Source organism: Anas platyrhynchos, chromosome 30 (assembly GCF_047663525.1).
Source record: "Anas platyrhynchos isolate ZD024472 breed Pekin duck chromosome 30, IASCAAS_PekinDuck_T2T, whole genome shotgun sequence".
Taxonomy (NCBI): domain Eukaryota; kingdom Metazoa; phylum Chordata; class Aves; order Anseriformes; family Anatidae; genus Anas; species Anas platyrhynchos.
In genome coordinates this window covers 1,856,719-1,926,011 of record NC_092616.1, presented here as the reverse complement: position 1 = coordinate 1,926,011, position 69,293 = coordinate 1,856,719, and the positions used below count along the sequence as shown (strand labels likewise).

Below are 69,293 nucleotides of genomic sequence, written 5' to 3'. Positions count from 1 at the left end.
CTCCTATAAAAAAAAAAAAAAGAGATTTACCATGTCAAACTAGACAAGAAGCCTTTTCAGGGCGATATCAAGATGTCAACAGCTATTGGAATCAATGCGAAATTTCCACATGAATAAGACGCAATTTTCCAAATTTACTAATCATCAAATTCATTTTGCCATGCTTCACTGACGTAAAATTGATGTCTATTCTAAGCTTTTGCTATGGTTAGGGAAGAGAGATAAGTACCTCCTGAGGATGATCACCACCACTACTACCACTACCCTTACATAGGGGTTTAAAATAGAATTCCATATATCACATTGATTTTATGCAGGGCTTCTGCTCTCTAGTTACTTCAACACTTTTGAGAATCTCTTTATGGGTAGTTAGGGTCTGGCGGCCGGAAGATGTGGCGCTGTACGGAAAGGTGGAGCCCCTCCCTTGATGGCCAGTAGCGTGTGGGCTGTGCTGTAAGCAAGCGAAGTGACGCTATGGGCCTCGGGTAGATAACCCCATGGGACTCGACAAGAAACGCCATTTGCCATCCACCACATTGGTGTCTGTGAGCCGATGGACCGAGCGGCCTGGGGTTGGTCGCCGTGCCGTTCCTGAACCAGGTCGCCACTGCCCCCTGAAGGCAACACTCTTTCTTTGGCAGTAATGATCAAATTATTGAAGAGCATGTCAAGATCTTAGTGAATTTATTTTCTTTTGCCTGTAAGCTGAAAATTAATGCCTAACCATTTTGTGGTACAATTCCAGGTATCTTTATTATACATGTATCTTTTACATCTTACATGCAGTTTATCCAAATTATGTCCTTAGAATCCAAGTGCTTAGTAAGATAAATCTGCACTGCGATTGTCTGAAGTGTTGTTCACTCCCTCTTCTTTTCCTTTTTTTTTTTTTTTTTTTAGGTACTGAGCTTTCTGAGCTGCTTGATGTTTTTATTTCCTTGGCTTCACTTACAGTTGGAAACCATTACCAGACATATATGTCTGTATACTTTAAAAGCAATCAGGCTGTGGTTCAATATAACCTTCTACAGTTACTCATTGCATTATCAATCCGCTTTGCCTGAAACAAACTAGACTTAGTCCTCATGAATGTCATCACAGTTTGTTGCTGCATTACACAAGGAGAGCTTATTTGTCTTCATATGTTATGGGTGAAAGGATACTACCCAATTTAGCTGGGTCCTCATCCAATGATGCCTTAAAGATCAATAGCAAGGCTTCAGAATTGTATTAAATTGGAATTAGGATAGAACATATCTTGCCAAGTATAGAAGATACATACTTTGGGGAATTCGTGTTACTTAGTTAATGATGTATTGTGTAAATATATGCTTTCTTCTATGAATTTTACACATTTATTTTTTATTTTTTTTTTACTTCTTATTTTAGGTTTTCTTCCCATACTAAGAAAAAATGATGAAACATGGACATTCAGTTGACCTTTACTCTTTCACTTATTATTTATATATATATATCCTAATAATTCTTTGTAAGCTTAGTTTTGTATTTATCCTTTTTTTTTTCTTTTCAGTTGAGTGTCTTTCCACATTATTTGTTTTCCCTTTCATAGTCACCCACTGTTTTTAAATGCTGCTGTCTACCTGTGAATCTACCTATAGATGCTTGTCTTAATACAGTTTAATATCCTGTCTGTTTTGATATGTTGCATAAAGCAAACATGACGTTGACGTCTTCTCACTGACATCCATCTCTCTTCCCGACTGGTCATACCAACATAGAGTTTCCACATATCTTCAGCTCCCCCTTTCAATGTGCAGTTCTTTCACCTTATCTACACTTCATTTCACTGTAATATGGCCTGATTTATCAGCTACAGATATAGCATATTTATCCATTATGGTAGGATTAGTTATGCTTGTATTTTAGGCTAGACATGATAGATATTTTCCACTGTCTAGTTTTTCCTAGCCATAGTGACAAGCATTTAATATAATGGGGAAAAAATGATAGTCTTGCAGTTAAGACCCTCATTGAGACTCAAGAGCTGAAATCATATTCCATTAGGCATCTATACAGTAAGCAACAAAATGACATCTGTCAGTGCTGTAAGACAACAACAGAAACAAGCAATGCATAATCAAAGCAATTATCCAGCAGAAACAGAGGTCAGCATTATTACAAGTGTTGAAGGCTATTCACACAGAAGTAATAATTTGGGGAACTACTGAGAGCCAAATCTCATTTCTTAGGTACCTATTATTTTCTGTTAACTGAAGAGGGTTCCACGTTCCTAAAATTACACAGTGTTTGCAACCCTTCTTGTTGCAAAATATCCTAAATTAATTCATAGCTGGAACAAGTTCATGTGTGAGCTTCCACTGCTGCAAAAACATCCATCACCCTCTCTGTAACAATTATTACATTACCAGCTGGCCAAAGGTTCTCTGAAAAGTGAGAGCAAATGAAAGCTAAGCAGCACAGGCTAAATACTGTAAATGTCAGAATAATAGAAAACATCAGAAAGGCATTGCCTGATCATGTGAATGCACATCCATTCTGTAGTTGAAATGCCAGTCCCCAGCAGCAAAGAGTGCAGCAATTTTATAGCAGTGCAGCAGCAGGTGGTGCTCCAGCAGCCCCTTTCCCAGAGCACACATTGAGGAGCACTCTTTTCCAGTAGTAGCCCTCAGTGGTTACTTCTCTACATCCCTGTACTGTCCCAACAGGTGTTATTCTTTAAATGAAAAGAGGATAGATTTAGGTTAGATGTTAGGAATAAATTCTTTACTCAGGCGGTGGTGAGGCACTGGCACAGGTTGCCCACAGAAGCTGTGGATGCTCCATCCGTGTAGGTGGTCAAGGCCAGGCTGGAGGGGGCTTTGGGCAACCTGGTCTGGTGGGAGGTGTCCCTGCCCATGGCAGGGGGATGGAACCAGGTGATGTTTAAGCTTTCTTTTAACCCCAACCATTACATGGTTCTGTGATTCTTGACAGCGTATCATGTTCAAGATATTGAGCAAGCCATGATAAATTTGTATTTCTATTTAGTATTTTGTAAAATGTATATTCCTAAAGTTCTAGTTGCATTTACAGTGAAAATTAAAATACATTGAATTGATAGTCTCATACAGAATTATTTCTTCCACCCAAATGGAGAACCGTTCTCCTGCAAAAGCAATGCTATGTGCAAGCAAATTTCTCACTTTCAGGGAGCATGTATGATTGTGTTAGCATCATTTGCACCTTGCATAGCATCCTCCTGCAGGTCAGAAAGTTCATTGTGAGTAGCAATAGATTGCATTTTGGGTATCCGAGATGCTCCCAAAACTTTGTGGTTGCTTTATGGTAACTGCATATGTCTATATATCTGAGCTTTTACTGCACAGATATTGAGTTAAAAAAAATAAAACATGTAATGAAATCATTTGCATGAGTGGTAGAAATTCCCAGGAAATATTAAAAAAAAAAAAATCCTACTGAACTTCATAAATAGCTTAGAGTAGATGATTACAATCTGATGTACAGAAGAGAGATGTTTCCAATTCGAGAAAAAAATCCCATTTAAGGAATTTAATGTAATTTAGGAAACTATGATATGCTTTGATCATCCCTTATTGAACTTGTTACAGAGAGAAAACATGTTATCTTTCAGCAGCTTGCTGAAAGTGGGCCCATTTCTACTTTCATGGCAGTGGGGCAGGGGGTGGTTCTGCTCTGGGAAGGAAGAGGAGGGAGGGAAGTTGGAATAGGGATGAGGAAAGGCAAAAATAAAGGACTTTGTTCCTGCTGGACATGCAGCCAGGCAGAGTTTGCAAATGCACTCTTGTTTCTATACACTATGAGCTATTGTGCTATGAACAAGCATACTACAATACCAAGTGATTCAGGTTCTGGACACTGGTGGACATTTTGCTGCTGGAAAGTTGTAAAATTAGTCACTTGTTCAGCGGCAAGAACAACAGCATTAAAATGTTTCATCTTATAAAAACTAGTAGCAAACTAAAATACTAAAAACTGTGCCTGTCCTTCAATTCAAGCTGAACTTCCAGAGCTTGAACTTGAAGACGGTGACAGGATTTGCCCTTTTTCTATACAGTTTCCAGAAGGACAAGATATAATTCTTTCCTCAGATGGCACAAATATGGAACTAAACTGTCACATTGGCTTCAGATCATCTAGGTCAATTTCATCTTTAGGGAGCATATTCTTCACTGATGAAGAAGAACAAAACAGGCAAGGAAGAAGAGGAGGTGAAGTGGGAATTTACAGAAAGAGCGTAAGCTATGGCTTTGCTCCTCTGTGACTTCAAGGCTGTTTTTGTTAGTGGCAAGGAAACTCTTGCATGCCTAGGCAGAACAAAAAATGGCCAGGGATACAGATATTCTTAAAGAACAAGATAGGTGTATGGACTAGAATGTACTAACAACCCCGTATTTTGGGGCAGGAAGAATCAGGAACTAGCCCACTCCTTTTGCTACAATATTGGAATCTGCTGAGGTAAAGGTACATCCAGGTGCATTCTCAATACTTATAGCTCTTGTATAGTTTGCAGCTGAACACATCAAATTAGAGCTAATGAAGAAGTTACTGTCCTCAGTAGGACTGGACTGTGAAAGCCCCTATCCTGATGTATATTTTACTTTAACTGGAGTAGAAGATTCAAAACACTATGACTAGTGTCTTCCCAAACCCTGTGTTACCCACAGAGAGAAGCATATGCAGAAGGTGCTATTGAAATTAGTCTTAAAAAAACCCAAAACATTACTTTCAACAAGCAACAAAAAATAACCAAGTAAAGCTAGATGGTCTCTTGGCTCCACCCTTGTGAAGTGAAACCTGCCAGGTGTGGATCATTTGACTTTTGCTATATAGGAAGCCTGAGGACTTGTGGGGAATTGCCTTCCTGGTGGGGAGTTTGAGGCTCAGGTTCTCTAGGGTGCTTTTCTGCTGTTGTGGTGAAGCGGATTCAGTGTTCCCTGGTGGGCTGCTTTTTCTTCACGTTTTCTCCCATCTCTGTGAAATAGTTTCAGTGACTCTATGAGTTAGCTATGTTGTTGTTGCCCTCTCAGTGTGGTGAGACCCTGGTGGTGCAAAGTCACTGTGAAGCAGTGTGGAAGTGACTCAAGTTCAGGAGCTGGCAGGTAAGTGTTCCTGGGTTCTACAGTTCTTTAATGTCGAGGAGTTTGAGTACATCCTTCACCTTGTCTGTTTTCAGTGAAATTACTTCCGTGGCTTCTAAGCTCCCTTTCAAGCCCTTCCAAATATAACGATAATGAAAGCTAAGAAGAAAGCCCCACCAACTCAGAAGCTCAAGTGCTTACAGGTAAGCCTGACTTTGGAGAATGTTCTTAACTATTTGTTAGGATTCGACAACAGGCACTGTGGAAAAAGGTGCCTTAATGTGCACTCAAATTATGCCTTGCGGTGAGTAGAAACCGATGGGGAAGGTACTGGTGCAGTTAGCTCATAACTTTCACTAAGTGGAAGTTGCAAGACTTTGCTGTTCCTAAAAGAAATGCCGCTTTCACAACATGTAAGTCAAAAGAAGTATGAAGAAAGCCTCTCCTCTCCCCTACAGGCCTGCGTCTCGGCTGTGGAGAAAGATTTGGAAGATCGCGCCGAGGTCACATCGCGGAGGTTCCCGCGCCGAGGTGTCGTGGTTTAACCCGGCTGGCAGCTAAACACCACGCAGCCGTTCGCTCACCCTCCCCCCTCCCTCTCTGGGACGGGGGAGAGAAATGGAAAGTGAAGCCCGTGAGTTGAGATAAAGACAGTTTAATAAGACAGGAAAATAATAACAAAAATAATAACAATAATAATAATACAATGGTGATAATAGGAAAGTAATAATAGTATGTACAAACAAGTGATGCACAATGCAATTGCTCACCACTCGCTGACCGATGCCCAGCCTAACCCCGAGCAGTCCGGCCCCCTCCCCCCGGCTAGCCACCCCTATATATTGTTTAGCATGACGTCAGATGGTATGGAATACCCAGGGAAGTGGTCACTGCACTGAGCCTGACTGAATTTAAGAAGAGATTGGACTGTGCACTTAGTCACATGGTCTGAACTTGGGTAGACCTGTGCGGTGTCAAGAGTTGCACTTGATGATCCTTAAGGGTCCCTTCCAACTCAGGATATTCTATGAATACCCCTTTGGCTAGTTTGGGTCACCTGTCCTGGGTCTGTCCCCTCCCAGCTCTTACTGCACCCCCAGCCTGCCCGTTGGCAGGACAGAGCAAAAGGCTGAGATGTCCTCGGCTTGGTATAAGCACTGCTCTGCAACAATTAAAGCATCGGGGTGTTATCAGAACACTTCTCATCCTAAGCCAAAACACAGCATTCCACCAGCTGCTAGGAAGAAAATTAATTCTAACTGAAACCAGGACATCTATCCACCCCTTATTCCATACAATTTATGTCATGTTCAGGTTACACTCTTTTCTATACATTCTAATTAGTCACCTATAGTAATTATGGTAGTGCTAACATACAGCATAATATACTAATTAACATGGTACAATTCAGTTTATGGGCTATTCTCACCCAGTATTAAATCCCCTTGAGGTACACACTGGACCTCTCCATTCTTTTGCATCACCCACCAAGTGTATCCAGGTCCCTGAGCGAAAACAATTCCACGAATAGGTTTGCCTTTTCCTGAGGCAGGAGTAGCCCAGACTGTTTTACCCAGCATATTTTTACATGCACTACAGGAACTTTATCCCCATCTACAGTACGTAACAGGTTTGATTGGGCAGGTCCAGCTCGGTTGGCAGATCCCCTAGTATTGACTAACCAGGTGGCCTTTGCCAAATGCGTATCCCAGTTTTTGAACGTCCCAGCGCCCATTGCTTCCAATGTAGTCTTTAACAGGCCATTGTATCGTTCAACTTTCCCGGAGGCTGGTGCATGATAGGGGATGTGATACACCCATTCAATACCATGTTCTTTGGCCCAAGTGTCTATAAGGTTGTTTCGGAAATGAGTTCCATTGTCTGACTCTATTCTTTCCGGGCTGCCATATCGCCATAGGACTTGCTTTTCAAGGCCCAGGATGGTGTTCCGGGCGGTGGCATGAGGCACAGGATGTGTTTCCAGCCATCCGGTGGTTGCTTCCACCATTGTAAGTACGTGGCGCTTGCTGTTGTGAGTTTGAGGGAGGGTGATGTAATCAATCTGCCAGGCCTCTCCATATTTATATTTCAGCCATCGTCCTCCATACCAAAGAGGCTTTGACCGTTTGGCTTGCTTGATTGCAGCACATGTTTCACAGTCATGAATAACCTGTGCTAGAGCGTCCATGGTCAGGTCCACCCCTTGATCACGAGCCCATCTGTATGTTGCGTCTCTACCTTGATGGCCTGAGGTGTCATGGGCCCATCGGGCTATAAATAATTCACCTTTATGCTGCCAATCCAGGTCCACCTGAGCTACTTCAATCTTAGCAGCCTGATCCACCTGCTGGTTGTTTTGATGTTCTTCAGTAGCCCGATTCTTGGGCACATGAGCATCTACGTGGCGTACTTTCACAGCCAGGTTCTCTACCCGAGCAGCAATATCTTGCCACAATGCAGCAGCCCAGATGGGTTTGCCCCTACGCTGCCAGTTGTTTTGCTTCCATTGCTGTAACCATCCCCACAGGGCATTTGCTACCATCCATGAATCGGTGTAGAGATAGAGAACTGGCCATTTTTCTCGTTCAGCAATGTCTAAAGCCAGCTGAATGGCCTTCACTTCTGCAAACTGACTCGATTCACCTTCTCCCTCAGCAGCTTCTGCAACTCGTCGCGTAGGACTCCATACAGCAGCCTTCCATCTCCAATGCTTCCCCACAATACGACAGGAACAGGAACAATACGATCAGTGAACAGGGCATATTTCTTTTCATTCTCTGGGAACTGGTTGTACAGCGGGGCTTCTTCAGCACGACCCACCTCCTCCTCTGATGATATCCCAAAGTATTTGCCTTCTGGCCAGTCCATGATCACTTCCAATATTCCTGGGCGACTGGGGTTTCCTATTCGAGCCCGCTGAGTAATCAGTGCAACCCACTTGCTCCATGTAGCATCAGTTGCACGATGTGTAGAGGGAACCCTTCCCTTGAACATCCAGCCTAGTACCGGCAATCGGGGTGCTAGGAGGAGCTGCGCTTCAGTACCGACCACCTCCGAAGCAGATCGAACTCCTTCATATGCTGCCAATATCTCCTTTTCAGTTGGAGTATAGCGGGCCTCAGATCCTCTGTGTCTCCGACTCCAAAACCCCAGAGGCCGACCTCGAGTTTCCCCAGGTTCTTTCTGCCAGAGGCTCCAGGTGGGGCCGTTCTCCCCGGCTGCAGTGTAGAGCACATTCTTTACATCTGGTCCTGTTCGAACTGGCCCAAGGGCTACTGCATGGACTATTTCCTGCTTGATTTGTTCAAAGGCTTGTCGTTGTTCAGGGCCCCATTCAAACTCATTCTTCTTACGGGTTACTTGGTAGAGCGGGTTTACAGTCAGACTGTAATTTGGGATGTGCATTCTCCAAAACCCCACAACACCTAGGAAAGTCTGTGTTTCTTTTTTGTTAGTTGGTGGAGACATAGCTGTTATTTTGTTGATCACATCCATTGGGATTTGACGACGTCCATCTTGCCATTTTATTCCTAAAAACTGGATCTCTCGTGCAGGTCCTTTGACTTTATTTTGTTTTATGGCAAAACCGGCTTTCAGCCGGCTTTGCCAACGGGCAGGCTGGGGGATAAGAGGGTGGTGAAGGAGGAAGGGAGAGTGATCCCGGAGGATACAGGGGTGGTGAAGGAGAAAGGGAGAGTAGTCAAGTAAGAAAAAATATCTTCCCCTTTCCCCTCCACAGATTGACTCCCTAATGGAGAAAAACAATAGGTATAATTGCTAATAGTTCCCAAGATACAGTTTCCAAAGTACAGAGTCGACGATGTTACTGAGTATAAATACCAAGTTAGAGTCATGACCAGATATCTTATCATCTCATAAGCCATTGCTATAACACTCAGTACCATAATGATCTGAAACCAGGGCCCAGAGAGGATAAACAACACTACAGAGAGCAAATACGGAAAATAATGTACTATAATACTCAATTTGGAAAACAGGCGCAGCAGAGTTGAGATTAAAGCAATCAGCATCATGACAAGTGACAATTAAGCAGGTCTAATCCTTACAACAATTTTAGTTTAACACACTCTGGTCAGATCTGTCGTTATCTCAACCTTTCGTGCCCCACTTTGGGCGCCAAAAAGACTGTCGTGGTTTAACCCGGCCGGCAGTTAAACACCACGCAGCCGTTCGCTCACCCTCCCCCCTCCCTCTCTGGGACAAGGGAGAGAAGTGAAGCCCATGAGTTGAGATAAAGACAGTTTAATAAGACAGGAAAATAATAATAACAAAATAATAATAACAATAATAATAATAATGATACAATGGTGATAATACGAAAGTAATAGTATGTACAAACAAGTGATGCACAATGCAATTGCTCACCACTCGCTGACCGATGCCCAGCCTAACCCCGAGCAGTCCGGCCCCCTCCCCCCAGCTAGCCACCCCTATATATTGTTTAGCATGACGTCAGATGGTATGGAATACCCCTTTGGCTAGTTTGGGTCACCTGTCCTGGGTCTGTCCCCTCCCAGCTCTTACTGCACCCCCTGTCTGCCCGTTGGCAGGACAGAGCAAAAGGCTGAGATGTCCTTGGCTTGGTATAAGCACTGCTCTGCAACAATTAAAGCATCGGGGTGTTATCAGCACTCTTCTCATCCTAAGCCAAAACACAGCATTCCACCAGCTACTAGGAAGAAAATTAATTCTATTCTAACTGAAACAAGGACACGAGGTCACATCGCTGAGGTTCCCGCGCTGAGGTCACATCTCTCAGGTTCCCGCGCTGAGGTCACATCGCTGAGGTACCCGTGCTGAGGTCACAGTCCTGAGGTCATAGTGCTGAGGTTCCCACGCTGAGGTCACAGTGCTGAGGTCACAGTGCTGCGGTTCCCACGCTGAGGTCACAGTGCTGAGGTTCCCACGCTGAGGTCACATCGCTGAGGTTCTCGAGATGAGGTTCCCTCGCTGAGGTCACATCGCTGAGGTTCCCCTGCTGAGGTCACAGTGCTGAGGTCACAGTGCTGAGGTTCCCCTGCTGAGGTCACAGTCCTGAGGTCACAGTGCTGAGGTCCCCACGCTGAGGTCACAGTGCTGAGGTCACAGTGCTGAGGTTCCCACGCTGAGGTCACATCGCTCAGGTCACATCGCTCAGGTCACAGTGCTGAGGTCACAGTGCTGAGGTCACAGTGCTGAGGTTCTCGCGCTGATGTCACATCGCTGAGGTTCCCGCGCTGAGGTCACATAGCTGAGGTCACAGTGCTGAGGTTCCCACGCTGAGGTCACAGTGCTGAGGTCACAGTGCTGAGGTTCCCACGCTGAGGTCACTGTGCTGAGGTCACAGTGCTGAGGTTCCCACGCTGAGGTTCCCACGCTGAGGTCACAGTGCTGAGGTCACAGTGCTGAGGTTCCCGCGCTGAGGTCACAGTGCTGAGGTCCCCACGCTGAGGTCACAGTGCTGAGGTCACAGTGCTGAGGTTCCCACGCTGAGGTCACATCGCTCAGGTCACAGTGCTGAGGTCACAGTGCTGAGGTCACAGTGCTGAGGTTCTCGCGCTGATGTCACATCGCTGAGGTTCCCGCGCTGAGGTCACATAGCTGAGGTCACAGTGCTGAGGTTCCCACGCTGAGGTCACAGTGCTGAGGTCACAGTGCTGAGGTCACAGTGCTGAGGTTCCCACGCTGAGGTTCCCACGCTGAGGTCAAAGTGCTGAGGTCACAGTGCTGAGGTCAAAGTTCTGAGGTTCCCACGCTCAGGTTCCCATGCTGAGGTCACAGTGCTGAGGTTCCAACGCTGAGGTCACAGTGCTGAGGTCACAGTGATGAGGTTCCCACGCTGAGGTCACAGTGCTGAGGTCACAGTGATGAGGTTCGCACGCTGAGGTCACAGTGTTGAGGTCACAGTGCTGAGGTCACAGTGCTGCGGTTCCCACGCTGAGGTCAAAGAGCTGAGGTCAAAGTTCTGAGGTTCCCACTCTCAGGTTCCCATGCTGAGGTCACAGTGCTGAGGTCCCCACGCTGAGGTCACATCACTGAGGTTCCCGCGCTGAGGTCACAGTGCTGAGGTCACAGTGCGGAGGTCCATACGCTGAGGTCCCCACGCTGAGGTCAAAGTGCTGAGGTCACAGTGCTGAGGTCAAAGTTCTGAGGTTCCCACGCTGAGGTCACAGTGCTGAGGTCACAGTGCTGAGGTCCCCACTCTGAGGTCCCCAAGCTGAGGTCACAGTGCTGAGGTTCCCACGCTGAGGTCACAGTGCTGAGGTAACAGTGCTGAGGTCACAGTGCTGAGGTTCCCACGCTGACGTCACAGTGCTGAGGTCCCCACTCTGAGGTCCCCAAGCTGAGGTCACAGTGCTGAGGACACAGTGCTGAGGTTCCCACGCTGAGGTCACAATGCTGAGGTTCCCACGCTGAAGTTCCCACGCTGAGGTCACAGTGCTGAGGTCACAGTGCTGAGGACACAGTGCTGAGGTTCCCACGCTGAGGTCACAGTGCTGAGGTTCACACGCTGAGGTCACAGTGCTGAGGTCACAGTGTTGAGGTCCCCACGCTGAGGTTCCCACGCTGAGGTTCCCACGCTGAGGTCACAGTGCTGAGGTCACAGTGCTGAGGTCCCCACGCTGAGGTCACAGTGCTGAGGTTCCCACGCTGAGGTCACAGTGCTGAGGTCACAGTGCTGAGGTTCCCACGCTGAGGTCACAGTGCTGAGGTCACAGTGCTGAGGTGACAGTGCTGAGGTCCCCATGCTGAGGTCACAGTGCTGAGGTCACATAGCTGAGGTCACAGTGCTGAGGTCCCCATGCTGAGGTCACAGTGCTGAGGTCACATTGCTGAGGTCCCAGTGCTGAGGTCACAGTGCTGAGGTTCCCACGCTGAGGTCACAGTGCTGAGGTCACAGTGCTGAGGTCACAGTGCTGAGGTCCCCACGCTGAAGTCACATCGCTGAGGTCACAGTGCTTAGGTCACAGTGCTGAGGTTCCCATGCAGAGGTCACAGTGCTGAGGTCACAGTGCTGAGGTCACAGTGCTTAGCTCCCCACGCTGAGGTCCCCACGCTGAGGTCACAGTGCTGAGGTCACAGTGCTGAGGTTCCAGCGCTGAGGTCACAGTGCTGAGGTCACAGTGCTTAGCTCCCCACGCTGAGGTCCCCACGCTGAGGTCACAGTGCTGAGGTCACAGTGCTGAGGTTCCAGCGCTGAGGTCACAGTGCTGAGGTCACAGTGCTGAGGTTCCCACGCTGAGGTCACAGTGCTGAGGTTCTCACGCTGAGGTCACAGCGCTGAGGTCACAGTGCTGAGGTCACAGTGCTGAGGTTCCCACACTGAGGTCACAGTGCTGAGGTTCTCACGCTGAGGTCACAGTGCTGAGGTCACAGTGTTGAGGTCACAGTGCTGAGGTTCCCACGCTGAGGTCACAGTGCTGAGGTCACAGTGCTGAGGTTCCCACGCTGAGGTCACAGTGCTGAGGTTCCCACGCTGAGGTCACAGTGCTGAGGTCACAGTGCTGAGGTTCCCGCGCTGAGGTCACAGTGATGAGGTTCCCACGCTGAGGTCACAGTGCTGAGGTTCTCACGCTGAGGTCACAGTGCTGAGGTCACAGTGCTGAGGTTCCCACGCTGAGGTCCCCAAGCTGAGGTCACAGTTCTGAGGTCACAGTGCTGAGGCTCCCGCGCTGAAGTCATAGTGCTGAGGTTCCCACGCTGACGTCACAGTGCTGAAGTCACAGTGCTGAGGTTCCCACGCTGAGGTCCCCATGCTGAGGTCACAGTGCTGAGGTCCCCACGCTGAGGTCCCCATGCTGAGGTCACAGTACTGAGGTCAAAGTTCTGAGGTTCCCACGCTGAGGTCACAGTGCTGAGGTCACAGTGCTGAGGTTCCCATGCTGAGGTCACAGTACTGAGGTTCCCACGCTGAGGTCACAGTGCTGACGTCACAGTGCTGAGGTCACAGTGCTGAGGTCCCCACTCTGAGGTCCCCAAGCTGAGGTCACAGTGCTGAGGTTCCCACGCTGAGGTCACAGTGCTGAGGTCACAGTGCTGAGGTTTCCACGCTGAGGTCACAGTGCTGAGGTCACATTGCTGAGGACACAGTACTGAGGTCACAGTGCTGAGGTTCCCACGCTGAGGTCACAGTGCTGAGGTCACAGTGCTGAGGTTCCCACGCTGAGGTCACAGTGCTGAGGTTCCCACGCTGAGGTCACAGTGCTGAGGTCACAGTGCTGAGGTCACAGTGCTGAGGTCCCCACGCTGAGGTCACAGTGCTGAGGTCACAGTGCTGAGGTCACAGTGCTGAGGTCCCCACGCTGAGGTCACAGTGCTGAGGTTCCCACGCTGAGGTCACAATGCTGAGGTTCCCACGCTGAAGTTCCCACGCTGAGGTCACACTGGTGAGGTTCCCATGCTGAGGTCACAGTGCTGAGGTCCCCACGCTGAAGTCACATCGCTGAGGTCACAGTGCTTAGGTCACAGTGCTGAGGTTCCCATGCAGAGGTCACAGTGCTGAGGTCACAGTGCTGAGGTCACAGTGCTGAGGTCCCCACGCTGAGGTCAAAGTGCTGAGGTCACAGTGCTGAGGTCCCCACGCTGAGGTCACAGTGCTGAGGTTCCCACGCTGAGGTTCCCACGCTGAGGTCACAGTACTTAGGTCACAGTGATGACGTCACAGTGCTGAGGTCACATTGCTGAGGTCACAGTGCTGAGGTTCCAGCGCTGAGCTCACAGTGCTGAGGTCACAGTGCTGAGGTTCCCACGCTGAGGTCACAGTGCTGAGGTTCTCACGCTGAGGTCACAGTGCTGAGGTCACAGTGCTGAGGTTCCCACGCTGAGGTCACAGTGCTGAGGTTCCCACGCTCAGGTCACAGTGCTGAGGTCACAGTGCTGAGGTTCCCACGCTCAGGTCACAGTGCTGAGGTCACAGTGCTGAGGTTCCCAGGCTGAGGTTCCCACGCTGAGGTCACATCGCTGAGGTCACAGTGCTGAGGTTCCAGCGCTGAGGTCACAGTGCTGAGGTCACAGTGTTGAGGTCACAGTGCTGAGGTCACAGTGCTGAGGTTCTCACGCTGAGGTCACAGTGCTGAGGTCACAGTGCTGAGGTTCCCGCGCTGACGTCACAGTGCTGAGGTTCTCACGCTGAGGTCACAGTGCTGAGGTCACAGTGCTGAGGTTGCCACGCTGAGGTCACAGTGCTGAGGTCACAGTGCTGAGGTTCCCACGCTGAGGTCACAGTGCTGAGGTCACAGTGCTGAGGTCACAGTGCTGAGGTAACAGTGCTGAGGTTCCCACGCTGAGGTCACAGTGCTGAGGTCACAGTGCTGAGGTCACAGTGCTGAGGTCACAGTGCTGAGGTAACAGTGCTGAGGTTCCCACGCTGAGGTCACATTGCTGAGGTCACAGTGCTGAGGTCCCCACGCTGAGGTCACAGTGCTGAGGTTCCCTCGCAGAGGTCACAGTGCTGAGGTCACAGTGCTGAGGTCACAGTGCTGAGGTCCCCACGCTGAGGTCCCCACGGTGAGGTCACAGTGCTGAGGTCACAGTTCTGAGGTCACAGTGCTGAGGTTCCCACGCTGAGGTCACATCGCTGAGGTTCCCGCGCTGAGGTCACATCGCTTAGGTGACATCGCTGAGTTTCCCGCGCTGACGTGACACTGCTGAGGTTCCCACGCTGAAGTTCCCACGCTTTGGTCACAGTGCTGAGGTTCCCGCGCTGAGGTCCCATCGCTGAGGTTCCCCCGCTGAGGTCCCCGCGCTGAGGTCACATCGCTGAGGTTCCCCCGCTGAGGTCACATTGCTGTGATTCCTTCGCTGAGGTTCCCGCGCTGATATCACATCGCTGAGGTTCCCGTGCTGAGGTGCCCGCGCTGAGGTCACATCGCTGAGGTTCCCGCGCTGAGGTCACATCGCTGAGGTTCCCACGGTGAAGTCACATCACTGAAGTTCCCGCGCTGAGGTTCCCGCGCTGAAGTCACATCGCTGAGGTTCGCACGCTGAGGTCACATTGCTGAGGTCACAGTGCTGAGGTCACAGTGCTGGGGTCACAGTGCTGAGGTTCCCACGCTGAGGTCACAGTGCTGAAGTCACAGTGCTGAGGTTCCCACGCTGAGGTCACAGTGCTGAGGTCACAGTGCTGAGGTCACAGCGCTGAAGTCACAGTGCTGAGCTTCCCACGCTGAGGTCACAGTACTGAGGTCACAGTGCGGAGGTCCATACACTGAGGTCCCCACGCTGAGGTCAAAATGCTGAGGTCAAAGTGCTGAGGTCACAGTGCTGAGGTCCCCACGCTGATGTTCCCACGCTGAGGTCACAGTGCTGTGGTCAAAGTTCTGAGGTTCCCATGCTGAGGTTCCCACTCTGAGGTTCCCACGCTGAGGTCACAGTGCTGAGGTCACATTGCTGAGGTCACAGTGCTGAGGTTCCCACGCTCAGGTCACAGTGCTGAGGTCACAGTGCTGAGGTTCCCACGCTGAGGTCACAGTGCTGAGGTTCCCACGCTGAGGTCCCCACGCTGAGGTCACAGTGCTGAGGACCCCACCCTGAAGTCTCAGTGTTAGGTCAAAGTTCTGAGGTTCCCACGTCGAGGTTCCCACGCTGAGGTCACAGTGCTAAAGTCAAAGTTCTGAGGTTCCCAGGCTGAGGTTCCCACGCTGAGGTCACACTGCTGAGGTTCCCACGCTGAGGTTCCCGCGCTGAGGTCACACTGCTGAGGTTCCCACGCTGAGGTCACACTGCTGAGGTTCCCACGCTGAGGTTCCCGCGCTGAGGTCACACTGCTGAGGTTCCCGCGCTGAGGTCACATCGCTGAGGTTCCCGCGCTGAGGTCACACTGCTGAGGTTCCCGCACTTAGGTCACAACGCTGAGGTTCCTGCGCTGAGGTCACAACGCTGAGGTTCCCACGCTGAGGTCACAACGCTGAGGTTCCCGCGCTGAGGTCACATCGCTGAGGTTCCCGCGCTGAGGTGCCCGCGCTGGGGTCCCATCGCTTAGGTGACATCGCAGAGGTTCCCGCGCTGAGGTCACAGCGCTGATGTTCCCGCGCTGAGGTTCCCGCGCTGATATCACATCGCTGATGTTCCGGCGCTGAGGTTCCTGCGCTGATATCACAACGCTGAGGTTCCCGCGCTGAGCTCACATCACTGAGGTTCCCGTGCTGAGGTTCCCGCGCTGCGGTCACATCGCTGAGTTTTCCGCGCTGTCGTCACATCGCTGAGGTCACATCGCTGAGGTTCCCGCTGTGAGGTCACACTATTGAGGTTCCTACGCTGAGGTTCCCGCGGTGATGTTACACTGCTGAGGTTCCCACGCTGATGTTCCCGCGCTGAGGTCACACTGCTGAGGTTCCCATGCTGAGGTTCCCGCGCTGCGGTCACATCGCTGAGGTTTCCGCGCTGTCGTCACATCGCTGAGGTCACATCGCTGAGGTTCCCGCTGTGAGGTCACACTATTGAGGTTCCTACGCTGAGGTTCCCGCGGTGATGTTACACTGCTGAGGTTCCCACGCTGATGTTCCCGCGCTGAGGTCACACTGCTGAGGTTCCCACGCTGAGGTTCCCACGCTGAGGTCACAGAGCTGAGGTTCCCGTGCTGAGGTGCCCACGCTGGGGTCACATCGCTGAGGATCCTGCGCTGAGATCACATAGCTGAGGTCACATCGCTGAGGTTCCCACTCTGAGGTTCCCGCGCTGAGGTCACATTGTTTAGGTTCCCGCGCTGAGGTCACAGAGCTGAGGTTCCCGCGCTGAGGTTCCCACGCTTTGGTCACATTGTTTAGGTTCCCGCGCTGAGGTGACAGAGCTGAGGTTCCCGCTCTGATGTTCCCGCGCTGAGGTCACATCGCTGAGGTTCCAGCGTTGAGGTCACAGTGCTGAGGTTCCCGCGCTGAGGTCACACTGCTGAGGTTCCCGCGCTGAGGTCACACTGCTGAGGTTCCCGCGCTGAGGTCACATCGCTGAGGTTCCCGCGCTGAGGTCACACTGCTGAGGTTCCCGCGCTGAGGTCACATCGCTGAGGTTCCTGCGCTGAGGTCACAACGCTGAGGTTCCCACGCTGAGGTCACAACGCTGAGGTTCCCGCGCTGAGCTCACATCACTGAGGCTCCCGTGCTGAGGTTCCCGTGCTCATGTGACATTGCTGAGGTTCCCACGCTGAGGTTCCCTTGCTGAGGTCACACTGCTGAGGTGCCCGCGCTGAGGTGCCCGCGCTGGGGTCCCATCGCTTAGGTGACATCGCAGAGGTTCCCGCGCTGAGGTCACAGCGCTGATGTTCCCGCGCTGAGGTTCCCGCGCTGATATCACATCGCTGATGTTCCGGCGCTGAGGTTCCTGCGCTGATATCACAACGCTGAGGTTCCCGCGCTGAGCTCACATCACTGAGGTTCCCGTGCTGAGGTTCCCGCGCTGCAGTCACATCGCTGAGGTTTCCGCGCTGTCGTCACATCGCTGAGGTCACATCGCTGAGGTTCCCGCTGTGAGGTAACGCTGTTGAGGTTCCTACGCTGAGGTTCCCGTGGTGATGTTACACTGCTGAGGTTCCCACGCTGAGGTTCCCGCGCTGAGGTCACATTGTTTTGGTTCCCGCGCTGAACACACATTAATGATTTTCCCACGCTGAGGTTCCCGCGCTGAGGTCACATCGCTGAGGTTCCCGTGCTGAGGTTCCCACGCTGAGGTTCCCACGCTTTGGTCACATTGTTTAGGTTCCCGCGCTGAGGTGACAGAGCTGAGGTTCCCGCTCTGAGGTTCCCGCGCTGAGGTCACATCGCTGAGGTTCCAGCGTTGAGGTCACACTGCTGAGGTTCCCGCGCTGAGGTCACAACGCTGAGGTTCCCACGCTGAGGTCACAACGCTGAGGTTCCCGCGCTGAGGTCACATTGCTGAGGTTCCCGCACTGAGCTCACATCACTGAGGTTCCCGTGCTGAGGTTCCCGCACTCATGTGACATTGCTGAGGTTCCCACGCTGAGGTTCCCTTGCTGAGGTCACACTGCTGAGGTTCCCGCGCTGAGGTCACAGAGCTGAGGTGCCCGCGCTGAGGTTACCACGCTTTGGTAACGTCGCTGAGGTTCCCGCGCTGAGGTCACATATAATCATAGAATCATAGAATATCCTGAGTTGGAAGGGACCCTTAAGGATCATCAAGTCCAACTCTTGACACCGCACAGCTCTACCCAAGTTCAGACTATGTGACTAAGTGCACAGTCCACTCTCTTCTTAAATTCAGTCAGGTTCCCGCGATGAGGTCACAGCGCTGAGCTTCCCGCGCTGAGGTCACAAGGCTGAGGTTCGCGCGCTGAGGTTACAAGGCTGAGGTTCCCGTGCTGAGGTTCCCGCTGTGAGGTCACATTGTTTAGGTTCCCGCGCTGAGGTAACAGAGCTGAGGTTCCCGCGCAGAGGTTCCCACGCTTTGGTCACGTCGCTGAGGTTCCCGCGCTGAGGTCACATCGCTGAGGTCACATAGCTGAGGTTCCCGTGCTGAGGTCACATCGCTGAGGTTCCCACGCTTTCGTCACGTCACTGAAGTTCCCCCGATGAGGTCACATCGCTGAGGTCACATCGCTGAGGTTCCCGCTGTGAGGTCACACTGTTGAGGTTCCTACGCTGAGGTTCCCGCGCTGATGTGACACTGCTGAGGTTCCCACGCTGAGGTTCCCGCGCTGAGGTCACATTGTTTAGGTTCCCGCGCTGAGGTCACAGAGCTGAGGTTCCCGCGCTGAGGTTCCCACGCTGAGGTCACATCGCTGAGGTTCCCGCGCTGGTGTCCCATCATTTAGTTGACATCGCTGAGGTTCCCGCGCTGAGGTTCCCGCGCTGAGGTCACTTCGCTAAGATTCCTGCACTGAGGTTCCCGCGCTGATATCACATCGCTGATGTTCCCGCACTGAGGTTCCCGCTCCGATATCACAACGCTGAGGTTCCCGGGCTGAGCTCACAGCGCTGTGGTCACATCGCTGAGATTCCCGCGCTGAGGTCACACTGCTGAGGTTCCCGCGCTGAGGTCACAACGCTGAGGTTCCCGCGCTTTGGTCACAACGCTGAGGTTCCCGCGCTGAGGTCACAACGCTGAGGTTCCCGCGCTGAGGTCACAACGCTGAGGTTCCCACGCTGAGGTTCCCGAGCTTAGGTGACATCGCTGAGGTTCCCGCGCTGAGGTGCCCGCGCTGGGGTCACATCGCTTAGGTGACATCGCTGAGGTTCCCGCGCTGAGGTTCCCACACTGAGGTCACAGAGCTGAGGTTCCCGCGCTGAGGTCACAGTGCTGAGGTTCCCGCGCTGAGGTCACAGTGCTGAGGTTCCCACACTGAGGTCACAGTGCTGAGGTTCCCGCGCTGAGGTCACAGTGCTGAGGTCCCCACGCTGAGGTCACAGTGCTGAGGTTCCCACGCTGAAGTTCCAGTGCTGAGGTCACAGTGCTGAGGTCACAGTGTTGAGGTCACAGTGCTGAGGTCCCCACGCTGAGGTCACAGTGCTGAGGTCACAGTGCTGAGGTCACAGTGTTGAGGTCACAGTGCTGAGGTCACAGTGCTGAGGTCACAGTGTTGAGGTCACAGTGCTGAGGTCCCCACGCTCAGGTCACAGTGCTGAGGTCACAGTGCTGAGGTCACAGTGCTGAGGTTCCCTCGCTGAGGTTCCCTCGCTGAGGTCACAGTGCTGAGGTCACAGTGCTGAGGTTCCCACACTGAGGTTCCCACGCTGATGTCACAGTGCTGAGGTCACAGTGCTGAGGTTCCCACGCTGAGGTCACAATGCTGAGGTTCCCACGCTGAAGTTCCCACGCTGAGGTCACAGTGCTGAGGTTCCCACGCTGAGGTCACAGTGCTGAGGTCACAGTGCTGAGGTCACAGTGCTGAGGTTCCCACGCTGAGGTCACAGTGCTGAGGTCACAGTGCTGAGGTCACAGTGTTGAGGTCACAGTGCTGAGGTCCCAACGCTGAGGTCACAGTGCTGAGGTCACAGTGCTGAGGTCACAGTGTTGAGGTCACAGTGCTGAGGTCACAGTGCTGAGGTCACAGTGCTGAGGTTCCCACGCTGAGGTCACAGTGCTGAGGTCACAGTGTGAGGTCACAGTGCTGAGGTTCCCACGCTGAGGTCACAGTGCTGAGGTCACAGTGTGAGGTCACAGTGCTGAGGTTCCCACGCTCAGGTCACAGTGCTGAGGTCACAGTGCTGAGGTCCCCACGCTGAGGTCCCCACGCTGAGGTCCCCACGCTGAAATCACAGTGCTGAGGTTCCCTCGCTAAGGTCACAGTGCTGAGGTTCCCACGCTGAGGTCCCCACGCTAAGGTTCCCACGCTGAGGTTCCCGCGCTGAGGTCACAGCGCTGAGGTTCCCGTGCTGAGGTTCCCGAGCTTAGGTGACATCGCTGAGGTTCCCGCTGTGAGGTCACATTGTTTAGGTTCCCGCGCTGAGGTAACAGAGCTGAGGTTCCCGCGCAGAGGTTCCCACGCTTTGGTCACGTCGCTGAGGTTCCCGCGCTGAGGTCACATCGCTGAGGTTCCCTCTGTGAGGTAACGCTGTTGAGGTTCCTACGCTGAGGTTCCCGCGCTGATGGGACACTGCTGAGGTTCCCACGCTGAGGTTCCCGCGCTTAGGTCACACTGCTGAGGTTCCCGCGCTGAGGTCACATAACTGAGTTTCCCTCGCTGAGGTCACATAGCTGAGGTCACATAGCTGAGGTTTCTCCGCTGAGGTTCCCGTGCTGAGGTCACATCGCTGAGGTTCCCACGCTTTGGTCACGTCACTGAAGTTCCCCCGATGAGGTCACATCGCTGAGGTCACATCGCTGAGGTTCCCGCTGTGAGGTCACACTGTTGAGGTTCCCGCGCTGAGGTTCCCACGCTGAGGTCACATCGCTGAGGTTCCCGCGCTGAGGTTCCCGCGCTGAGGTCACTTCGCTAAGATTCCTGCACTGAGGTTCCCGCGCTGATATCACATCGCTGATGTTCCTGCACTGAGGTTCCCGCTCCGATATCACAACGCTGAGGTTCCCGGGCTGAGCTCACAGCGATGTGGTCACATCGCTGAGATTCCCGCGCTGAGGTCACACTGTTGAGGTTCCTACGCAGAGGTTCCCGCGCTGAGGTCACACTGCTGAGGTTCCCGCGCTGAGGTCACAACGCTGAGGTTCCCACGCTGAGGTCACAACGCTGAGGTTCCCGCGCTGAGGTCACAACGCTGAGGTCACAGTGCTGAGGTCACAGTGTTGAGGTCACAGTGCTGAGGTCACAGTGCTGAGGTTCCCACGCTCAGGTCACAGTGCTGAGGTCACAGTGCTGAGGTCACAGTGCTGAGGTTCCCTCGCTGAGGTTCCCACGCTGAGGTCACAGTGCTGAGGTCACAGTGCTGAGGTTCCCACGCTGACTTCACATCGCTGAGGTTCCCACGCTGAAGTTCCCACGCTGAGGTCACAGTGCTGAGGTCACAGTGCTGAGGTTCCCACGCTGAGGTCACAGTGCTGAGGTCACAGTGCTGAGGTCACAGTGCTGAGGTTCCCACGCTCATGTCACAGTGCTGAGGTCACAGTGCTGAGGTCACAGTGCTGAGGTTCCCACGCTGAGGTCACAGTGCTGAGGTCACAGTGCTGAGGTCACAGTGCTGAGGTTCCCACGCTGAGGTCCCCACGCTGAGTTCACAGTGCTGAGGTCACAGAGCTGAGGTTCCCGCGCTGAGGTCACAGTGCTGAGGTTCCCACGCTGAAGTTCCAGTGCTGAGGTCACAGTGTTGAGGTCACAGTGCTGAGGTTCCCTCGCTCAGGTCACAGTGCTGAGGTCACAGTGCTGAGGTCACAGTGCTGAGGTTCCCACGCTGAGGTCACAGTGCTGAGGTCACAGAGCTGAGGTCCCCACGCTGAGGTCACAGTGCTGAGGTCACAGTGCTGAGGTCACGTTGCTGAGGTTCCCGCTGTGAGATCACACTGTTGAGGTTCCTACGCTGAGGTTCCCACGTTGACGTGACACTGCTGCGGTTCCCACTCTGAGGTTCCCGCGCTGAGGTCACATTGTTTAGGTTCCCGTGCTGAGGTCACAGTGCTCAGGTTCCCACGCTGAGGTCACAGTGCTGAGGTCACATCGCTGAGGTCACAGTGCTGAGGTCACAGCGCTGAGGTTCCCGTGCTGAGATTCCCGAGCTTAGGTGACATCGCTGAGGTGCCCGCGCTGGGGTCACATCGCTTAGGTGACATCGCTGAGGTCCCCACGCTGAGGTCACAGTGCTGAGGTTCCCACGCTGAGGTCACAGTGCTGAGGTTCCCACGCTGAGGTCAGAGTGCAGAGGTTCCCACGCTGAAGTTCCAGTGCTGAGGTCACAGTGCTGAGGTCACAGTGTTGAGGTCACAGTGCTGAGGTCCCCACGCTGAGGTCCCCACGCTGAGATCACAGTGCTGAGGTTCCCTCGCTGAGATCACAGTGCTGAGGTTCCCACGCTGAGGTCACAGTGCTGAGGTCACAGTGCTGAGGTCCCCACGCTGAGGTCACAGTGCTGAGGTCACAGTGTGAGGTCACAGTGCTGAGGTCACAGTGCTGAGGTTCCCACGCTGAGGTCACAGTGCTGAGGTCACAGTGTGAGGTCACAGTGCTGAGGTTCCCACGCTCAGGTCACAGTGCTGAGGTCACAGTGCTGAGGTCCCCACGCTGAGGTCCCCACGCTGAGGTCCCCACGCTGAAATCACAGTGCTGAGGTTCCCTCGCTAAGGTGACAGTGCTGAGGTTCCCACGCTGAGGTCCCCACGCTAATGTCACAGTGCTGAGGTCACAGTGCTGAGGTCACAGTGCTGAGGTCACAGTGCTGAGGTCGCCACGCTGAGGTCACAGTGCTGAGGTTCCCACGCTGAGGTCAGAGTGCAGAGGTTCCCACGCTCATGTCACAGTGCTGAGGTCACAGTGCTGAGGTCACAGTGCTGAGGTTCCCACGCTGAGGTCCCCAAGCTGAGGTCACAGTGCTGAGGTCACAGTGTGAGGTCACAGTGCTGAGGTTCCCTCGCTGAGGTCACAGTGCTGAGGTCACAGTGCTGAGGTCACAGTGCTGAGGTTCCCACGCTGAGGTTCCCGCGCTGAGGTCACAGTGCTGAGGTCCCCACGCTGAGGTCACAGTGCTGAGGTTCCCACGCTGAAGTTCCAGTGCTGAGGTCACAGTGCTGAGGTCACAGTGTTGAGGTCACAGTGCTGAGGTCCCCACGCTCAGGTCACAGTGCTGAGGTCACAGTGCTGAGGTCACAGTGCTGAGGTCCCCACGCTGAGATCACAGTGCTGAGGTTCCCACGCTGAGGTCACAGTGCTGAGGTCACAGTGCTGAGGTTCCCTCGCTGAGGTCACAATGCTGAGGTTCCCACGCTGAGGTCACAGTGCTGAGGTCACAGTGCTGAGGTCCCCACGCTTAGGTCCCCACGCTGAGGTCACAGTGCTGAGGTCCCCACGCTGAGGTCACAGTGCTGAGGTCACAGTGCTGAGGTTCCCACGCTGAGGTCACAGTGCTGAGGTTCCCACGCTGAGGTCACAGTGCTGAGGTCACAGTGCTGTGGTCACAGTGCTGAGGTCACAGTGCTGAGGTCACAGTGCTGAGGTTCCCACGCTGAGGTCACAGTGCTGAGGTCACAGTGCTGAGGTTCCCACGTTGAGGTCACAGTGCTGAGGTCACAGTGCTGAGGTCACAGTGCTGAGGTTCCCACGCTGAGGTCACAGTGCTCAGGTCACAGTGCTGAGGTTCCGACGCTGAGGTCACAGTCCTGTGGTCCCCACGCTGAGGTCACAGTGCTGAGGTCACAGTGCTGAGGTCCCTACGCTGAGGTCCCCACTCTGAGGTCACAGTGCTGAGGTCACAGTGCTGAGGTCACAGTGCTGAGGTTCCCACGCTGAGGTCACAGTGCTGAGGTCATGGTGCTGAGGTCACAGTGCTGAGGTTCCCACGCCGAGGTCACAGTGCTGAGGTCACAGTGCTGAGGTCACAGTGCTGAGGTTCCCGCGCTGAGGTCACAGTGCTGAGGTCACAGTGCTGAGGTCACAGTGCTGAGGTTCCCACGCCGAGGTCACAGTGCTGAGGTCACAGTGCTGAGGTTCCCACGCTGACTTCACATCGCTGATGTTCCCGCGCTGAGGTCACATAGCTGAGGTCACAGTGCTGAGGTCACAGTGCTGAGGTCACAGTGCTGAGGATCCCACGCTGAGGTCCCCACGCTGAGGTCACAGTGCTGAGGTCACAGTGCTGAGGTTCCCACGCTGAGGTCACAGTGCTGAGGTCACAGTGCTGAGGATCCCACGCTGAGGTCCCCACGCTGAGGTCACAGTGCTGAGGTCACAGTGCTGAGGTTTCCACGCTGAGGTCACAGTGCTGAGGTTCCCACGCTGAGGTCACTGTGCTCAGGTCACAGTGCTGAGGTTCCCACGCCGAGGTCACAGTGCTGAGGTCACAGTGCTGAGGATCCCACGCTGAGGTCCCCACGCTGAGGTCACAGTGCTGAGGTCACAGTGCTGAGGTTCCCTCGCTGAGGTCACATCGCTCAGGTCAGAGTGCTGAGGTCACAGTGCTGAGGTCACAGTACTGAGGTTCCCACGCTGATGTCACATCGCTGAGGTTCCAGCGCTGAGGTCACAGTGCTGAGGTCATGGTGCTGAGGTCACAGTGCTTAGGTTCCCGCGCTGAGGTCACAGTGCTGAGGTGACATCGCTGAAGTCACAGTGCTGAGGTCATGGTGCTGAGGTCACAGTGCTGAGGTCCCCACGCTGAGGTCACAGTGCTGAGGTCACAGTGCTGAGGTCACAGTGCTGAGGTTCCCACGCTGAGTTCACAGTGCTGAGGTCACAGTGCTGAGGTCACAGTGCTGAGGTTCCCACGCTGACTTCACATCGCTGATGTTCCCGCGCTGAGGTCACAGTGCTCAGGTCACAGTGCTGAGGTCACAGTGCTGAGGTTCCCACGCTGAGGTCACAGTTCTGAGGTCACAGTGCTGAGGTTCCCACGCTGAGGTCACATTGCTGTTTTCACAGTGCTTAGGTCACAGTGCTGAGGTTCCCACGCTGAGGTGACATCGCTGAGGTCACAGTGCTGAGGTTCCGACGCTGAGGTCACAGTCCTGTGGTCCCCACGCTGAGGTCACAGTGCTGAGGTCACAGTGCTGAGGTTCCCACGCTGAGGTCACAGTGCTGAGGTCATGGTGCTGAGGTCACAGTGCTGAGGTTCCCACGCCGAGGTCACAGTGCTGAGGTCACAGTGCTGAGGTCACAGTGCTGAGGTTCCCACGCCGAGGTCACAGTGCTGAGGTCACAGTGCTGAGGTCACAGTGCTGAGGTTCCCGCGCTGAGGTCACAGTGCTGAGTTCACATAGCTGAGGTCACAGTGCTGAGGTTCCCACGCCGAGGTCACAGTGCTGAGGTCACAGTGCTGAGGATCCCACGCTGAGGTCCCCACGCTGAGGTCACAGTGCTGAGGTCACAGTGCTGAGGTTTCCACGCTGAGGTCACAGTGCTGAGGTTCCCACGCTGAGGTCACTGTGCTCAGGTCACAGTGCTGAGGTTCCCTCGCTGAGGTCACATCGCTCAGGTCAGAGTGCTGAGGTCACAGTGCTGAGGTCACAGTACTGAGGTTCCCACGCTGAGGTCACAGTGCTGAGGTCACAGTGCTGAGGTCACAGTGCTGAGGTTCCCACGCTGACTTCACATCGCTGATGTTCCCGCGCTGAGGTCACAGTGCTGAGGTTTCCACGCTGAGGTCACAGTGCTGAGGTTCCCACGCTGAGGTCACATCGCTGAGGTTCCCGCGCTGAGGTCACAGTGCTGAGGTCACAGTGCTGAGGTCACAGTGCTGAGGTTCCCACGCTGAGGTCACATTGTTGATGTCACAGTGCTTAGGTCACAGTGCTGAGGTTCCCACGCTGAGGTCACAGTGCTCAGGTCACAGTGCTGAGGTCACAGTGCTGAGGTTCCGACGCTGAGGTCACAGTGCAGAAGTCACAGTGCTGAGGTTCCCACACTGAGGTCACAGTGCTGAGCTTCCCACGGTGAGGTCACAGTGCTGAGGTCACAGTGCTGAGGTTCCCACGCTGAGCTTCCCGCGCTGTGGTCACATCGCTGAGGTTCCCGGTCTGAGGTCACAGTGCTGAGGTTCCCACGCTGAGGTCACAGTGCTGAGGTCACATTGCTGAGGTCACATCGCTCAGGTTCCCGTGCTGACATCACATTGTTTAGGTCCCCGCGCTGAGGTCACAGAGCTGACGTTCCCGCGCTGAGGTTCCCACACTTTGGTCACATCACTGAGTGTGCAGCGCTGAGGTCACATCGCTGAGGTTCCCGCGCTGAGGTCACATCCTTGCGGTTCCTGCGCTGAGGTTCTCGTGCTGAGGTCACATCGCTGAGGTTCCCGCGCTGAGGTCACATCGCTGAGGTTCCCACACTGAGGTCACATCGCTGAGGTTCCCACGCTGAGATCACAGTGCTGATGTCACAGTGCTGAGGTCACAGTGCTGAGGTTCCCGCGCTGAGGTCACAGTGCTGAGGTCACAGTGCTGAGGTTCCCGCGCTGAGGTCACAGTGCTGAGGTTCCCGCGCTGAGGTCACAGTGCTGAGGTCACATCGCAGAGGTTCCGACGCTGAGGTCACAGTGCTGAGATTCCCGCGCTGAGGTCCTCACGCTGAGGTCACAGTGCTGATGTCCCCATGCTAAGGTCCCCACGCTGAGGTCACAGTGCTGAGGTCACAGTGCTGAGGTTCCGTCGCTGAGGTCACAATGCTGAGGGTCCCACGCTGAATTTCCCACGCTGAGGTCACAGTGCTGATGTCACAGTGCTGAGGTCACAGTGCTGAGGTCAGAGTGCTGAGGTTCCCACGCTGAGGTCACAGTGCTGAGGTCACAGTGCTGAGGTCACATCGCAGAAGTTCCCGCGCTGAAGTCACAGTGCTGAGGTTACCGCGCTGAGGTCACAGTGCTTAGGTTCCGACGCTGAGGTCACAGTGCTCAGGTCACAGTGCTGAGGTTCCCACGGTGACGTCACAGTGCTGAGGTCAGAGTGCTGAGGTCACAGTGCTGAAGTCACAGTGCTGAGGTTCCCACGCTGAGGTTCCCGCGCTGGGGTCACATCGCTGAGGTTCCTACGCTGACGTCACAGTGCTGAAGTCACAGTGCTGAGGTTCCCACGCTGAGGTCACAGTGCTGAGGTCACGATGCTGAAGTCACAGTGCTGAGATTGCCATGCTGAGGTCACAATGCTGAGGTTCCCACGCTGAACTTCCAGTGCTGAGGTCACAGTGCTGAGGTTCCCACGCTGACGTTCCCACGCTGAGGTCACAGTGCTGAGGTTCCGACGCTGAGGTCACAGTTCTGAGGTCACAGTGCTGAGGTCACAGTGCTGAGGTTCCCACGTTGAGGTCACAGTGCTGAGGTCACAGTGCTGAGGTCACAGTGCTGAGGTTCCCACGCTGAGGTCACATCGTTCAGGTCACAGTGCTGAGGTCACAGTGGTTAGGTTCCCACGCTGAGGTCACAGTGCTCAGGTCACAGTGCTGAGGTTCCCTCGCTGAGGTCACATCGCTCAGGTCAGAGTGCTGAGGTTCCCTCGCTGAGGTCACATCGCTCAGGTCAGAGTGCTGAGGTTCCCACGCTGAGGTCACAGTGCTCAGGTCACAGTGCTGAGGTCACAGTGCTGAGGTTCCCACGCTGAGGTCACAGTTCTGAGGTCACAGTGCTGAGGTTCCCACGCTGAGGTCACAGTGCTGATGTCACAGTGCTTAGGTCACAGTGCTGAGGTTCCCACGCTGAGGTGACATCGCTGAGGTCACAGTGCTGAGGTTCCGACGCTGAGGTCACAGTGCTGAGGTCCCCACGCTGAGGTCACAGTGCTGAGGTCACAGTGCTGAGGTTCCCACGCTGAGGTCACAGTGCTGAGGTCATGGTGCTGAGGTCACAGTGCTGAGGTTCCCACGCCGAGGTCACAGTGCTGAGGTCACAGTGCTGAGGTCACAGTGCTGAGGTTCCCACGCCGAGGTCACAGTGCTGAGGTCACAGTGCTGAGGTTCCCACGCTGAGGTCACAGTGCTGAGGTCACAGTGCTGAGGTTCCCGCGTTGAGGTCACAGTGCTGAGGTTCCCTCGCTGAGGTCACAGTGCTGAGGATCCCACGCTGAGGTCCCCACGCTGAGGTCACAGTGCTGAGGTCACAGTGCTGAGGTTCCCACGCTGAGGTCACAGTGCTGAGGTCACAGTGCTGAGGTTCCCACGCCGAGGTCACAGTGCTGAGGTCACAGTGCTGAGGATCCCACGCTGAGGTCCCCACGCTGAGGTCACAGTGCTGAGGTCACAGTGCTGAGGTTCCCACGCTGAGGTCACTGTGCTCAGGTCACAGTGCTGAGGTTCCCTCGCTGAGGTCACATCGCTCAGGTCAGAGTGCTGAGGTCACAGTGCTGAGGTCACAGTACTGACGTTCCCACGCTGATGTCACATCGCTGAGGTTCCAGCGCTGAGGTCACAGTGCTGAGGTCACAGTGCTGAGGTTCCCACGCTGACGTCACAGTGCTGAGGTCATGGTGCTGAGGTCACAGTGCTGAGGTTCCCACGCTGAGGTCACAGTGCTGAGGTGACATCGCTGAAGTCACAGTGCTGAGGTCATGGTGCTGAGGTCACAGTGCTGAGGTCCCCACGCTGAGGTCACAGTGCTGAGGTCACAGTGCTGAGGTCACAGTGCTGAGGTTCCCACGCTGAGGTCACAGTGCTGAGGTCATGGTGCTGAGGTCACAGTGCTGAGATTCCCGCGCTGAGGTCACAGTGCTGAGGTAAAAGTGCTGAGGTCACAGTGCTGAGGTTCCCACGCTGACTTCACATCGCTGATGTTCCCGCGCTGAGGTCACATAGCTGAGGTCACAGTGCTGAGGTTTCCACGCTGAGGTCACATCGCTGAGGTTCCCGCGCTGAGGTCACAGTGCTGAGGTCACAGTGCTGAGGTCACAGTGCTGAGGTTCCCACGCTGAGGTCACATTGTTGATGTCACAGTGCTTAGGTCACAGTGCTGAGGTTCCCACGCTGAGGTCACAGTGCTCAGGTCACAGTGCTGAGGTCACAGTGCTGAGGTTCCGACGCTGAGGTCACAGTGCTGAGGTCACAGTGCTGAGGTCCCCACGCTGAGGTCACAGTGCTGATGTCACTGTGCTGAGGTTCCGACGCTGAGGTCACAGTGCTGAGGTCACAGTACTGAGGTTCCGACGCTGAGGTCACAGTGCTGAGGTCACAGTGCTGAGGTTCCCACACTGAGGTCACAGTGCTGAGGTCACAGTGCTGAGGTCACATCGCTCAGGTTCCCGTGCTGAGATCACATTGTTTAGGTCCCCGCGCTGAGGTCACAGAGCTGACGTTCCCGCGCTGAGGTTCCCACACTTTGGTCACATCGCTGAGTGTGCAGCGCTGAGGTCACATCGCTGAGGTTCCCGCGCTGAGGTCACATCGCTGAGGTTCCCACACTGAGGTCACATCGCTGAGGTCACAGTGCTGAGGTTCCCACGCTGAGATCACAGTGCTGATGTCACAGTGCTGAGGTCACAGTGCTGAGGTTCCCGCGCTGAGGTCACAGTGCTGAGGTTCCCACGCTGAGGTCACAGTGCTGAGGTCACAGTGCTGAGGTTCCCACGCTGAGGTCACAGTGCTGAGGTTCCCACGCTGAGGTCACAGTGCTGAGGTCACATCGCAGAGGTTCCGACGCTGAGGTCACAGTGCTGAGATTCCCGCGCTGAGGTCCTCACGCTGAGGTCACAGTGCTGATGTCCCCATGCTAAGGTCCCCACGCTGAGGTCACAGTGCTGATGTCACAGTGCTGAGGTCACAGTGCTGAGGTCAGAGTGCTGAGGTTCCCACGCTGAGGTCACAGTGCTGAGGTCACAGTGCTGAGGTCACATCGCAGAAGTTCCCGCGCTGAAGTCACAGTGCTGAGGTTACCGCGCTGAGGTCACAGTGCTGAGGTCACAGTGCTGAAGTCACACTGCTGAGGTTCCCACGCTGAGGTTCCCGCGCTGGGGTCACATCGCTGAGGTTCCCACGCTGAGGTCACAGTGCTGAGGTGTCCTGGTTTCAGTTAGCACAGAATTAATTTTCTTCCTAGTAGCTGGTGGAATGCTGTGTTTTGGCTTAGGATGAGAAGAGTGCTGATAACACCCCGATGCTTTAATTGTTGCAGAGCAGTGCTTATACTAAGCCAAGGACATCTCAGCCTTTTGCTCTGTCCTGCCAACGGGCAGGCTGGGGGTGCAGTAAGAGCTGGGAGGGGACAGACCCAGGACAGGTGACCCAAACTAGCCAAAGGGGTATTCCATACCATCTGACGTCATGCTAAACAATATATAGGGGTGGCTAGCTGGGGGGAGGGGGCCGGACTGCTCGGGGTTAGGCTGGGCATCGGTCAGCGAGTGGTGAGCAATTGCATTGTGCATCACTTGTTTGTACATACTATTACTTTCGTATTATCACCATTGTATCATTATTATTATTATTGTTATTATTATTTTGTTATTATTATTTTCCTGTCTTATTAAACTGTCTTTATCTCAACTCACGGGCTTCACTCTCCATTTCTCTCCCCCGTCCCAGAGAGGGAGGGGGGAGGGTGAGCGAACGGCTGCGTGGTGTTTAGCTGCCGGCCGGGTTAAACCACGACAGCCTTTTAACAGTATCTTGGGAACTCGGTCCTTTATAGCTCGATGGCATTATAGTACATTGTGCACCGGTGTCTACTAAAGCCTTATACTTCTGTGCGCGTGATGTGCCAGGCCATCGAATCCACACAGTCCAATAAACTCGATTGTCCCTTTCCTCCCCCTGGCTGGAGGCAGGGCCCCCCTAATCCTGGTCAGAATCTTCTTCGTTTCTGTGTTTGAAGGATTGTCTGCTGGAAGTTGGAGCAGCAAACTTTTCGGAGAATCCTTTTTTCCTGATTGTTTTCTTTTGCAACTCACGTACCCGTGCCTCTAGGGTCGCGGTAGATTTTCCATCCCATTTTCTCATGTCCTCTCCATGGTCTCGTAAGTAAAACCACAGGGTGGCACGGGGTGAGTACCCACCATATCGTCTTCCTTGTGTGGGTGAACGCCTACCCCTGACAGCTGAGACACTGCTTTGTACAGGTGCGGAGGAGAATAATCTCTCTTCAAGTTGGTGAACCTTTTCAGAAAGTTTCTCCCAAGTGTTCTCTTTTGGTCGGTGGGCACTGGTTGGTTCAGGTGGGGAGGAAGATAGATTCTCTTTAAGTTGGTGGACCTCTTCAGAAAGTTTCTCCACAGCTGAGACGCAGGCCTGTAAGGAAGAGGAGAGACTTTCTTCGTACTGCCGGAGTTGTTTAGCCGCTTCATCCACTGTGGGTTCCTCATCCTCTTTCCAGGCCATTATTGCCAATGAACTGGCATATGATGATGGTGCACTCCGTACAAACTTCCGCCACATGGGTCGTGTACACTTGACTTCATCTGGATCTTTGGATGTTTGTCTCTGGTCTGGATCCTCATAAATCACTTCCCGTACGGCTAATTCCCTCAGGTACTGGATTCCCTTCTCCATAGTGGTCCACTTGCCTGGTAGACATAAAATATCTTCCTTGAAGGGATACCTTTCCCTCACAGCTGAGAGGAGACGCCTCCAGAGGCTGGTGGATTGTGCTCCATCTGCAATTGCTTTGTCAATGCCGGCGTCTCGAGCAAGGGATCCCAACCGTCTGGCTTCCCTGCCGTCTAATTCCACACAATTGGCTCCAGAGTCCCAGCACCGGAGCAGCCAGGTGACAAGCTGCTCACCTATACAGCGACCAAAATCTTTTCGCACATCTCGTAGCTCGCGTTCGTTTAGGCTTCGGGTAGTTACTGTTGCTTTTTCGGCATCCTCATCTTCCTCCTCCTGAATCCTTGATGGCCCAGCGTCGTCATCATCTTCGTCATCTCTATACTTAGTTTTGGCAGAAGCCTTACCTGGATTGGCAGAAGACTCTCTGCGTTCTAAACGACTTGAATTTCTATACCATATTTTCACCTTCTCTACAGGGGCAGCTTGCACTGCTACTGCTCGTTTCTCTGACTTTGTTACAGGGTCTGGCACAGGGGTTGGAATGCCCTCTGCAGGGTCAACTTGCACTGCTACAGCTCGTTTCTCTGACCCCGTTACAGGGGTTGGAATACCCTCTGCAGGGTCAACCTGCACTGCTACAGCTCGTTTCTCTGACCCCGTTACAGGGGTTGGAATACCCTCTGCAGGGTCAACTTGCACTGCTACAGCTCGTTTCTCTGACCCCGTTACAGGGGTTGGAATACCCTCTGCAGGGTCAACCTGCACTGCTACAGCTCGTTTCCCTGACACGGCCACAGGAGCTGGAGCAGTTGCAGGAACCGGAGCTGTAGCGGCTACAGGAGCTGGAGCTGGAGCGGCTTCAGGAGCTGGAGCTGGAGCAGCTTCAGGAGCTGGGACTGGAGTAGCGGCAGGAGCTGGAGCTGGAGCGGCTGCAGGAGCTGGAGCTGGAGCGGCTGCAGGAGCTGGGACTGGAGTAGCGGCAGGAGCTGGAGCTGGAGCGGCTTCAGGAGCTGTAATTGGGGCGGCTGCAGGAACTGGAGCTGGAGCGGCTGCAGGATCCGGAGCTGGAGTGGCTGCAGGAGCTGGGACTAGAGTGGCTGCAGGAACCGGATCTGGAGCGGCTGCAGGAACCGGATCTGGAGCGGCTGCCGAGTCCACCGTAGGGGTCACAGTGGCCGTTGGATCTGTCACAGGGCTTGGAGTGGCCGCAGGGTCTGTCACTAAGTTGATAGCAGTATCAATGGCAGCTCGATAGGCATGAGCCAGGCCCCAGCACGTTACAATGATTTGTGTTACTTTGGAACTGCCAGCATCATGACACCTTTTTTTCAAGCATTCTGCCAGTTTTTGAGGATTTTGCCATTGCTCAGGGGTGAATTTCCAACACACTGGGGGTGCCAACTGCTCTAGATGCCTGCCCATATCCACCCATACTCCCTGCCACCCACAACTATCCTGCCTCCGGGCAGATCTCCAGATGAGCTCCCCAAGTAGTTGTTTAACTTTAAGCAGAATCTGAAGTGCATTCATGAGGCAGAACAACAAGACTATGGTATTCCGAGTATCCCAATAATATTCAATATCTTGGAGAGCTATTGTGACAAGCTCAGGGGATAAGAGGGTGGTGAAGGAGGAAGGCAGATATTTTGAGGGAGAAGGCAGAGTGATCCAGGAGGATACAGGGGTGGTGAAGGAGAAAGGGAGAGTAATCAAGTAAGAAAAATTATCTTCCCCTTTTCCCTCCACAGACTGACTCTCTAATGGAGAAAAACAATAGGTATAATTGCTAATAGTTCCCAAGATACTGTTTCCAAAGTACAGAGTCCACGATGTTACTGAGTATGAATACCAAGTTAGAGTCATGACCAGATATCTTATCGTCTCATAAGCCATTGCTATAATACTCAGTACCATAATGATCTGAAACCAGGGCCCAGAGAGGATAAACAACACTACAGAGAGAAAATACGGAAAATAATGTATTATAATACTCAATTTGGAAAACAGGCGCAGCAGAGTTGAGATTAAAGCAATCAGCATCATGACAAGTGACTATTAAGCAGGTCTAATCCTTACAACAATTTTAGTTTAACACACTCTGATCAGATCTGCCGTTATCTCAACCTTTCGGGCCCCACGTTGGGCGCCAAAAAGGCTGTCGTGGTTTAACCCGGCCGGCAGCTAAACACCACGCAGCCGTTCGCTCACCCTCCCCCCTCCCTCTCTGGGACGGGGGAGAGAAATGGAAAGTGAAGCCCGTGAGTTGAGATAAAGACAGTTTAATAAGACAGGAAAATAATAATAACAAAATAATAATAACAATAATAATAATAATGATACAATGGTGATAATACGAAAGTAATAGTATGTACAAACAAGTGATGCACAATGCAATTGCTCACCACTCGCTGACCGATGCCCAGCCTAACCCCGAGCAGTCCGGCCCCCTCCCCCCAGCTAGCCACCCCTATATATTGTTTAGCATGACGTCAGATGGTATGGAATACCCCTTTGGCTAGTTTGGGTCACCTGTCCTGGGTCTGTCCCCTCCCAGCTCTTACTGCACCCCCAGCCTGCCCGTTGGCAGGACAGAGCAAAAGGCTGAGATGTCCTTGGCTTAGTATAAGCACTGCTCTGCAACAATTAAAGCATCGGGGTGTTATCAGCACTCTTCTCATCCTAAGCCAAAACACAGCATTCCACCAGCTACTAGGAAGAAAATTAATTCTGTGCTAACTGAAACCAGGACATGAGGTCACGATGCTGAAGTCACAGTGCTGAGGTTCCCACGCTGAGGTCACAATGCTGAGGTCACAGTGCTGAGGTCACAGTGCTTAGGTCACAGAGCTGAAGTCACAGTGCTGAGATTGCCATGCTGAGGTCACAATGCTGAGGTTCCCACGCTGAACTTCCAGTGCTGAGGTCACAGTGCTGAGGTCACAGTGCTGAGGTTCCCACGCTGAGGTCACAGTGCTGAGGTTCCCACGCTGAGGTCACAGTGCTGAGGTCCCCACGCTGAGGTCACAGTGCTGAGGTCACAGTGCTGAGGTACCAACGCTGAGGTCACAGTGCTGAGGTCACAGTGTTGAGGTCCCCACGCTGAGGTCCCCACGCTGAGGTCCCCACGCTGACGTCAGAGTGCAGAGGTCACAGCGCAGAGGTTCCCGCGCTGAGGTCACATCGCTTAGGTTCCTGTGCTGAGGTTCCCGCGCTTAGGTGACATCGCTGAGGTTCCCGCGCTGAGGTCACATCGCTGAGGTTCCCACGCTGAGGTCACATCGCTGAGGTTCCCGCGCTGAGGTGCCCGCGCTGAGGTCACATCGCTGAGGTTCCCGCTGTGAGGTCACACTCTTGAGGTTCCTACGCTGAGGTTCCCGCACTGACGTGACACTGCCGAGGTTCCCGCGCTGAGGTCACATCGCTGAGTTTCCCACGGTGAAGTCACATCACTGAGGTTCCCGCGCTGAGGTTCCTGCGCTGAGGTTCCCGCGCTGAGGTTCCTGCGCTGAGGTTCCCACGGTGAGGTCACATCTCTGAGGTTCCCGCACTGAGGTCACATCGCTGAGATTCCTGCGCTGAGGTTCCCTCGCTGATATCACATCGCTGAGGTTCCCGCGCTGAGGTCACATCGCTGTGGTCACATCGCTGAGGTCACATCGCTCACACAGGGGCCTTGGATGCAGGTCCCATGGACTGTTAAGGGTGTAGTTTGCAAAGTAACCACTGATTTTATCCTCACTGATGACCTGTTGTACCCCTGCAGAGTCCGGCCTCAAGGCACAAAGGGCAGGGAGACCTGGCTGGTGAGAGCTGAGGCCCTGTGGAGATGTCCGAGACACAACAGCGTTACAGCCAAGGGCCGTGTAGAAGAGAAAGGAAAATGAGAACATTTAAAAGAGAACAGAATAGGTTTAGCTCTGCCTGTGACACGTGACTCCTTTTGCTCTGCTGACAGCCTCTGCAGGCTGACCTACACGTAAGGAGTAGGGACAGGTTCAGTTGTCCTACATGTGGCATCTGCTGCCATTTCAGTTGGCCTGAGGAATGCCCCATCAGATTCCCAGAGGATTAACCTCAAATTTCAGCAGGTATTTCCATTTGAACAGCTCCTGCCTGTCCTCCATCTCCACTAAGGAGCTATTGTGGCTCAATAATTCGCATTAAGGTGCCTATGTTGTGGACACCTGAACTGAGGCCTGAGGAATCCCAGCTCCTGTGGGTCTGTGGCAGATAAGGGCGGGAGCTGAGATCCCTTTCCAGCCCCAGGAATAACAACCTGCATGAGATGCCTTGACTGACTCTGCTGAATTCTTTCCTTAAGTGGGGATGAAGGAGATCAGTCCCTTACCATGACTTGATGTCCAAACTGATACTGGGACAAGAAGATGTGATTGTTACGCATAATTAGTGTTCCGTAAGGAGAAATGAGCCTGCTGTCAAGAAGTGTGTGTGCCCAGGGGAGGGAGGGAAGCCCAGGGATCCCTTCAGGCTGTTTCCCAGCAGGTTCCCCTGCAGCCCCAGGGCCATGTGCAGGGAGCCTGGTGGGGGGCAGAGCAAGGGAGGCCTTGGGCTGGGCCTCTGCTGCTGAGCTGGGCCGGGCTTCTGGGCCCAAGGGGAGCTCCTGGCAAGCGGGCAGTGCTGCAGAGAGACAGCTCTGCCCAGGAGCAGCTCCTCTGCACAGCGCAGCAGGCCTGGGGGCACTGCCTGCAGAGACACAGTGCTTAAAGGCAGGCAGAAGTGGCAGCATGCCCAGAGCTCACCGGAGGAGAAGACTTCCCAGCCCTGCACCCGGTAAGTGTCTGGCTGGAGGGCAATGCAGCCGCAGTTCGTGGAGGCAGGAGAAGCCGGGGGTGCAGGCAGGGGTGTCCAGGGCTGTGGTGCAGAGCAGGGTCCCTGCTGTGCCCCAGGGGCTGTGTGCCGGGGCAGGGCCTCTGCCGCCTGCCAGGCTCAGCACTCAGCCTGCCCGGGGAGCTGCCCAGGGCGCTGCGGGGAGAAGCTGCGGGTGGAAGGAGCCCCCCCGGCAGGGCAGGGTCCTGCTGCTGGTGGGAGGCTGCTGCCTGGGGCAGCCTGCTCACAGCTCCACAGCACAACCAGGGTGTATCCAAAGGGACTTTGCAATGTCTTGGATATGGTATGGGATTTAGACTACAGTCTCAGCTTTCCTGAGTCTCCTGAACTTTCAATCCCCTCTACTTTGGCTTGGTGATAATACAAACAGAAACAGTTAATCCAAGAAGAGGCTGAGACTCCATGATGAGTTGAGAGGCCATCATAAGGAGGGATAAAAGGACCCTTTCCTGCCCCTCAGCCCCTTGAATACTCCACCACCACACATGCACTGTTAGCAGGGTCTGTGTGAGCTGGGCTCTAGGATGTGCCCCCAGTGTGCTGCCGCTGGGCAGAGCCCTGCTGCCAGGAGGTGTCTGCAGGTGTCACGTTAAAGGGGTGTAGCTGATTAACCGTTACGGGCCCGGTTGGATTCAGAGTACTGAACCAGTCGGACTTTCACCAAAAACACATTAACGGTCTGGGGGTCCGCTCAGACATTCACCAAAAATGCATTAACCGTCTGGGGGTCTGGTTAGATTCAGAACACTGAACTATCACAGATAACCACCCTCACCCTAGTTGCATTAATGAGAGCTATCACAATGCAATCAAGTATGGTTTATTACAGCAACAGATAATCAGGTTCTTTTGGATTGCCGGCGATAGTGACTGTCTGCGAAAGCAAGCTAGTATGCATGAAATACACAGGAGTTATAGGTGTTACAGATGTTATAGGTGTTGTAGGTGTTACAGGTGCACAGCCTAGAAATAAACGTGTTAAAAGGATCAAAGACTCTATAGAGATTTATAAGCAAATATTCAGATCTCACCCAAAGGCGTCCCAATGGGGGGGGAAGAGAGGCTCAGCCCGTCGACTGATCCCAGGAGTCAGGAGGTCCTAAGGATGTTGTATGTCCTCGGGATGGTATCTCCCCTGACGGTGGTATCTTCCCTAACATCCCCTCTCTCTTGGGCCAATTTATATTATTTTCCATCCTTTAGGTGGAGCTTGAGTGGCTCTAGTCAAGCATATCTTAGTTATGATTGGTGTAAAGTTTTCCCGTCTCTGTTTAAAGTAATAGGCTCCGAGAAATTCAGGGCGCATGCTCAGTGAGGGGTGGTCGCACCTTGGAGGCGGGTAGCTTTTGGGATGGAGGTGTGTTTTGGTATTATAATGATATTATAATGAGCAAAAAGTACACTAGGGTACAGCATTTGTCAAAACATGACAGGTCCTTGGCTCAGGGTGGCAAAAAGTGCAGCTTTGTGCACAAGAACAATCGAGGTCCCACCTGATTACAGAGCCTAACCGTGGTGTCTCCACTCCACTCCACGCTCCGTGGTGTTCCTTAGGGCTAGCACACCAAGTTTCCCCAGCGCGATAGCATCTAAGGTTGGGAGCCTAGGGAACGCTCAGATAATGCAGTTATGCCCTACCCTGAAAGCCTCTTCAATGCTGTACCTTTTTCTTAAAAGCGTGAATGTAAATTTTATTTTCCTAGTTACTTCAGGCATTTACACCACACAAGGCAATGCTGTGGACCAATTCTTCTGTGAAATCCCCCAGATCTTCAAACTGTCCTGCTCAGATTTCTATCTCCAGGAAGTTGGGGTGTTTGCCAGCAGTTTTGTCCTTGCTCTAGGACGTTTTGTTTTCATTATCCTGTCTTACTTTAAAATCTTCGCTATTGTGTTTCAGATGCCCTCTGAGCAGGGACAGCACAAAGCCTTTTCCACGTGCCTCCCTCACTTGGCCGTGGTCTTTATGGTTATCAGCACCAGTATGTTTTCCTACCTGAAGCCCTCCTCCATCTCCTCTCCATCTCTGGATCTGCTGGTGGCAGTTCTGTACTCAGTGATTCCTCCAGCAGTGAACCCCCTCATCTATAGCATGAGGAACCAGGAACTCAAATATGCCCTCAGGAAACTGATTCAATGGGTTCACAGTCAGGAGCAGGAAGATGCCCATATTTCCTGACAGGTTTTTCCTTCTTTTACCCCAGGGAAGGTCTGTGTATTTTTTCTTTTAAAGTCTGACGATCATGTTAATACACAAATGTATTTATCCACCCCTCATCTCCAAAGGCATGAACCTGCTGTGCCTGCTAACCCAAAGGCCTTCTGTACAGTTGTCATCAAGGTGTTATTTCTGTCTTCCTGAGGAGCATCTCTAATAAAAGGGTGCCTCCTCACTGCAGAAACAGAAGGCTGGTCTCTTTTTCCTTATGAAAGCAGGAATTAGCTTCAGGAATTGCAGTCTCCATTGCCTTGGCTGTGCTTCGTTTTCCATAGGTTCAGGGGTGGGGGTCACAGGGAGGTGTGTTGCAGAATGAGGACTGGACTCTTGTGCACTTGTGGGTGTTTCCTACTTTGACCATCTTAGCCAGTACAAAGTAACTGCAGCACCTTGGGCATCACGGTCCCCTCTCTCTGTGGAGCAGCACTCAGGGTCCTGTGAGGAGCACTTGGAGGAGGCCAGGAGCACCAGGCCTAATCAGGGGAGAGATCAGACAGGAGCTGACCTGGGCTGGAAATTTTCTGATAGACAAAAATGTGGATACTCTATTAGCTTGGGAAACTGTTGACCATCACTGTGCACATGGGACCCTCAGCCCAAGATCCCAATTGGCTTGTTGTTGCATGAACAGATAGGAGAAGCTGTCACAGGAGCCTTAGTCCAAGATCACACAATTTCACAGAATGCTTGAGGTATCAGTCATTTTATCATAGAACGTTTTCAAGTTGTTCAAGCATAACTTCCCTTTGGTGAGTCCAGCTTACTACTGCCCATGACTTTCATGTCCTTTCTTTGCCTGTAAATGGTTGACAGGATGAGCTGCTCTGTTATCTTCATAGGGAAGAAGGTGAGGCTGACCAGCCTGTAAGTCTCATTGGTCCTTCTTCTTGCCCTTGAAAAAATGGAAAGAACAGCACTATTTAAGCTGCTCTAAGAATGTTAACTCAATCCCAGCCACACCTAAAACAATTAGGCTTGAAGAAGGCTGAAAGAAATTTATAATGGTTTTAAGGAGAAAATAAATCACCACGAATGTGAATTAACACTTGGTCAGGAGAAAGTACTGACCAATCCGATCTCTTAAGTTATCCCTGCTCAGAGCAGACCATGGTGCGAGAGAGCTCCAGAGGTCCTTTGTGACCCTGTCTTGTCAGGGTAAGGAGCTGGACAGTGGAGCCAGGGGTAATGGGCACTTCTATGTGTTGTGACGTTGCTGGCTTTTGTAATCCCTGTCTGGCCCTGTCCTCAGCACTACCCAGTGACCATGTTCATCCTCAAAATGCAGCTCTGATCCATGGGCTGCAGGACTCATTGAGGATGAGGGTACCACAGAAAATTTCTCAGAAACACTGTTGGGCATTACAGAATCACAAAATAATGAGGGTTGGAAGAGGCCTATGGAGACTGTCTAGTTCAAGCGCTTCCTACTCAAGCATGGCCAGCTGGAGCAGGTTGGCCAGGACAGGGTCCAGCAGTGTTTAGAACATCCCCGAGGATGGAAGCTGCAGTATCTCTCTGGGCAATGTTCGTCAGTCACCTACAGTAAAGAGTTTTCTTAGGATCAGTTAGTGGCTATTGACTCTTGTCCTGCTGCTCAGCCGCCCTGAGAACATCCTGGTTCCCTTATCCTGTCCTTTTGTCAGACATGTATATACGTTAACAAGAACACCCTCGGAACAGTCTCTTCTCCAAGCTGAATAGTACCAGCTCTCTCAACCCATGTCCTTCTTGTACTTTGAAGCCCAGCAACAGACATAGGACTGCAAAAATGGCATTACCAGTGCTGAGCAGAGTGGAAGGACCGCCTCCTTTGACCTGCTGGCAATGCTCTGTCTAATGCAGTCCAGGAGGCTGTTGGCCACCCTTGACACAAGGGCAGCCTGCTGGCTCATGGTCAGCTTGCTGTCTACCAGTACCCCAAGGTCCTTGTCTCTTCATCAGTCCTTCCCCAGCCTGTACTGGTGCAGGACTTATTTCTCACTATGGGAAGGACTTCCTTTTCCCTTTGTTAAAATTCCTGAGGTTCCGGTTCCCCAGCATGCTGAGGTCTGTCTGGATGGAAGAACACCCTTCTTCTCTATCAACCACTTCTCCCAGTTTTGTGTCCTCAGCAACCTGCTGAGGGTGCCCTATGCCCCATTGACCATGCTCTCTATAGAATTATGGAATCATTTACGTTCATACACACTCACTGCTACACACAGTGCTCTCTCCCTGCATCTCATGTGTCTCACTGTTCCCCTGCAATAAAGGGACATCACTCCAGGAGGTTCATGCATCCTCCAGGATTGTGGATGTTTCATGTGTCCATCCAAGTGTGGAGAGTGACAGAGGGGAAGAGAGCAAGGTCAACTCACAGGGTACAGCTGAGCACAGACGCCCCAGCACTGGGCATTCCCCACCTCCTAGGCCAAGGCACAAATGCCAAAACGAAACTTCATCATCTCTGATTTTGTAAGGGCCTTCAGCACTGCCATGTTGACATAACATATGTCTTTCTCCTTCACTCACAGACATGAATTCTTTCCAATTCATGATTTCAAAAATTTTCTACTCTATAGAAGATATCTTGAGCTTGCTGGATCTTCCTGGTGCTTGTTACAGTCTTCTGGGTTCCCTCCAGAGCTCACAGTGAGGCTTCCTGTCTGCAGCAGGGCCTGTATGAAAAGCTTTGATGAAATGTTTGTCTTTTTGTCATTCTGCTGTGCAGAAAGAGGAATCACAGAAAAGCACTTCTTCCTGGCAAAAATTCTCTCTTGAGAAGGGGACCCAGCCTTTTCCACATCAGAGAGGGAAACCAGCACTGTCCATGCCACTTTGGGCACATAAGGGCGCAACTTCTGCAAGATCACTTCTCATTGGCTGCTTTTTGCTTTTGCTTTTGCTCTACTCCCGATCATCTGATTTTGCTGTGGTTGGACCAGATGGTCTTGGAGGTCTTTTGCAACTTTAATGATTCTATGATTCTGTAATGTGCTGAGGGGAACCTGAGTGAGCACTAATGTCTTCAGTCTGTGTCCACTCCGCATGCCATAGGGTATCGTAAATGAGAACCCAGAAGGGCAATGCACCACAGGGCTGAGATGCCCCCCAGGCTCTAGGAGAGGCAGAAGGAGCCAGAGAGACATTGCAATCACAACCATAGCAATGCCTTGCCTTTGGGTGTTCAAAGGAAGGACTTGTGTCTCTGAATACTATTCTGTGTACGAGAAGTGCAGAAGGCCAGCTCAAATGTGGACGCCTCACAAAGCCCTGATGCTTCCATGTATGATGCCATGAACAATCCCCACCATCCCCATGAGATCCATCTCACCTGCCCTACACAGGTTCATTGCAAATGCCCCTGTCTGTTGCATCACCCTCCCCTGCCTTTTTGGACTGTGTCAGGAAATGTGCCAGAGGGACCAGAGAGATTTCTGGAGACTTGGAATGACATCAAACCTTTCTTCTGGAAGAGGACAGTGGAGGGTGGGGAGAATTCAGGCTGGTCAGCCTCACCTCAGTCCCTCAGAAGGTGATGGACCAAGCTACAGCCACCTCCAGGCACTTGGACAAAAACGGGATTGCTGAACCCATAGGTGAGGGGAAAGAAAGGGATGCTGTCTACGTGCATTTTAGGAAGTCTTTTGACATTGTCTGCCAGAGACTTCTTCTAGCCTGGTTGGTGCTATGTGGACTTAACAAATGGATGAGGCTGTGGGTGGGAAGCATGCTGGACAATCAGGTCCAGGTGTCATCTGTGGTGCAAAGTTCTCCTGTCAGACAGTTCCTAGCAGTATCCCTCAGTGATCAGCACTTGGGCCAACACTGTTGAATGTCTTTATTAAATCTTGGAATTAGGAGAGAGCAGAGGTAGAGATACATGTACATCATGTGTTACTAGGAACACAGTAGATCCTCTGAAGAGTGTATAGTTGAAGCAGTTTGTGATACATGGCGTAGTAATTTGTGTCAATTAGATGATTGAGACAATGCTGGCAAGACTGTGGCAAGGCTGGAGAAAGTTTATGGCTTAGCTTGTACTCATGACACTTGCAGCTGGAAAAGCTGACCAGAGGACAGCAGGGGAAGATAATGATGGATGAAGTAACAACTTTCACGGAGCCAGTTCAACACCAACTCAAGTGGTGCACATGTGCATTTGTAGTCGTGATTATACAACACCAAGGAGGAGCATGGTGGCCATTGTGACATGTGTTTGCCCCACATGTCAGAACAGCTACTGGATAGGAGGGGATAAAATGAGTACTCCACCAGAGGAGAGAGATGTGATGCACTATCAAGGACAACGTTGCCTCAATGGGGACAACCGTTCAAGCAGTGTGCCTACTGACTCCTTCCTCTAGTACATCATTGACTGGGGAAACCACCATGCTCATCGGTACCAGTGTCATCGCCCTGGGGTCTGTATGTATGCAAATAGCTCATAATAAAGCTTGCTTAGTTTATACATATATATATATATAAATGTAATAATATATATACATGTAGTCTGCTCTTTGCTAAACTGAACCAATCAGCTTCAGCCCCTGGAATCTAAGTACAACAGAGATTGATAGGCCCCATGCAAGAAGAGGCCTTGGGTGTGGGTTTTCAAGTCCCTTCTGCCCGATTATACGGTGGGACAGCAACAGGCACACAGCTTGGTCACATCTCCCTGAGAAGCTGGAAGGCCAGCAGCAGGTATGTGGATTGGAAGATGCTGGTAAGGTTTCATCTGTCTGATCAGCTCACAGTGTACCAGAAGGCTGATGGGTTAGGACACCTGCTTGAAGGGCGATTTGGGGGCAGGGATAGGATAGTGCAGGACAGCCTGCGTTGGAGAATACCAAGAGCACTGACAAGGCTGCAAGGCCCCAGCAGCACTAAGGTCTTTGTTCCCCTGGCTATGGCAGTTGTCTCTGCTACTGAGGCTCACAAGGACACATGCTGTGCTCATGACAACGGGGCCTTGTTGCCTCCTTGCAACCCAGTGGGGAGGCCAGCAGGTGTCATAGCGTTGTCCTTAACACAGCATCACACACCCCACATCCCACTGCCCCAGGAAGAGCCCTGAGCCATGGGCGAGGGACAGGACCTCCCTGCCCAGGGGCTGGGGACCAGGGCTTGGCCTTTCTGCTTCACCAAACAAACCAAGGCCTTTACTCAGCAGCAGAGTCTCCTGCCCAGTGCCTTTCTCTACCTGCAATCATGGCCTCCAATTGTGTGCTCTAACAAGTCCATGGGGAGGCTTTGTCAGTAATGACCCTCACTGGGGCCCATTAATGCTCCTAGACACTTCAAAGTTTCCTTCTGACTTTAACTTCTCCCGCAGTTACATCATTCTCCTCTCACTACCTGAAGTTCATGGACACAGCACCAAATGCACCATGGGGCTCATTACCATTCAGCCATTTTCATCCAGTCTTTCAGACTTACACAGTTAATTAGTGAGGTTTCAAGAATGCAGTTTATAGAGAAAGTATTCAATTACCAGATTTCTAGGTGCATTTTCCTAATTTAAGATTATTTTCCATTAGTTTAGAGTTTTCAGAAGAACGGATAGCATCATTCTTTATTTGTAATGGATCCAATCTACCTCCTAAGGAGGTCTGGAGAGGTAGAAAACAGTTCCTTGATGTTCTAGACTGTGTGGTCAGCTTTGCTGCTCAGCTCTCCATCCCCACCACTTCTCGCATCAGCCACCTGGGACTTGCATCACTTTTCCTTACACCAGACTTCTACACTGTATTCTGCAGGTTGTTGTTACAGCTCCTTTGCGCCCATTCCCACCTCTGTTCCTCATTCAACTGGCTGCACACTGACACAGTTTTTGTTGTTGGTTTTGTTGTTAACATCTAACACCAACCAAGGTAACAAACAAACCCCACAGTCCTCAACAGTGAGCCAAATCCAAGTTGCCTCCAATGAGGTGCACCTTCCAAGGGTTGGCTATACAAGAAAAGATTGACATAGATTAGAAATGACAAATAGAAGTGCAATTACACAGTTGGGCCTCACAAGGACAGAGTAGAGGGGGACAATCACCTCCCTCCACCTGCTGGCTGCTTATCTCTTGATACAGCCCAGGACACAGTTGGACTTCTGGCCCACAAGCACACACTGCCAACTCACATCAAGCTTTTCATCTAACAGAACCCCCAAGTCCTTCTCTGCAGGGCTACTCTCAATGAGTTCTTCTCCCAGCCTGTACTCGTGCCTAGGATTGCCTCGGCCCAGGTGCAGCACCTTGCACTTAGATGTGTTGAATCTCATTAGGTTCACATGGGCCCACTTCTCAAGTGTGTCCAAGTCCCTTTGGATGTCATCCCTTCCTTCTGTCATATCAACAGCACCACTCAGTTTGGTGTCATCTGCAAATTTGCTGAGGGTGCACTCGGTCCTACTGTCTATGTCATAGATAAAGATACTGAACAGTACTGGTCCCAGGACAGACCCCTGAGAACACCACTCATCACCAGCCTCCACTTGGACACAGAGCCATTGACCACCATTCTCTGGGTGCGAGTTTAAGCCAATTCCTTATCCACTGAACGGTGCACCCATCAAATCCATACCTCTCCGATTTGGAGAGCAGGATGTCATGTGCGATCACGTCAAAGGCCTTGCAGAAGCCCAGGAAGATGACATCGATTGATCTTCCTTTTTCAATTGATGCAATCACTCCATAGTAGAAAGCCACCAGATTGGTCAGGCACGATTTACCCTTGATGAAAACGTGCTGGCTCTCTCGGATCACCTCTTTGTCTTGCATGTATCTTGACATTGCTTCAAGGAGGATCTTTTCCATGGCATGTCACTCTCTCCTGCATGTTAGAGGAAACCAGAGTGAAAATGTTTCATGAAATGCTTCAGATGGCTAAAGTTGTTCCAATCATAACTGTATTATTTGCCTTTCTTGGTGGGAATATTCATATCTTTCTCTATGCATAGAAATATATATTTGTATAGCTCCATCTGTAACTACAGATATATGTGCAAGTAAATGGAAAAGTATATACAGAGTTACTGCATACATATAGATAACTGGGAGACTCACAGGCAAGTGGATGGGATTCTAGAATTTTATATCGCCCAAACTATCAGGAAAACAACCCAGAAGTGCTGGGAGCTGGGGAAAGGGGACATGTGGAGGAAAGTCCCAGTGACACGGCTGGGAGGTGGGTTGTGATGCCATTCCTACTGCAGTGACCTGACTGCCTGGTGGCAGGCAGGCAGACACAGCGATGTCATTGAGTGCATCACAAACCCCATGGGACACAGGCGGCAGATCTGGCAGGGGACAGCTCTGTCCACCGTGGCTGGGCTGCTGCTGCTGAGGTCACCTCCTCACAACACTGTGATGGGCCAGGAGCAGGCAGGCCTCAGGAGGCCATCAAGAGCAGCAGCTGTGGAAGCTGCAGGCAGATGCCTGGGCCCTGGGGAGGGCTGCCCTGCAGTGATGCCAGCTGGACATGGGGTGGGAGCCTGTGGGAAAAGGCACAAGGAAGTGCTGGGTGTGACAAAGCACAGCGGGAGAAAGGAGCAGAGTACAGGCAGGGCTGTGAGGGACAGCAGTATCTCACGTGCCCTTGGTGGGCAGAGATGTGAGCGATGGGCAAACGGCACAGAGAGATGGAGGGGAGCAGTGGAGACCAGAGGTCTGGTCCTTGCTCTAGAGACTCCAGATACCCTGTACCTGATCGCATCTCTCTGTCCTGCCTTCTTCCAGTTGCAGTTGGTCTGGGTGTGCTCAGCCATACCCGCCTGCGTGTGCACATCCATGTGTGTTTAAAAGATTGTGTCTTTGTGTACACATGGCCTGATATCCTTGCAGTCACCAGCTCTAGGTGAGCTTTGCCTTTCCTAAAAGCATATGTCCACCACAAAGGTAAGATAAGTAAGTTTCTTTTTTGGAGCCTGTCCTTGCTGTCACCCCCTGGCAGATCCTTCATGGCCCCTCTCAGTGCCCTATCCCTGCAGCGTCCCAGCCCCACTGCCCCACACACGGTCCCACAGCCGTGCTGCCAAGGCAACGCACATGGCAGTGCACATTCAGGGTTGGGTCAAGCTCCTGCTATTACAATCCCAATGGCACACTTGGGGTCCCCTCCTGCCATGGCCCTCCTGCGTTTGCATCCCCCTCCAGCCCCCAGCTGTGGGAGTGTGGCCATGGGGGTCGACAAGCCCCATGGTTGGTGATAACATCGGACTCTTAATGATGAGACCATCAGGAATGTAAAGAGTTTAGAGGGAACAAAGAAGGGTGATTCAGGAGACCCCTTGTTGTCTGGGGTTGCTTGTTCTCCAGCCGTTAAGGCATGGAAGATGCTGGGTGTTTGCTGTTGCAGGGCAAAGTTGTTGACCAATGAATAGTCAGTGGAAAAGTACTGCTGGGGGGCGAATGGTATAAGAAGGGAGCCTGTCCTCGATAAGGGATAATGAAGTTATGTCCTCAATATGAGAGATGAAGTTAGGCCCTCAGTAAGAAAGAGCTGAAGTTATGTCATCAATAAAGATGTAGCAGTTACAGATCCTAAAAGAACCCTGGTGTCCGTGTGGTCATTATGCCACACCCGGCCCCTGCCCTGACCCATCCACATCCCACGGGAGCCTCTGCAGACAGCCCTGCTCCAAGTCTTCAGGGCTCTGGGCCAGGACAGAGGCCAGCAGGGCTGGCTGTTCCCCTGACACAGGCCCTGAGCCTGGCACAAGGATGGAGATGGCCTGGCAGCCAAATGCACCCCTAAACCTGGGGGGAGCGGCCAGTGCTGGACATGGATGACAAGAGAGGCTGCAGGTGACGAAAGCCCTGGGCCACCTCTCTGCTCTGTCTGTGCCTGATGGGCACAGCCCGGCCTCCTCCCTCCTGCACCAGCCTGTCTTCCATCCCTGCCACACGACCCAAAGCCAGCAGTGCGTGTCATCCCCTTGCGTGGCTGCACATCCCAGCTCAACACAGATGTTTCTCTCTGCTGGGCAGCTTCCAGCCTGGCCCAGCTGGCCCCCAGCTCTCCCAGCTCCCTGTCCTCTGTCCACCTCCCAGGCTGGCCTGGCCCCACGGCAGTGCTCACTGCAGGCTGCTGCAGGGCTTTGGGCATTGCCACCACAGCCCCAGTTTCCATTCACTCCTGATCTGCTGAGAATGGGTCTCAGACCAGGATTTGTTTGGTTTAAATACACAGAGAGCCTGTTTCATTGTTTAGAGAAACCATGGATCACACAGATGGGAATACTTAGATACAAGGGAATGGAGAAGGGCATTTCTGTGTAGGCAACATTATCACAAAGCCAGAAAGGAAAATCAAACAAATGAACAAGCAAACTCCATATGGAAAGTTCCTGGGGAGGAATAACCCCAAGTAGCAGAACAGGCTGGGGGGGTGAGCTGATGGAGAGCAGCTCTGCAGAGAGGCACCTGAGAGTCCTGGGGGACGGCAGGCTGAGCACGAGCCAGCAGTGTGCCCTTGTGGCCAAGAAGGCCAACAGGATCCTGGGGTGCATTCGGAAGAGTGTTGCCAGCAGGCCAAGGGAGGTGATCCTCCCCCTCTACTCAGTCGCGGTGAGGCCACACCTGCAGTCCTGTGTCCAGGTCTGGGCTCCCCAGGACAAGAGGGACATGGAACTACTGGAGAGAGTCCAGAGGAGGGCTACTAAGCTGATTAGAGGACTGGAACATTAGATTAATGGGCCTGTATAGGAGAGGAGAAGACTGAGGGGAGACCTCATCCATGTGTATAAATATCTGAGGGGAGGGCGTCAGGAGGATGGAACCAGACTCTTCTCAGTTGTACCCAGTGACAGGACAAGAGGCAATGGGCACAAACTGAAGCACAGGAGGTTCCAACTGTATATGAGGAAGCACTTCTTTACTGTGAGAGTGACACTTTCACAGAGAGGTGGTGGAGTCTTCCTCTCTGGAGATATTCAAAACTCACCTGGATGCCATCCTGTGCAATGCGTTCTCGGTGATCCTGCTTGGCAGGGGGGTTGGACTAGATGATCTTCAGAGGTCCCTTCTAACCTTGGCCATTCCAAGATTCTGTGAAACCTAAAGAAAACAGGGAGACAGGTAGCCTTGAGATATCAGAAGCAAAGGAGATAAGGGATGGAAGATAAAAAACAAAAAGGAAAAAAACAACTGCAGGAAGATTCCAGACTGACCTTTTGCTCATTAAGGGTCACTAACATATTAAAAATCACACCAGTAAAAATGGTAATGTATGCTAATGTGGAATATGGTGTTTTCCCCACCTGCCTCCCAATACCCCTCCTCCCCCTGTGCCTGGTCCTCTGTAATGCACAAACTCAGTAGAGGAAAGTTAGGAAAGCTGAAACAGCCAATTAAAAGTAGCCAGAGAGAGAGTTTCTCAAGTTTGCTGTGTGTAAAAAATGGTGATTCAAACTAGATGTATGCTTGCTTTACAAAAGTTCACCAAGAAACCTGACTCTGCAGAGTTCTATAATTACTTATTTAATTAAAAGACCTTTGTGTGCATTCTGACTCTACGTGCATATTGGTGGGGCCGACGGGGCATGAACATACGGACAACACTTGCAGCCCATGGGTACCATGGCAGAGTAGATCTCCACACCACAGCCCGTGGAGGAGCCCCCGGTGGAGCAGGTGGATGTGGCCTGGAGGAGGCTGCGGCCCATGGAGAGCCCCTACAGGAGCAGGGGATCTGGGGATCTGGGGGGAGCTGCTGCCTGTGGGACAGCAGTTTGCTCCTGACAGATGGACCCCACGGTTCGGACCCATGTAAGAGCAATTATTGAAGAGCTGCTGCCTGTGGGAAGCACACACAGGATCAGTTTGGATAGGACGGCATCCCATGGGAGGGATCCCATGCTGGAGCAGGGGCAGATAGTGACCCTGAAGAAGCGGTGGAGATGAAGCATCATGGACTGACCGCAGCCCCCATTCCCTATTCCCCTGAGCTATTTGGGGGGTGTAAGGAGAAGAGGATGTATGGAGGGCAAGGTGGGTTTTAGTTTGCTTGTAGCTCCTCACTATTCTAGTTTGCTGGTGATAGGCAACAAATTATATTAATTTCCCTACGCTCATTCATTTTTGCCCATGACAATAACTGGTGACTGTGACGATACAGGGGGTTGCAGTTGGACCAAATGATCTTGGAGGTCTTTTCCAACCTTCTATGACTCTATGATTTCATGAAACTTGGTGGCTGATCTGATCTTACTAGGAGAACAAACCCTGAGCACCTTTCATCATATTTTCTCCCCCTTTTCCTTTGAGAAGAAGGAGTTAGAGAGAGGTTATGGTGGAGTTGAGCTGCTTAGCAGAGTAAAACCACAATAGAAGGCAAATGGGAGGGGTTCAGCACCAGAGCTGTGGCCATCCAAGGATGGCATCTCAGCACCCAGGACATGATCTGATATCTCCCAGGGAAATCTGGCCCTGGATTTTCCATCTTTATGAGGATATGCAGAGCAGTGATTAAAGCAGCCTTTGGGCTCAGAGCAGCCCTAGCATCAGGACCCAAGAGTCCTGGCCGCCCCATTGTCCCTTAGCAAAGTGGGACCCTCAGGAAGGGCTCTCACAGCAGCCACCAGCCCTCTCCAGCCCCCCACTTCCTCCCTCCCTAAGCCCAGGACTTGCAGGTTTTGACAGCTGAAAGCAGGTAGAGGAGGAGAGAGAAGGGTGGATATCTTTTTAGTTCACTTTTTTTTTTTTTTTCTCATTGCTCCAGTCTGTTAGTAAATATATTATCTTAATCTCCTTATAGGGTCTGCTTCCATGACTGCAATTGATGAGTCATCTCCCCATACCTTGTATAAACCCTGCAGCCCTTTCCAACTCTATTTTCTTCATCTGTACCTTTCAGGAGCAGGGGTGATAGAGTGGTGTGGTGGAATTCAGCTGACCATCAGTGTGAAACCACCGCAATGCTCAGACCTATTGCTGACACCAGCTTTGAAAGAAGAGGCAGGATTTCAGGCAGTGCATTGGAGAGATGCTGTTTTATTAAGCAGATGCTAAAGGAGAGTTGATGCTGACATGCAGGGAGGGAAAAACTGTGCAGAGTAAACAGCGCAGTTTAATACTTCAGGAGATGCTGGATGAATAATAAGCCTTTTTTTTCTAAGTAATAAATGGAAATGAAACTAAGGATAAAGATAAAAATACCAATATTCTTAATGAAACAAGTACCAGGCCTTCAAATTATATCCAGGAAGTCATTTGTGGAGAAAGAGGGGAAGTTTATCACCATTCAGAAATATCCATGATATTCCTTTCCTAATAGCACCCTTGAGCTCCTTGTTTCTCATGTTGTAGATGAGGGGATTGAATGTTGGGGGCACCACCGAGTACAGAACTGCCACCAAAAGATCCAGGGTTGGGGAGGAGATAGAAGGGGGCTTCAGATAGGCAAAAAAGCCAGAGATGACAAAGAGGGAGACCACAAACAGGTGAGGGAGGCACGTGGAGAAGGCTTTGAGCTGACCCTGCCTAGAGGGCATCCTCAGCACAGCCCTGAAGATCCACACATAGGAAAAAAGAATGAAAACAAAACAGCCAAATGCTAAACAGATAGCAACCATAAGTACCCAAATTTCCCTGAGGTAGGAGTGTGAGCAGGAGAGTTTGAGGATCTGGGGGATTTCACAGAAGAATTGGTCCAAGGCATTGCCTTGGCAGAGGGGCAGGGAAAATGTATTGGCCGTGTACAGCAGAGCATAAAGAACCCCACTGCCCCAGGCAGCTGCTGCCATCTGGGCACAAGCTCTGCTGCCCAGGAGGGTCCCATAGTGCAGGGGCTTGCAGATGGCAACGTAGCGGTCATAGGACATGATGGTGAGAACAGAAAGCTCTGTTGAAAACAAGACGACAATGAGAAAGACCTGTATAACACATCCTGCATAGGAGATGGCCCTGGAGTCCCAGAGGGAATTGGCCATGGCTTTGGGGACAGTGGTGGAGATGCAGCCCAGGTCGAGGAGGGCGAGGTTGAGGAGGAAGAAGTACATGGGGGTGTGGAGGCGGTGGTCGCAGGCTACGGCAGTGAGGATGAGGCCGTTACCGAGGAGGGCAGCCAGGTAGATGCCCAGGAAGAGCGCAAAGTGCAGGAGCTGCAGCTCCCGTGTGACTGCAAATGGCAGGAGAAGGAACTTGGTGATGGAGCTGCTGTTGGACATCTGATGCCTCTTGGCCTTGGGGCCTGTCCAAAGAGAAAAGCACATGGAAAACTTTGGGCAGACTTCTTTGAGCAAATCTCTGTCCTTTCAGCAACACCCTTCCCTTCTCACCCACCTCCGCAAATATGCGCTTTCTCAACAGCATCTTCATTCTCCTTTCTGGATGAAGCTCCGGTTTGTGCTGGCTGAGCACTGTTTGGAGCCATGACCTCTGCACGTGAGCTCCATCGGATTCAGCACTGCTGGGAAAGGTGGTGACCCATTCTTAAATTCATAGTTTCATTCAGATGCAGTGTACCTATAATTCAGAGGGGCTGTTCAACATCCTACAGCAGGATAACTCCAGGAAAACCTCTGCTGGACGTTCATAAACCACAGTGACCTGAACAGAGACAGATTATTTCCCAGCACTAGGCTGGGACCAGAGCCATTTTGGCTAGAATAGCTTGGGCACTCTGCTCCCAGGGATGCACATCCAGAGCACGACTCAGTATTCTGGTGTTTGAGCTCTATCTTTAAACCCACTCCCCAGGGAATCTGAGGGGAACAGCAAGGGCAGGATGGATGGGAGGGGAAACAGAAAAATGGCCCAGGGTTCCTAGTGAGGGAGGCAGGAAATGGAGTGAGACATCGGTACTTGGGAGGGTGTTCTTTGTTCTGAGGGTCCTGCTGCCACGGGGACAACAAAGCATGAGATCCCATAGCTGTGGGGGCAGAGGCTTTGCTGGATGGCAGTCAAGGCAATGGAAAGCATCAGCAGTACTGGGATGGAACGGATGTGGCCAAATTCCCTTCTGCCATGTAGTTTCTGGGAACAGCTCCCTGTCATTCCCTGCCCATGGCTCTGCTGCCTGCAGCTGTCCCTGCCTGCAGCTGGGTCTCTGTCCCCACGCCTCCTGCCTGCAGCTCACAGCCCCCATCCCACCTGCTGGGTGCTCAGCTCTGCCCTGCAGACACCTCCTGGCAGCAGGGCTCTGCCCAGGGGCAGCTCGCTGGGGACATGTCCTAGAGCCCAGGGCACACAGACCCTGCTGACACTGCACATGTGGTGGTGGAGCTTTCTATGGGCTGAGGGGCAGGAAAAGATCCTTGTAACCTCTCAGCCATCATGGAGTCTCAGGCACTTCCTGGAATTAACAGCAAATATTTCTATTACAACTGAGGCAAGTAGAGAAGATTGGAAGTTCAGGAGGCTCAGAAAAGCTGTGACTGAAGCTGAAATCCCCTACTTTATCCCGGCTCTCGCAAAGACCCTTTAGATACACGCTGGTTGTGCTGTGGAGCTGTGAGCAGGCTGCCCCAGGCAGCAGCCTCCCAGCAGCAGCAGGACCCTGCCCTGCCGGGGGGGCTCCTTCCACCCGCAGCTTCTCCCCGCAGCGCCCTGGGCAGCTCCCCGGGCAGGCTGAGTGCTGAGCCTGGCAGGCGGCAGAGGCCCTGCCCCACCACACAGCCCCTGGGGCACAGCAGGGACCCTGCTCTGCACCACAGCCCTGGACACCCCTGCCTGCACCCCCGGCTTCTCCTGCCTCCACGAACTGCGGCTGCATTGCCCTCCAGCCAGAGACTTACCGGGTGCAGGGCTGGGAAGTCTTCTCCCCCGGTGAGCTCTGGGCATGCTGCCACTTCTGCCTGCCTTTAAGCACTGTGTCTCTGCAGGCAGTGCCCCCAGGCCTGCTGCACTGTGCAGAGGAGCTGCTCCTGGGCAGAGCTGTCTCTCTGCAGCGCTGCCCGCTTGCCAGGAGCTCCCCTTGGGCCCAGGAGCCCGGCCCAGCTCAGCAGCAGAGGCCCAGCCCAAGGCCTCCCTTGCTCTGCCCCCCACCGGGCTCCCTGCACACGGCCCTGGGGCTGCAGGGAAACCTGCTGGCAAACAGCCTGAAGGGATCCCTGGGCTTCCCTCCCTCCCCTGGGCACACACACTTCTTGACAGCAGGCTCATTTCTCTTAGCACAAAAACAATTATCTGTAGCAGTCTTCTCTTCTCATCCCAGTTGATGAAGGGACACCCAGGCATGGTCATAAAAGTAACTCCTTTAGCCCCCTGCTTAAGGAAGGGATTCAGCAGAGTCAGTTAAGACATCTCATGCTGTTTTTTTGTCCTGGGGCTGGAATGGGACAAAGATCCCTCCCATGCCTGCCACAAACCCACGGGAGCTGGGATTCCTCTGCACTCAGTTTAGGTGTGAATAACATGGGCAGCTGCAGGTGAGCTCCTTTTCTCAGCTCCAGGATCATTAATGGAGATGGGGGAAATCAAGGGAAATCAGCAGCCCCTTCTCCTGCCTGAAGATCAGCCCCAGCTCCAGCACTGGCCCTCAGGGCTGCACCAACACCACAAAGGCCCTCTGCTGTCAGAGCGGCACAGCCCAGGCCTGTTTCCTTCTGGCCTCAGGAACACCAGGCCTTGCCCTTCTTGGGATCCCCTAAGTCATCCTTTTGTGCCCATCCACGGCAGCAAATCTCTGCTCTGAAGGAAAGCCTCTTCATGCCCAGGCTCTTGGCACAAGGTCTGGGACAAGTCTGAGTTTGGCCCTTGTGCCACAGCTGAGGTGCTGCAGCCCAGATGTGCCCCAATGCCCTCAGCCTGGGGCACAGGCAGGAGGAGCTGGATCCCCGCCTGCTGTCACAGGGCTGGGACATTGATGGAAGAGCTGCTGAGGTGTGGGGGGACAGGTCCCCCAGCTTGGGGTGCTGTGCTGGATGGGGGCAGATTCTTCAGAAGAGACAGGCGGGGATGATCAACAGGGGGTTGCCCTCCATGTGAAGGATCTGTCTGGATGCATGGAGCTCCTCTATGGGATGGGCAGCAGAGTGGGGGAGCCCTTGTGGGTGAGGGTCAGAGCAGATCCAGTCAGGGTGGCAGTGTGGTCAGAGGTAAATGCCTGCAGTCAGGCTGAAGAAGCAGACAGTCTTGTGGAAGCCACTGGACTAAGATGACTTCAATGACCCCATGTCACCCTGGGGGCCTTAAATCACTCAGACTGTCACAGAAAAGGGACACTGCAGGGTGCAAACATTCCCGAGGTTTCTATGGGTTCTTGGAGGCATCTTCTGTGCACAGCTGCCAGATGGGCCGACCTAGGTGATGTTCACCAGGATCTGGGACTTGCAAACAGGAAAACCCGTGTCTTGACACTCCTCCTACAAAATGCATGTCATAGTCCAGCTGCTTTGCAGCACAGGGAAAGAGATGAGGTTTTGGGGCCCAGCCCTACATCCAGCACTGCACAGGCCCACTCACTCATAGACCCTGGGAGGCCTGCAGCCCTGGAGAGTATTGGCAGACAGACTTTAGCAAACTGCCTAGAAAATGGGGAGGAACACAGCAGTGACTTCTCCAGCGCTCTACTTCCTTTACTCTGTGGCCTTTGTCAGAATTTGGAGATGTTCCTGGTGGATGAGCCAGGAACCGCTAGGAATGAACTGGGCAGAAGGGAGGTGACTGTTTCTCAGGACAAGAAGGGAAATCTCTCGTCTCTCTCCTGAGCTGTGCTGTCTCCATGCTGCTGACGTCATAAGGCTTATTATGACACGTGATGATGTCACAGAAGGATGTCCTGCATCACCAGGATATAAGCATTGGTGCAGCGGCAGTGCCGGCACTTCCCTGCAAAGCCTGGTCCCTGCTGGGCACTGCTTGGGTGCTCCCCAGCGCTGTCCTTCTGCGGCCAGGAGTGGGGTCAGCAGGCAGCAAGCTTGCACTGGGCGACCCTCGCTGACGGGCGGAGGAGCAGGGGCACCTTGCAGAGGAGCTGTGGTTGAGGAGCCAGGGCGGGCATCCCTTGTCCTGAGCTGAGGGCCAGCAGCAAGCGAGATGGAGGGCTGCTGGAGGGTGACCATCGCCTCTGATATGGTTTCCCAGTTCCCAGTGCTCCTGAATCTCTCCCCCAAAGGTAAGGGTGTCAGGAGCCCCTTCGCAAGGGGTGGCCCAGGGAGCCTGCAGTCTCTTTCCTGCAGCTCCCACAGGCCTCTCAGGAATGTCCCAGGAATGCCCGCATGGTGTTTTTCTGGGGGGCTCGCGTATGCCTGCATGTGTCCTCGCCTGGGTGAGGTGCTTGCCAAGAGGTGGTGAGCTGGCTGGCCTGGAGCCTGACCTGTCTTTTCCTTGCTTTCCAGAGACTGAGGCTATCTGGGATGCTGTATCCGAGCAAATTCTGGAAGCGCTGAAGCAGGATAAGGTGGGCTGGTGTCCTGGGCCCTGCAGAGCAATCCCTACCCGAGCAGCACGGCAGTGCACTGAGACTGCCCAGGGTGCCCGGAGCAGCTTACTGGCCAGCTGGGAGAGAAACCAAGGCCAGATCTGCTCTGCTTCTCAGGGGTTTGGCACACCCTAGGGCTTCACTCTTCCCTGCGGCCTGGGTGGAGAGGGCGAGCAGAGAGATGGGGGAATATCCTGGGTCCGTGCCTAGGATAATCAGTCCCAGGCCTAAGCTGTGTGCTGGAAACCTCTGGGCTCTTCCCTAGCCAAAGGATGGTGGCAAATCCTGGGAGGGGGGTGATGGAAGAAACGGAGGATGCGGCTCTTCTCCAAAGCTTTCCAAAGTGCCCCACCTTGCCCCATTGTCCCTCAGGAGCAGGCAGGGCACAGAGCAGTGTCCCCCTGCTCGGAGAGTCATCCCTTTTCCCGTCTCTCAAGAACTCCCTCCTCAGCCTTTCTGTCTTCTCTGTGTGCAGGCTATTCAGGTTGCGGGACTCGGGACCTTTGCTGTTCTCCAAGAGCAATTCCACGTCAAGCAAAAGCGGCTCCTGATTCGCAAACCGTTCTTCCAGCTGGACATTGATGAGGGGTGGCTGGAGTACATGTACTGTCCCCCTGAGATCCTCCCTGGTGAGAAGGCAGCAGCCCCCTCGTCCTGCCCCATGTCCGGAAGGATTTGTTCTCCCTGCTCTTTGGAAAGGCCTGGGAGAGGCAGAGGATTGTCTCCAACGGTCAGGGTGGAGCTTGAGTTCCCCCAGAAGACCCCGTGGCCCCGGAGCTGTTTCTCTTAGCGACCCTTCCTCTAGGCCCTTGTTCGGAATGCTGCAAGCAACTTGGGCTTGCTGTGGCACTGAGGATGTTGCTTCTCCTTGCAGATGACGTCGAGGTCGAGCAGCTGAACTACCTGCAGCTAGCGCAAGCCACCTCCTTCCCACTGTACGTGGTGCAGGAGTGTGTGCAAGAGACCATCATCTTGTACTGTTGCCTCCTGAAGAACAAGGAGCACGTCCCCTTTGCCTTCAGGGACATCGGTGTTTTGACCTGTGAAGATGATTTCCTGTGCATGAAGTTTTATCCGGACTGTGTTAAACGTCTGGAGAGCTCTGAGGACCTCATCGCAATGCTCCACAGTGTAAGCTGGTGATGTTTTGAGGGCTACTTCAATTTCTTTGGGAATCCTGTGGAAGGGTGATTAATGCGACCGCTGTTGGCCAGCCTGGACACGGCAGGCCAGTCAGATGCCTTTCCCCACGCCTGCCCCATTAGCTGCTTTCTCCATTAGCTCTTCTGAGCGTCTGGATGCTGGCCGCTGCAAAAGGCCTGGCAGCGTTACTGTACAGCCTCAATATTCTGCCATGCTCCTCCAGAGCAGAGCAAAGGTGGATGGAAGAGGCTTTGGAGGAGGGTTTTGGAGAGAAGGCTTTCTTTTGGCTTGGGAGACAGGTTTGCTTCCTGTCAATGAGAGCCCTGAGAAAAGTGCCTCAGAAACCCTCCAGCAGGTCTGTGTCTCTTTGCAGAGAATGTGGCCGGCACACCCGACTGCCTTGAGTGGAGAGACCACCGCTCGTGCGATCCAGATGTTCCCAAGGTGAGTGCATTTCCTCCGCAGCCCTTGGCTTCCCACCTCCTCCTTTGGAACGTGCGCGGTCGGGTCTCCACGCTCAGCATCCAGTCGGGGCTAAATCCTGAAGAGACTGGGTCCTGGTTAACTCATGCTGACTTTCGGCTACGAGTGTCTTCACCTGGCGAGGAGGGGCACTGCGGTTGTGCTTCTTGTGCCCGTGCTGCCGCGATTCCCCTCAGAGAGAATTGCCTGCATGTGGAGGGGAATTTAGGCTACCTTTTCTGGTGTTGCGGGAAGCTTCACAACAAACCCCATGCGTGAACGTGACGGAAGAGGGATGCCATGTCCCGTGCAACACCAGGAGGATTACTGCCAGCAAGCAGCAACGGGTAGGAGGCCAGCCTTCTTCAAGCCCGTGTCATTTGTTTGCCAGGTTTCATCTGACTGTGAGGACAAGGCCAGAGGCCAAAGTGCAGTTCACCTCGCAGCAGCAAGCTGCAGGAGAGTGCAGGATGAGAGGAGGTAAGGGTCCGTGCTGTCTGGGGGTGGTCCCTGCCCCATGCTGGCTGACTGCAACCAGCTTAAAAGGCAGTGCCCATGCGGCTGCTCTGAAGAGCTTCCTCCTTTCCTAGTTTCATTGTGCCATCCTGGCAAGCTGCTGGAGAGGCGGAAGCTTTCCCTCCCCACGGTGAGAAGCTGGGAGCCAGGCACGAGGCAGCAAGATCTGGAGAAGAAGCCTTCCACCAGGTGAGACCCTTGGGGGAAAGGAGGAAGGAGCCACTTGCAGCCACACAGGAGAGATGTCCCCTTTGGACCCACCAGGCGCAGGGACTCAGAAAGGCTCCTGACACCCGTCCCGGAGGAGGCCGCTCTCTCCACGCATGGCAAGCGTGCAGCACGTTTGCCTGAGACTGGCACGCCAGCTTCATTTTCCACCAGGGCCCTGATCCTTGGGGGAGCTGGATGCAGAGCCGTGTTGCAGAAGCTCTTGTCCCTTCAGGAGCCCCCCCACATTGCAAGAGTCCATCTTTTTGTCTGTGGGAGCAAACGTCCCCTGCGGTTTCTTCCAGCTGCCCCGCAGCTTCTTCCAGCCTAAGGAGCTGTGATACCAGATGGAAACGTTTCTTTCCAAACGATATCCCAGACTTCATGGGAGGCACAAGAGAGTGCCGAGGGAGGGAGGTGGCATGCCTGCCCTCCTTGCCTGTTGGCGTTCTCCGATGTTGCTGGCTCCCCAGCGATAATCTGCTTTCCACCCATAAGCCCGGCTGGGCCGTATTGGTGTCTCTAGGATCCTGTCCTTGCACAAGACACTGCTCCTCTCCTTCTGCCACCACAGAGGGCCTGGATACGGGCATCGCGAGCCTTCCTGAAGGCAGCTGGTGCCACTGCTTCGCGGTTGGCTCTCTCCGTGTCTGCTGAAGCGAACACGGCCAGTCCAACACCCATTCGCTGCGGAACTGCCGTCTGCTGCAGAGGCTGACGCAGCTTGCGAGCGCGGACTGGAGACCGAATTCCCCTGGGCTCATGCAGCCTCCCGGTGTCTGTTTGCAGTGTGCTCCCCCCGTGTCCAGGCAGCTCCCCCAGGACAAAGAAGACAGACAGGCAGGAAGCAGCTCCTCAAGCCAAGTCCACCAGCACTGCGCTCCCTACTCCCGAAGCCTCTCAGAGATCGGTGCAGGTACCTGCTCTGCCTTGCTGCAATGACCACGCGGTTTGGGACTGTACTAAAGCCTCTTTGTGTGGAGCGATCCCAAGCCGGACCCTTGGGATGCGTTCATTTTCACACTTGTTACCTCCTTCTTCTCTTCCTCGGGAGATGGAAGGTGGTGTCCCGCACACCTTCCCTGCCTCTTGCTGCCTCCCGTGTTGCCATGAGCCGCTTCATTTGGACCAGGGGCAATGGAAAAGGAATGAGGGCTTTCTGGGTCTTTGATGGCAGAGGTCTTTGGTCCAACAGCTGAGACCAATCCTGTCTGCCGTTGTGTTTTTTGTTTGTTTTCCTCCAGGAGGTCTGGAACCTGTCCTCGCAGTGGGACCAAACAAAGAGCTCATGGCCCTTGTACCAAAAGCGAATAAAGCAAGCCCGGGCAGAAATGGCTGCTTGGGAAGCCTGGTCTCAGGGGGAGGACCAAGAGACACCTCAGGTACTGGCAGTGACCAACACCGCTGAGAAGAGCAGCGATCCTCCCCGCCAGGGCTCCGAGGGGGGCAGGTCCCAGGGTGGTGGGAGCAGGACGGGCACCAGGGCGCAGGGCAGGGCTTTGCCTGCTCCTCCCTGTGAGGGAGAGGCTGTCAGCAGAAAGCGAGGGATCAAAGCAGCAGCCAGACGTGGGCCGGCAGTGCCGAGTCGCCTGCTTCCCAGGTCCTGCTGCAGGGTCCTTTCAAGGGGTCCTCTGGGAAACAGCACCCGTGTGTCCAGTCCTGTCTGATGAGAGCGTCTTCTCCTTGCATCAGGTCACCAGGCAACATGATTGGATTCCCCATCCCCCAGCCCAGCCCAGGAGCAAGGAGGTCGTGAGGAGGTGGAGGAAGGTTCAGATCCCTGCCGCAGAAGAGGAGTGGAGAGCGGCAGCCAAGCTGGAGAGCCTCCAGCCTGAGTAAGTGTGTGCCGGCTGCGTTCACGTGCTGGGGCACTCGAGTAGCTGCTGAGCGATGTCAGGAGATGTCCAGCAGCCCGGTCCCTGAGTCCTGGGCTTGCCTATGACACCCTTGGCTTTCTCCTAAAGCGGGCATGACCTTGGTTACCGCCAAGGCCTAAAACTCATCACAGGGCGAAAGGGTGGGTGCACGTGGCACCGCGTGGGTGCAGGGTCTGGATGAGGGGAGAGGCAGAAGGGGTGTCTGGCAGAGGCTGAGGGATCCCTTTGTCCTGGTGTTGCAGCCACCTTTCCCCACGAGCACTGCAAGTTTTGAAAAGGTCGGAGCCGCATCGCAGTCAACAAAGGGTGTTCAGAAGTGCTGCGGAGGAAAAGCGGCTGCAGCAAGAGCAGCAGCGGCTCCCCTGGTAAGTATCTCCAGAAAGGGATGGTGCTTCCCGCTGCTGCAAGGCCCGTCCTTCCCGTGGGGGCAGCACTGGGACAGAGAGGGCATTCCGGGGCCCTCCGCTCCCCCTGCCTCAGCCCCAGGCTGATGAGCTTGGGCACTAGGCATCTGTCGCAGCTGACGGCAACCTTGAAGCTTCATGGGAAGCAGACCCCTACGTGCACGGCCCGAGCTAAGCCTGCAGTACTTCTCTGCGTTCAGCCTGTACACAACCTGATCATCCTCTTTTCTTTCTGACTCCCTAGCGCTAGATGCTGGTACCGCAACGGAGGGGAAGGTGCTGGGAATGCTGAAGGCAGCAGCGGAGCTCTGAGCAAAGGGGCTGGGAAGCTCTCCCGCTTTCCACCCCTGAATGGAAAATAAAGAGCACAGCCAGACTGCTTGTGTCGCTTCATCCGCCGTAGCAAAGCACTGCCCTGATTCACACCACCATCTCCATTAGGCACACGGGTACATCCCAAGGATGCCCAGGCTTCTCCGTGCAGCACACAGGCATCTCCCTGGAGCACCCAGCAATCTCCCCAGACCACCAGTCTTGCTAGCAGGACCTCGGCACAAGTCCTCTGATCAAGCCGTCTTTTCCAAGGAGCGTTCTGGCAACTCCCTGGAGAAGCCAAACACGTTCCTGGGGAAAGTAAAAGTCTCCCCTGGGAATACAAGCATCTTCCTGAAGCACCCTCCATGGCACCCAAGTATCTCCCCAGGGAATATAGGCACCTCTTGAAATCAGAAATACTTCCTGCAGGACACGTGAGCATTGAGCTGGAGTAGACAAGCATCTCCCCAGGACACCTAAGCACTACCTTTTCCCTCTCAGGCATCTTCCAAGGGCATTCCAGCACCTCACGGGAGATCCCAACTCTAGGTGGGTTCACCTGAACAATTTCCGCTGTGAACCCGTCTCCTGCTGATGCTCTAAGACATCGCCCAAAGGCATACAAGCATTTCTTGGAGGAACCCAGGAACCTCAATAGAGAACCCAAGCACCTCCTTGGAAGAATGAAACACCTCCCTGGGGAACAGTAGAATAACCCCATGGGTGCCCAAGCACCTGCATAGGTCACCCCAGAAGATCTTTCAAGAACCAAGGAATTCCCTCCATTGATGAAGCACCTCTATGAAGAAATCCTATCCTGCCCCGGGTCAGAGAAACCTCCCTGGGTAAATCACGCAACGTCCTGGAGGAGCAAAGGATCTTCTTGGGTGTACAAGCATTTTCCCGTGGTAGGCAAGCACCTCCCTGGGGACAACCAGCACCTGCCTCTGGGTCACTCATCCCCTTCCCTGTGGAACACGAGCATCTTGTCGGGACAACCAAGAACCTCCCTAAAGCACTGAACAACACACTTAGTGCAGTCCAGCAACTCCCTGGAGCACACAACCTGCTCTCTGCTGGACCCAGGCAACTCCGGAGGTTCCAAGTGACCCCAGAGGAATCAAGCACCTTCCTAGAGAGCCCAAGGATATTCCCAGGGCACACAAGCACCTCCCTGGGGCACATAAGCATATCCCAGGGGCAGAAGAAAAGCCTCCCTGGAGCACACAAACCTCTGCCCTCCTAACAAAAGTTTCTGCCCCTGCCATACAACTCCTGCAGCACAGAAGCACCTCCCTGGAACACCCAAGCACCTCACTGGAGCACCCAAGAATCTCCCCACCGCACTCCTACATCTGAGTGGAGAACCCGAGCATCTCCTCGGGTCATCAAAACACCACCTGGGGCACACAAACTTGCTGTCACCCCTTGGATTTTTCAGAAGTGATAAACTTTTCCTCTCTCTCCAGAAATGACTCTCGGTCTGTCCCATGACAGACCTGTCATGGGACAGACCGAGAGTCATTTCTGGAGCTTGAAGAGCTCAAGTTCCCCCAGAAGACCCCATGGCCCCGGAGCTGTTTCTCTTAGCGACCCTTCCTCTAGGCCCTTGTTCGGAATGCTGCAAGCAACTTGGGCTTGCTGTGGCACTGAGGATGTTGCTTCTCCTTGCAGATGACGTCAAGGTCGAGCCGCTGAACTACCTGCAGCTAGCGCGAGCCACCTCCTTCCTGTTATATGTTGCCCCCTTAATTAATTTTCAGAGAGCATTGCATTAATAATAGAAAGGAATTTATTGAGTAAGCAACAGCAAGCAAAACAGCGCTGGGCAGCCGGGGAGTCTCGGCTCCGCCAACGGCGCGCACCTCACCCCCGCCAGGGTCCCTTTTTATATCTTGGTAATTCCAGGATTATGCAGCACATCCTGGTATATTCTGCGACTGCGCGCACTGTTGCTAGGGGGTCATCTCTGTCCCTCTGGTGGTCGTGAAGATGAAGGCCGTAGTCTTCCTCGGCGTTGTGGTTCAACTTCTTTTTTTATTTGGTCATGTTGGCCCAGCGTGAGACAGGAAGGCAGGATGTTGATACGCTAGGTTAGCAACTTCTCAGGAGATGGTTACATGAGCTTTGCAGCAGGGTCTTTGAACAAAAGAGGCAACTGAGATGCAGAAGGAGAGAAGGGGAGGGGGTTCTCTTTTTTGTTACATTAAGCAAAAGAATTTTCATAGTGTCTAGCCAAGCATTATCCAACTCCTTACTTCAGCAGGGAGCTTTCTCAACTCCCGCTCCTCAAACGGAGCTCCTTGTTTTTATAACACGAAAGACAATGAACAAACATTTATTGTGTATTACACTTCCCAGCTCAAACTGGGACCCCCAGCCCCTTCCCATTATGAACTGGGACCCTTAACCCCTTCCCAGTATGAATTGGGCCCACCCCAGTACAAACTGGGACCCCCATACCCTTCCCAGTATGAACTGGGCCCATTCCACTGCAAACTGGGTACTTTCCCAGTACAAACCAGGGCTCCCAGCTCCAACCCAGCTCAAACTGGGATTGTCCCCAGCTCAGACTGGGACCCGCAGCCCTTTCCCAGTATGAACTGGGCTCCCCAGCCTCATCCCAGTACAAACTGGGCCCATTCCCAGTACAAACTGAGACCCTCAGCCCTTTCCCAGTATGAATTGAGCCCATCCCAGTTCGAATTGGGCCCCCCAACCCCATCCCGGTACAAACTGGGCCCATTCCCAGTACAAACTGGGCGCCTTTCCCTTCGCCCCGCCCCCCGTTGCCAGGTAACCGCCACCGCCGTTCCGGCCTCTTTTCCCCCCGTTGCCAGGCAGCTTCCGCCATTTTTGTCATCTCCCCCGTTGCCAGGCAACCGCCGCCATTTTGTCCCCTCCTCCCGTTGCCAGGCAACCGACGCCATTTCGTCCTGCCCCGCCGGGCTGCCCGCACTGCGCATGCGCGCTCGCCGGCCTCCCATTGGCTCCCGCCCCGCGGCTTCAAACGGTCCGGCGGGAGCGATGGCGGCGGAGGCTGCGGCCGGTGCGGGGGGGGGGGGGAATTTGAGTGGGGTCTGAGGGGATTTTTTTGGATTTTGGGGAAAATGGGGGGCTGGGGGGGCTCAGGGGGACTTGGAGAAGGCGTGCGAGGCTCTGGGGGGCGTCTGGCGGTGAGGGGATGCGGGATTGTGAGGGGAAAAAGGGCTGAGGGGGTGTTCAGTGAGGGGAGAGGGGCTGTGAGGGGACGTTTTGTGAGGGGAAAAGGGGCCGTGAGGGGAAAAAGGGGCTGTGAGGGGAAAAAAGGGGCTGTGAGGGGCATTTTGTGAGGAGATGAGGGGTTAAAGGACACTTCGTGAGGGGACAGGGACTGTGAGGGGGTATTTTGTGAGGGAACAAGGAGCTGAGAGCGGAAAAGGGGCTGTGACATGGCTGACAAGAGAGGCTTCAGGTACAAAGGCCCTGGACCACCCTCCTGGTCTGTCCGTGCCAGCAGGGCACAGCCCAGCTGCCTCCCTCCTGCACCAGCCTGTCTTTGATCTCTGCCACGCGATCCAAAGCCAGCAGTGCCTGTCCTCCCTCTGCACGGTCGCATATCCCAGCTCGACATGGATGTTTCTCTCTACTGGGAAGCTTCCAGCCCAGCTCAGCTGCCCCCCAGCTCTCCCACCTCCCTGCCCTCTCCCCAGCCCAGCCCAGCCCAGTAGCCTAGGCTGGGCTGGTCCCACGGCAGTGCCCATCGCAGGCTGCTGCAGGGCTCTGGGCACTGCCACCACAGCTCCAGTTCCCATTCACTCCTGATCAACTCAGAATGGGTCTCAGACCAACATTTATTTGGTTAAAATACACAGAGATCCTGGCTCCTTGACTACAGAAATCCTGGGTCACACAGAAAGGGTGATACTCGTGCAGGAAGGAATGAAAAAGGGCATTTTTGTGTAGGCAACAATATCACAAGGGCAGAAAGGAAAATTGAAGAGACAAATGCCATATGGAAAGGCAAGATGGCCTGTCATGAATAATACTTGGAGCCATCTGCAGAAGAAGGCAGACAGTCTGTGGCCACTGATAAACAACTAGTCAGCAATTTCCATATTGAATCTTTGAGCTCCTGGTTCTTCATGCTGTAGATGAGAGGGTTCAGTGCTGGAGGCATCACTGAGTACAGAACTGCCACCACCAGGCCCAGGGATGGGGAGTAGGTGGAGGGAGGCTTCACGTCGGAAAAAAATCCAGTGCTGACAAAGTAACATGGAATGCCTGCCGCACAGTCATGTGAGGAAGGCACATGTAAAAAGGCTTTTTTTTTTTTTTTTCTCTAGGAATTTTTTTTTCTCTAGGAAATATGTCCTTTCACTTCCATGACTTGAGATTCTTTTTGTGAGGTTCAGTTTACCATTACCATCATGGCATTGCCCATTGGCTCAAGAGTTAGAAGTCCTTTCCCAGTGCACTGCGTATATTGGAACATGGTAGGGCAAGTATTTTTTGTTCAGAATTTGACATATGAAATCACTCCTAGCACAGAAGGGACGTTTACATCTGCACTCCGAATGTGAAAAAAAAAAAAAGAAAAAAAAAAGGTGGGTGACAAAAAGGACTTTTAGTTTAGTTTTGCTTTTGCTAGACAGCATCCTCTCCCTCGTGATGCCCAAGCAGTGCTCTCTGAAGTCAGAAATCCTGAGCATTTCTGCTGCACTCACAGTGAATGGCTGTGAGAGCTGGCTGTGGGAGGGACCCCACGCTGGAGCAGGGGCAGAGAGAGACCATGAACTTTCTTAGTTCTCATTTAGTTTCTCACTGCTCCAGTCTACCAGTAGCACTCAATAAATTATGCTCGTCTTCCTAGAGTGAGTCTGCTTTGCCCATGTCTGAAATTGGTAAGGGCTCTGCCTGTTCCTTAAATGTACCCTGAAGCCCTTTTCCACGCTATTTAGTCCATCTGTTCCTTTGATGGGGAGCAGGTCAAAGAACAGTGTGCTGCCCATCAGTGTGCTGGATCTAGGGAGCTTTCAAGATGGAAAAAAAAAACAAACAAAAAAAACAATGACAAGTTAATACTGGCTTCCCAGAGTGAAATCTACTCCATTTCTCCTTGAACCCCTCCCTGCCACACTCCCTCACTTGTCATTCAGCCTCATAAGCTATATTTAATGAGTTTGAATATGATACTGAAGTATTCGGGACCTGTGCATATTGGGTCAGGAGGAAGCAGTCTTGTCCCTGTGCATTGGGTACATCAGAACATGGCAGAGGCTCCAAGTTATATTTTCAGAATTTGTCAGATGAAATCAATGCAGAAGGGCATACGGGGTGGTGTCCTAACAGGCCTAAAGAACGTGGAGGGCTGAGAGGACTTCTAGGAATTTTTGTTTTTTTCCTACACAACCTCATCATGCCCAAGGAATGTCCTCTGAAGTCAGAAGTCCTGAGGATTTCTGCTGCACCCACAGTGAATGGCTGTGAGACCTGAGAGGCAAAGGGATTCCCTTTAGCTCAGAGCAGGGTGAGGGGAGCTGGTTGGGCTTGTTCCCAATGGCCATGATCTTGCTGCTTTTGGAGATGGATGGCAATCACATTTATGGTACACTTCAAAGAAATCAGACACTGCTAAGAGCAGAGGAACCCACTGCCAATCTCTCAGTGCGCAGCCTTTCTCAAGGTACCTAAGCAAGGTCTCAGCACCACATGTCTTGCCAAGGACACTTATCATTTATTTCACCAACCCAACAGCATGTCCTCACATGCAGCATATCTCTGCTTCTTCCTGGGGCATTCACATAACACAGAGATACTACGGAAAAGATTTCTATCCTGCAGGGCAGCTCACAACTTGGAAGGCCATCCCAGGGAGACAGACAAGTGTCCTAATGATGGTGTCTCATTAAGGGAAAGTCAGCTCATTCCCCAGCCTCACAGAATGCACTGCCCACAGCCCCAGGCTGCTGCTCTCAGCCCCCCTGCACCACAGAGGGAAATGGGCACGTGGCTGGAGAGATGCACCTCTGCTCTGCTGGAACTGTGGCTGCAGAGGACGTGCTTCATGCCCTGGACACACAGCAGTGACTGCAGGGGCTTTCCTGTGTGGGACAGGAGGCAAGAGGGCTTGCTCAGAGGAAGGGGGCTGCAATGTAGGGAATAATACAGACTTTTCTGAGAAGTTCTCCCTCTGACTACAAATCCGGTTTTTCTTTCTTCTCATTCCCTAACCATATTTCTTCTGCCTGAAGATTTTATAACTGGGGGATGTTTCCATGTCCCATGGTCTTTTCCCCACCTGTGTTCAGAGCCCTCCTGCCAACCTCTTTGCCCTTCAGAAACCAGCAGTTCCCAGAGCACTGCCTAGGTGCATATCCATCTTTGCAGATAGAAAACAGCCTGTCAGAAAGCCCCGACAGGTACAGCAAAGTTGCCAATGAAGCTGGCCATAAACAAAGGAGAGGCTGTAGGCAATTTATAAGCCTTCTTACAAGCCCACTGATCATCAAAGGAACAGTTCAGGAATCTTAGAGATGTGTTGGAACTTGACAGTTCCTTTTCCATTTCTTTCTGCAACCTCACCCAATCCTGCAAGTGCTGGAAAGGGAAAAGGAAGCAGAAAATTCTTTTCTGGATTTTTGTGTGTTTAGTGGATTATTTCTCCAACATATGTCACACCTTTCTGTGACTGACCTAGGAGCCTCCACCATGTTCCTGCATATAAATGAGAGGGGTTTTGCCTCTCGGGGACCAGGGCTTGGGACCAGGGCAGGAAACAGGACGAGGGCTGGGGTCCAGGACCAGGGCTGGGGACCAAGACTGGGGACCAGGGCTAGGAACCATGTCTGGGGACAGGATCAGGGCTGGGGACCAGGGCTGGGGATCAGAACAGGGCTGGCTGTGCAGTGCTGGATGTAGGGCTGGGCCCCAAAACCTCATCTCTTTCCCTGTGCTGCAAAGCAGCTGGACTATGACATGCATTTTGCAGGAGGAGTGTCAAGACATGGGTTTTCCTGTTTGCAAGTCCCAGATCCTGGTGAACATCACCTAGGTCGGCCCATCTGGCAGCTGTGCACAGAAGCTGTCTCCAAGAACCCACAGAAACCTCGGGAATGTTTGCACCCTGCAGTGTCCCTTTTCTGTGACAGTCTGAGTGATTTAAGGCCCCCAGGGTGACACGGGGTCATTAAATTCATCTTAGTCCAGTGGCTTCCATAAGACTGTCTGCTTCTTCAGCCTGACTGCAGGCATTTACCTCTGACCACACTGCCACCCTGACTGGATCTGCTCTGACCCTCACCCACAAGGGCTCCCCCACTCTGCTGCCCATCCCATAGAGGAGCTCCATGCATCCAGACAGATCCTTCACATGGAGGGCAACCCCCTGTTGATCATCCCCGCCTGTCTCTTCTGAAGAATCTGCCCCCATCCAGCACAGCACCCCAAGCTGGGGGACCTGTCCCCCCACACCTCAGCAGCTCTTCCATCAATGTCCCAGCCCTGTGACAGCAGGCGGGGATCCAGCTCCTCCTGCCTTTGCCCCAGCCTGAGGGCATTGGGGCACATCTGGGCTGCAGCACCTCAGCTGTGGCACAAGGGCCAAACTCAGACTTGTCCCAGACCTTGTGCCAAGAGCCTGGGCATGAAGAGGCTTTCCTTCAGAGCAGAGATTTGCTGCCGTGGATGGTGGATGGGCACAAAAGGATGACAAGGGATCCCAAGAAGGGCAAGGCCTGGTGTTCCTGAGGCCAGAAGGAAACAGGCCTGGGCTGTGCCGCTCTGACAGCAGAGGGCCTTTGTGGTGTTGGTGCAGCCCTGAGGGCCAGTGCTGGAGCTGGGGCTGATCTTCAGGCAGGAGAAGGGGCTGCTGATTTCCCTTGATTTCCCCCATCTCCATTAATGATCCTGAAGCTGAGAAAAGGAGCTCACCTGCAGCTGCCCATGTTATTCACACCTAAACTGAGTGCAGAGGAATCCCAGCTCCCGTGGGTTTGTGGCAGGCATGGGAGGGATCTTTGTCCCATTCCAGCCCCAGGACAAAAAAACAGCATGAGATGTCTTAACTGACTCTGCTGAATCCCTTCCTTAAGCAGGGGGCTAAAGGAGTTACTTTTATGACCATGCCTGGGTGTCCCTTCATCAACTGGGATGAGAAGAGAAGACTGCTACAGATAATTGTTTTTGTGCTAAGAGAAATGAGCCTGCTGTCAAGAAGTGTGTGTGCCCAGGGGAGGGAGGGAAGCCCAGGGATCCCTTCAGGCTGTTTCCCAGCAGGTTCCCCTGCAGCCCCAGGGCCATGTGCAGGGAGCCTGGTGGGGGGCAGAGCAAGGGAGGCCTTGGGCTGGGCCTCTGCTGCTGAGCTGGGCCGGGCTCCTGGGCCCAAGGGGAGCTCCTGGCAAGC

The 69,293-nt window shown here is 53.2% G+C and overlaps 2 protein-coding genes and 1 long non-coding RNA gene across 8 annotated transcripts; 2 read left to right on the top strand and 1 right to left on the bottom strand.

The window, feature by feature from the left end:
• Positions 1 to 42,041: 42,041 nt before the first annotated feature.
• On the bottom strand, positions 42,042 to 54,334 carry LOC119715244 (olfactory receptor 14C36-like). 6 transcript variants are annotated; one of them, XR_011805337.1, is made up of 5 exons: positions 53,360 to 54,334; positions 51,906 to 52,088; positions 51,497 to 51,813; positions 48,568 to 48,680; positions 42,042 to 45,456 (listed from the first exon to the last, which is right to left on the bottom strand). XR_011805337.1 is itself a non-coding variant. In XM_072029586.1 (3 exons), exons 2-3 carry the CDS (start codon positions 51,994 to 51,996, stop codon positions 50,831 to 50,833), a joined length of 1,074 nt encoding a protein of 357 aa, XP_071885687.1. In that variant the 5' UTR covers positions 51,997 to 52,088; positions 53,360 to 54,334; the 3' UTR covers positions 50,600 to 50,830. The 6 variants fall into 6 exon arrangements, 5 of the variants coding, with proteins under 5 accessions (XP_071885687.1, XP_038028412.2, XP_038028410.2 ...); XM_072029586.1 differs by lacking the exons at positions 42,042 to 45,456; positions 48,568 to 48,680 and having other exon boundaries at positions 50,600 to 51,813; XM_038172484.2 differs by lacking the exons at positions 42,042 to 45,456; positions 48,568 to 48,680 and having other exon boundaries at positions 50,600 to 51,841; positions 51,906 to 52,032.
• A 588-nt stretch (positions 54,335 to 54,922) lies between these two features.
• Positions 54,923 to 59,722, top strand: LOC119714744 (coiled-coil domain-containing protein 81-like). Its single transcript, XM_072029428.1, has 10 exons — positions 54,923 to 55,680; positions 55,904 to 55,965; positions 56,462 to 56,615; positions 56,861 to 57,117; positions 57,503 to 57,573; positions 57,983 to 58,071; positions 58,182 to 58,296; positions 59,104 to 59,230; positions 59,559 to 59,665; positions 59,707 to 59,722. Exons 1-10 carry the CDS (start codon positions 55,602 to 55,604, stop codon positions 59,720 to 59,722), a joined length of 1,077 nt encoding a protein of 358 aa, XP_071885529.1. The 5' UTR covers positions 54,923 to 55,601.
• Positions 59,723 to 59,773: 51 nt separating this feature from the next.
• On the top strand, positions 59,774 to 63,725 carry LOC119714749 (uncharacterized). The gene is made up of 3 exons (XR_011805344.1): positions 59,774 to 60,149; positions 60,434 to 60,556; positions 60,840 to 63,725. It is a non-coding gene; the product is annotated as an uncharacterized lncRNA (long non-coding RNA).
• The last annotated feature ends 5,568 nt before the right edge of the window (positions 63,726 to 69,293 follow it).

Excerpts from the sequence above, each read along its gene's own strand:
- LOC119715244 (XM_072029586.1), bottom strand. The coding sequence starts at position 51,996 with ATGGCTCCAAACAGTGCTCAGCCAGCACAAACCGGAGCTTCATCCAGA. Across the intron at positions 51,814-51,905 it reads GAAAGCGCATATTTGCGGAG|GCCCCAAGGCCAAGAGGCAT; the intron begins GTGGGTGAGAAG and ends CTCTTTGGACAG.
- LOC119714744 (XM_072029428.1), top strand. The coding sequence starts at position 55,602 with ATGGAGGGCTGCTGGAGGGTGACCATCGCCTCTGATATGGTTTCCCAG. Across the intron at positions 58,072-58,181 it reads AGAGTGCAGGATGAGAGGAG|TTTCATTGTGCCATCCTGGC; the intron begins GTAAGGGTCCGT and ends CTCCTTTCCTAG. Across the intron at positions 58,297-59,103 it reads GAGAAGAAGCCTTCCACCAG|TGTGCTCCCCCCGTGTCCAG; the intron begins GTGAGACCCTTG and ends GTCTGTTTGCAG.